General features: G+C 38.3%; 1 protein-coding gene and 1 pseudogene across 1 annotated transcript; both read right to left on the reverse strand.

Moving 5' to 3' along the window:
- On the reverse strand, positions 3,774 to 46,374 carry GC (GC, vitamin D binding protein). Its single transcript, XM_018049559.1, has 13 exons — positions 46,160 to 46,374; positions 28,817 to 28,886; positions 28,107 to 28,239; positions 25,878 to 26,089; positions 22,847 to 22,979; positions 22,455 to 22,549; positions 20,137 to 20,266; positions 18,547 to 18,749; positions 17,699 to 17,828; positions 15,713 to 15,810; positions 13,695 to 13,827; positions 9,131 to 9,182; positions 3,774 to 3,950 (listed from the first exon to the last, which is right to left on the reverse strand). The coding sequence occupies exons 1-12, from the start codon at positions 46,215 to 46,217 to the stop codon at positions 9,150 to 9,152; spliced, it is 1,428 nt and encodes a 475-aa protein (XP_017905048.1). The 5' UTR covers positions 46,218 to 46,374; the 3' UTR covers positions 3,774 to 3,950; positions 9,131 to 9,149.
- Positions 23,372 to 24,823, reverse strand: LOC102176869 (annotated as a pseudogene).

Below are 72,089 nucleotides of genomic sequence, written 5' to 3' on the forward strand. Positions count from 1 at the left end.
GCCACTCCATGGACTACAGCATGCCAGGCTTCCCTGTCCTTCACTATCTGGTGGGAAGAGGTATGTAAAAGAGAACTCAGAGACCTAAAACTGAAACTCCAGTACTTTGCTGAGACTACAATACTTTGGCCACCTGATGCGAAGAACTGACTCATTGGAAAAGACCCTGATGCTGGGAAAGATTGAAGGTGGGAGGAGGAGGGGATGACAGAGGATGAGATGGTTGGATGGCATCATCGACTCAATGGACATGAGTTTGAGCAAGCTCTGGGAGTTGGTGATGGACAGGGAAGCCTGATGTGCTGCAGTCCGTGGGGTCGCAAAGAGTCAGACATGACTGAATGATTGAACTGAACTGAGAGGCCTGAAAGAACAACCTTCTAAGCCTTCTTGTTTATTGTTAGCTGCCTGTTGGTGCATGCTCAGTCATGTGCAACTCTTTACAACCCCATGGACTGTGTAGCCCGCCTGGCTCCTCTGTCCATGGCATTTCCCAGGCGAGAATACTGCAGTGGGTTGCCATTTCCTCCTCCAGGGGGATCTTCCCGACCCAGGGATTGAACCTGAGTCTACTGCATTTGCCAGCAAATTCTTTACCACTTGAGCTACTTGGGAAGTCTTTATTGTTAGCTATTGATCACCAAATGGAAATAAACAGTTAAGTTGATTTAATTCTTGTTTCATTAGAGTGTATGACTGTTGAATTAAGTGACATAATTGGATAGCTTTTTCCTTGTTATGTTTTTATATTCTAATCTCCACATAAAGCACCTTGGGCTTCCCTGATAGCTCAGTTGGCATTTAATTCCTGTGCTGGGAAGATCCCTGGAGAAGGGATAGGCTAAACTCACCAGTGCTCTTGGGCTTCCCTTGTGGCTCAGCTGATAAAGAATCTGCCTGCAATGCTGGAGATCTGGGTTTGATCCCTGGGTTGGGAAAGTCCCCTGGAGAAGGTGAAAGGCTACCCACTCCAGTATTGTGGCCTGGAGAATCCCATGGACTGATAGTCCATGTGGTCGAAAAGAGTAGGACACGACTAAGAGACTCTCACTCACTCACTGATTGCAAGAGGCCCACGCACATTATCAAGGGTAATCTTTTTTACTTCAAGTCAGCTGGTGGGAGAGTTCATCACATCTACAAAATACCTCTAGAAACATCTAGACTAATGTTTGACTAAACAAATAGGCACCATAGCCTAGACAAGTTGACACCTTAAATTTAACCATCACACAAGCCTTTTGTTATTGCTGTTGCTCTTTACAAAGTTTAAAGTCTTTCAAACTGCAGGATTAATATTCTCTGTTTTCCTGCTTAAGGTATCCCACAGGCAATTCTTAAACCCTTACCTGAGAACCATTACCTCTAATGGTCTGCACAGGATTCCTGTGTTAACACATTATTGACTGGGGTGGAGGGTGATTTTTGTAGAAACTAATGCTTGTGGTATTAATACATCTCAGGTCAAGAAGGTGTGAATACCTCACCTGGAAATTCTTGAGAAACAAAAGTGCTTCAGTGAAAGTCGCTCAGTCGTGTCCGACTCTTTGCAGCCCCATGGACTATCAATCAACCGAAGGTCTTAAAAGCAAAGACAGAATTCCACAGAATTCCACCTTAAGAGGGCAACACACGTGAGTTTCCAGACTGTTGGCTTGCCTCACGGACTTCGGACTTGCCAGCTCCATGACTGTGTGAGTCAGTTTTAATCATAAATCAATCTATCTCCTATTAGTTTTATTTCCTTGGAGAATGCCCAGCTGATACAGTTTGTGAACTTCATTCTCAGAAACAAAGCAGTGTTTTGGTTTGTTTCTCTCATGACGATCAGTGTTTTTGAAGGAAGGTGATTTAGAAGGTATAAAAAGTTGAGGACTACTTATATTATAGACATTAACCAGTAAAATCAGCCATGGTTAATAGTAGGTGGAAATTCAGAAGGGTCTCTAATATTGGAAAGCACTTGGGATGTAAGCATAAATGATGGCAATGGCTTCCCAAAGGCCTGTTTTTCCTACCAAATGGAACAAATACAGGCATAATTATACCCATAAAGTCTAAACTTTGAAACTCTTATACAAAATGATGGACTATCTGGGTCCGTGATTCTTAATATTAAAAAATGGGGAAAGGTGTTGAGAGTTTGCTAGAAAATATATCCAGGGGGAACCATAAAAATACTACTTCAACCAATCGTAATATTTACTTGAATACTTAGTGGTAAAAAGACGCCCATTTCTACCTGATCGGGCCTAAAAATACTTCACCAAAAGGGACCAGTTTGTAAGCAGTTCATGAATAATTTGTAAATGCAACTTCTCAAATAAGAGCAGAGCAGTATTTTTCAAAATTATTTTCAGATTTTTGAATTTTTGAATAAGTCTGGGTCATATTTGAAGGAAAGGAGGTCAGTGGTTGAATGTAGACAGTAATAAATTTTATACTGTAAATTGTGGTTCTTCATGGGACAAATATTGTATTGTAATTCCAAAACTAATTGGATCAGGGAGTGTATTCTTCAGGTAGGCCCATGAATTTTGCATGGCATGTTGGAAATGGAATTTAGGTTTTATTCTTTTTGTATACTAACTCTGCTACCTTGGGCCCCTCACCCACCTTTATGGAGTCTCATTTCTCTCATTTTGTTTGTTGTTGAACTCATTTATGGAGTCTCACTCTTCTCATACTTTATATTAATGCTATTTTCTTCTCAGAGTTTGTTTTGAAGCTACAAGCTAATTTTAGATGTGAAAAAAGAACTTTAAAAAGTAAAAAATACTGCCTATGTATGCAGTGGGTAGCTTTTTTTAAATTTCATGGCATCATCTAAACAACTTCCCTGTTTGAGGTTAATTTCTCCTTTTGGAATCTGTGTGAGGTAGAACTCCACATTCTACTGTAGGAGCCACAGGGGCAGGCATTTGCTGTCTCAATTTGTAGGCACCTGATCTTCCTCTAGTTAATGCAGTGCAGCCTGCTGGGACTTGGCATCTCGAGAGGGGACCAGAGATGATTTTGGTTACTATGACTCCAGTTATATTTGCTATAAAATATGCTTCACCTGTACCATAAAACTCTACATCCACCATGAGATGAATCCCAATTCCTTGAAGCAGTTAACTATAAATATAGACTTTCCTTGGCTTGTATTGGTTTCCAAGGAGTCTTTATTCTGAAAATATGATCCTTTTTTCAAAGCAAAATCTGTTAGAACACTTTCAGTTTCCCTGGGCAAAGTAAGCATGTAGAAAGAATATCATATAGCATGTATATGGTAAATGGAATTAAGCACAAATCATTATTTTTAGAACTTTGACTTAATCAATTGCTCCAAGGAGTTTTCTTTAGCAACAATAAACTTGTTTAGGTCACAAAGTGTTTTGTTTTGTGTTTATTTCAAGGCGGATGCTACCTAACTAAAGCCGTATAACTTATGGCTAGAAGCAAGAAAGTATCCACAGGAGGTTATATTTTCTTTAATTAAAAACACATTTTTTTTTTCTTTAAGAAGTGAGCTATTCTAGGCTCTTTATGGTAGAAGGCTATTAACTTTTTCTTAATGGTACATATTAAGCCTGAGTTGCAATCAAGCCATGGAGCTCAGTGTGCTGGGAACTGTAAAGTGGATGCTTCTGCTGTGAATCTTTCAGAAGGCCGCTGTAGATCTAGGAGAAAGCAAGGGCTGGTGGGCTGGAGTTGCCTTCTATAGTGTCTTTGTGGAGGTCATAGAAACGGTGCTGGAGACTGACACTGTATAATCAGGTGAAATAGCATTTATGGTTTGCATTACATTTCAATTTATTTTGGTAACAAATCATCACACTTAACATCAGACGAGGATATCGTAGCCGAAAACAAGCAGGGAGTATCCTAGCTGTCTTCTCAGGAGCTCTGGTGTTGCTGAGTTTAGGCCAGCAGTTGTCATTCCCAGAGTGCTTTCAGCTTGAGGTCTGTGAGAACCGTGGAAATACATGTTAGGAAAACAGAGCTAATGGACACGAATCATCCTGCAGTTCAACAGATGCACATAAAGTCGGGTTATTATGTATATATGTAAACCTGTCTAGTGTGACCTGTATATCCTTTATGGCCCACTTGATAGGTCTTGAGTAAATGTAAGAAATTTCCAATACCTCAATATAAAGCCATGACTGTTTGGCTAAGTACATCATACAGTGTTTTTTTTTTTTTTTAATTTGAACTAATTTGTGTATGTAACTTTCTGATGTATGAGTATGAATAATCACTGTCAGAGGGAAAAGTAGCGACAGCCAATGGCACATGAGGCCCCTCAGTCATGGGGCTGAGATAAAAGTTCAGTAGTTATTTTGATGATGCACTGAGTGTGATGTTTAGTTAATAAATTGTGTCCAATTCTGTGACCCCATGAACTATAGCCTGCTAGACTCCTCTGTCCATGGGATTTCCCAGGCAAGAATGCTGGAGTGGGTTGCCATTTCCTTCTCCAGGGGATCTTCCCCACCCAGGGATTGAACCTGCATCTCCTGCATTTCAGGCGAATTCTTTACTACTGAGTCACCACTGAGTATGAGTTTTTATCCAATCACCTTCTACTTTGTAATTAGGCAAGACTGTCTCCCCCTTGTCTATTTTCTTTTCCTAGACACTACAGCAGAGTTGTATCATAATTCTCTTTGCATGGTGCAAGAAATACCATCTTTCACTGTCCTCAATGAGTGTGTGCCTTGGAAGGAGGATGAGAAGGGAGACCCCTCTATGCTTCTTCCTCACGTTTCTCTCATTGTGTCAGCACTGGATGTTGTTGACTGTCATTCTAGCAGTAGTTTCTCTCCCACCCGGTTTTGCAGCATGAGCCGACTCCTTTATCAGTTGGCAACCCAAGGGACACTAATTGTTCCCAAAACTGGAGGAAAAAGATAACTGGCTTTTTGGGACTTATTAAAAGACAGGAATTCATGGGGTCGCAGAGTCGGACACGACTGAGCAACTGAACTGAACTGAAAAAGACAGCAAATCCCTCTCCAATGGGGCATGCAAATGTGATCACAATCCATTTGGAGGCTTGAAGAAACTGACTAAGGGGACCAATAACTGTCAGGATGATGAGTCAGGTTTATAAAGACTTTAGTTAAGATAAAATAGCATCAAACTATTGAGTGGAAGACATGAATTGTACATGTACCTAAGGAGAGGAACACCTTGAGACAAAAGCTTCAGGTTCTACATGTTTTTCTGGTCTCTAGAGATGGATAGGTTCTTACTGAAAAATACATAGCCAGCCAAAGTTAACAGTTTTAGGAACTGCTTTGCACTAAATAATATGCTACTGCTGTCACCTAGAGCATACTTGTTTCACTGAGAAAAACCAAAGAAGCAAATGGATGTGTCCTAGAAGAAATTGACTAAGGGGACCAATAGCTGTCAAGATGACAAGTCAGGTTTAAAACATGAAGAAAAAGCTGGTCTATGGGGAGAGAGAGAGGTCTGACAAGTGCTCACTAGTTAGTTTGGAATCAAAGTCAAGTGCTGGATTCAGAGCAGCTCACAACGGGAACTGTTGTTTCTGCGCAATGCTGCTGATAGTTGAATGTTCCCTGGTGGCTCAGTGGTAAACAATTTGCCTGCACTGCAAGAGACATGGGCTTGATTCTTGGGTGGGGAAGATCTCCTGGAGAAGGAAATGGCAACCCACTCCAGTATCCTTACCCTGGAAATCCCAAGGACAGAGGAGCCTGGCAGGCTATAGTCTGTGGGGTTGCAAAGAGTTGGATTTAGCAACTAACAACTATTGTCCTACAGGGTTACAGAATTCTCCCTGAAACCCAAGAACCACAGTCTGCTGGCTGTGTTCTGGAAACCTAATAGAACTTTTAGAGTGTGGCATCATTATTTCTAGACATCAAGTGCCCTAGTCTCACAACCTTATGAGCAAGTTATAATTTGCTCTTTCAAAGCCACATAATTGCTCCTAATATAACCGTTTATAATTGCAGATTGTGATTATAATAAATAGGCATGAAATTAAAAGACGCTTACTCCTTGGAAGAAAAGTTATGACCAACCTAGATAGTATATTCAAAAGCAGAGACATTACTTTGCTGACTAAGGTCCGTCTAGTCAAGGCTATGATTTTTCCCGTGGTCATGTACGGATGTGAGAGTTGGACTGTGAAGAAGGCTGAGCGCCGAAGAATTCATGCTTTTGAACTGTGGTGTTGGAGAAGACTCTTGAGAGTCCCTTGGACTGCAAGGAGATCCAACCAGTCCATTCTGAAGGAGATCAACCCTGGGATTTCTTTGGAAAGAATGATGCTAAAGCTGAAGCTCCAGTACTTTGGCCACCTCATGCGAAGAGTTGACTCATTGGAAAAGACTCTGATATTGGGAGGGATTAGGGGCAGGAGGAGAAGGGGATGACCCAGGATGAGATGGCTGGATGGCATCACGGACTCGATGGACATGAGTCTGGGTGAGCTCCGGCAGATGGTGATGGACAGGGAGGCCTAGCGTGCTGCGATTTATGGGGTCACAAAGAGTCGGACACGACTGAGCGACTGAACTGAACTGAAATAGAGCCCAAAAGAATCAATACACATTGTGGAAGCATATGAAGGAACATGTGAGTGATTCTTCTTTTTTTGGGGGGGCTTCCTTCCAGATGATCAAATGGTAGCTGGGTGGCCAGCTGGGTGATTCAGAAATTGTAGGACTAATTAAAGGCAATAATAGAAAATATACTAATATGAGAGAAAGGATTGAAACTTTTTTTTTATAGAAGATCAAGTTAATGACTAGACCCAGAGTAATCAGTATACTAGAACCTTCATCAATCTGTCACTGAAAAAAACTTACCCTGTTGATTTAGCTAGCATTAAGAGTATTTTGGAAAGTTGTCAGGTTAAAAAAAAAAACCCAAAACTCTTAATTCTTCAAATTAGTGTTCCCTCTCTTTTTCTTAGAATACCCTCTTTTTCAATTTGTGCTCCTGGAGACTGAAAGAATGTGAATATACATGAGACACCAAGAAAATGCACTATGTTCCTAGAGAAAAATAATTCAGTTAAAACAAACTCAAAGGCAAAGTTTTCATATACAATAGCTAGAGGTACCTTGAAGGGTGGGAGGTGAGGTGGCTGTTGTGTACTGAAATTTTTAACTCTATTGAGATTACAGTGGGTTGAAATAAAGGGATACTGGATTAATTTAAATGAGGAAAAAGGATTAGTTTAGCAGCAATAGAAACCATATACTATTTTTAACTCTAGACTGTTTACACTCAAGTAACCTGGATTTTTCATTTTTTTCGTTGAAGTATAAGCTGAAATTGAGTTGATTGAGTCACTGGACATGAATTTGAGCAAACTCTGGGAGATAGTGAGGGATAGTGAAGAATGGTATGCTGCGGTCCATGGACTGCAAAGAGTTGGACATGACTGAGCAACTGAACAGTGTAACATAACACATTAGTTTCAGGTGTGGCTTTTAGCCTTTTTCTCCAGAAATTATTCAGTGAACTTACTTTCCCTTTAGGACATAATATTCATATGCTAGAGCACAAAGAATATATACAGAGGGGAACTTGTTTTAATTTTGATTCGTATTTTAGACAAAGAATGTTGCCTGCTATTTCAGGAAACAATAAATGTTGCCCACCATCAGACACTTTAATTATGCTAACGGTGTGCCCTGAAAAAGATTTAGAATGGAGAATAACCGAAAACTTTCAGTGTTCTGGATTCTGGCCATTGGTCATAGACAGTTAAGATGTGTATCTAAAGGGAAAACTTCAGTGATCCCAGATTGTTGCATCTTCTCATACAATAGAGAGAACTAAAGTCATGAACTTGAGATGTCTATTCTTTGTAAATAGCAGGCATCTTTGATGTTCTACTGTATGTTTGCTTTTCAGGGGGAAAAAAAAAGCCTCAAGCCTCTGCCTATATATTCTGGTTCCTCCCTTACCTTTTCAGAGAAGTTCCTTTTAGCTATCTGAGAGGCTATCTTCCTGGACTATAGTCCTTAGTAAAGGCCCCAAATAAAACATAACTCACAACTTTGTCAGGTTGTGTGTTTTTCTTTAGTCAACAGTTTTATCAGCAGTAGAAGCAACAGCAGTAAAAATTTTGCTAGTATTTCTGCTACTATTTGCTAGGACTTTTACATAATACATCATCATTTCAGTTAATCATTACAACAATGCCGAAAGGTAGATATTACACTTTTCTTCTTATGGAAAATGGAACTTAGCTTTAGGGATTGTGTTCACAAAATTTACAGAGACAGAGAATTCTAAACCAGATTGGATGAGTTCAAAAATGAGTTCCCTTGATTAATCCCATTGCACTGCCTCTCAGAATGTTAATTTTCTTTTCGCTTTTTCAAATCGTTGAGAGTTGGAAGCTTGGATTTCATTAGTTGATGGCTTTTCCTTCCAAAAGCATTTTAGGAAACATTGTCAGGAAATCAGAAAAATTAACATTTTATATAATTGAAAAGCCTCAGTTTAATTAAGATCTGAGATAAACCATTGTTTTTAGTCATTTTTAAAAAGTCTCAGAAGCAATATCTTTAACATGAATACAATTAAATTTGAAGAGAAAATGTCTTTTGTAAAAATACAGAGTTAAGGTCACCTCAGTTTAAGGTATTGGGTTCTATCTAAATTATTTTATACTCAATATCTTCATCAGACATTTTTTTAATGGATGAGAGTGTACTATCTGAAAAAAGCAGGTGGCAATATTTCAACAGTGTTGCTTTAGCTTGAGGAATGTCATTTTCCTCCTGAGAATACTGCCATGTTAACTTGAAGACTTGATGGATTCTGTCTTCAAACTCAGCTTTTTCTGCTGAATGCATCAAGACCCCTGATCTCTATGAGGTCATTATCTTAGCTGTGGGGTTATAATGGATAAAGTACTGGGCTGGGGACTAGGACTCTAGTCCTAAATATGTCAGAAGTTGGTTGTATATTCTTGTTTAAGTTCCTTAACTTCTCCATATGCTTAATATTCTCATCTATAAGATGAGTTTGACTAGATAATTGTTAGAAGAAATAATTTGAACAAATAATCTCCTTCCTATTATGATTTAAAAAAAATACATAGTACAAAGCTAGATTCTTTGCTGCCTTTAAAAACTATACTTACTTAAGACAGTTCACATGCATCAGGACTGTAGGGTATTAATTTCAGCATCAATCTGAAATGAAAAATATTATTTAAATCATGGGGTATTTTGTTGTAAGATAACATCATTTAGAAGGAATAAAAATTTTTTGAACCTTGCATATATGAAATGATTCTTGTCAAAATACAGTTTTATATTGCATTTTTAATTGACCATCCTTCATATTTATTTAGTTTTATATTATAGTGTTCCAGGAAAAAAGATGAGAAAACAATGACATGAGTTAATAGGTGCTAATTATTGGGTATGCACAGAATATTAAGTCATAGCAGATGAGTTTGGGTGCCGGGGAAGGATTCCCAGGGGAGCTGATGTTTAATTTGAATCCTGAAGCTTGTGGAAGGATTGAGCCAGTTATAGTGTGTGAATAGGGCAATCTGGGTTGAGTTAGTAGGTGCAAAAGCTTTGAGGTAAGAGCAAGCTTAATGTACTTAGGAAACTGCAAGTAGTTTAGGAGAGCCAAAGCAATAAGAATAAGTCATGACCAGTTTGGAGAAGAAACCAATTGTCCAAATTCTTTTGATTAGAAAAAAAAAATTGGGTGTAATTTAGAAGTGATGGAGAGCAGTTAAAAATGTATTTACCATTTTGTGCATCACCAAGGTTATTTTGACCTAACTATAGAGATGGGATTGGGTGTGAGGCACGGGAGGAAGACTAGAGATGAGAGACCGATGGGCAGCTTGTAATCTAGGTAAAATGTTGCCTAAATTGTGCTGTGCTTAGTTGCTCAGTTGCGTCTGATTCTTTGTGACCCTATGGACTATAGCCCACTAGGCTCCACTGTCCATAGGGATTCTCCAGGCAAGAATACTGGAGTGGGTTGGCATGCCCTCCTCCAGGGGATCTTCCCAACCCAGGGATCAAACCTAGGTCTTCCGCATTGCAGGCAGATTCTTTACCCTCTGAGCCATCAGAAAAGTCATTGAGTATGAGTTTTTATCCAGTCATCTTCTACTTTATAATTAGGCAAGTGTGTTTCCCCCTTGTCTGTTTTTCTTTTCCGAGACACTACAGCAGAGTTGTATCATAATTCTCCTTGCATGGTGCAAGAAATGCTATCTTTCATTGTCCTCACTAAATGCTGATAATATAGAAGAAGGTATTTACTGAGAGATATTGAAGAGTTAGAATTCATAGGATTTGGAACTGAGTTGAATGTAGGTAGAAGTCAAAGATTACTGTTTCTATTTTAGACAATGGGTGAATGGTGATGATATTTATAAATGTAGGGAAATAAGAGCTTTTTAGGGGAAGACTTTGGGCATGTTGAGTTTGAATTTCTTGTGGGATAAGAGCCCCCATGGGCCCTTGGATGAAAATCTTAGTCCTGAGGGGAGAGATTCTGCCTGGAGGTGGAGGTTTGAAGATTAAACACATGTCCATGGACAAGAACGCTCAGGGAAAATGTAATGTCATGAAAATTGAAGATCAAGGAAAAAACTCTGGAAGAAAAGAAGTTTAAATTGTAGGTAGAAGAAGAACACAATACTAAAGAGAATGAGAAGGGAAGGATCATAGGAGAAAAAGGTAGAATATGATAAGATGACAATTGTTGCAAGAAGAAAGAAATCATTGTGGGTACCAAGTGTTTTATAGAGAAGGCTGATAAGGACTGAAAAACTGTTAGACTTACCAAGAAATTTTCAGTGTGACTTTGTCATTAGTGGTATTGTAGCATCAGATGCTGTACTGCAAAGGGTAGAGGAATTCATAGGAGGTGTGATGAATGAGAGTGTATATTATTCTTTCAAGAATCTTGGCTTGAAGGGGAGGAGCAAGAAAAGTAGCTAGGGAGTAGTGTATGAATGACCATATTTAAGATCAGGAGATAAAATCTTTAAATTAGAATCATTCAAAAGGTATTGTTGAAACAGAAGAGTATAATGAAAAAAGAGTCCAAGGAACTGGGATGAATGGAATTCAGAATGATACTACTAACCTGGTATCAGTTTTACTATTTTAACAATCAAATAGGACAAGGAGATTTGATGATAAACTATAATCCAAATTATAGGGTGAGTGGGACAAATACTTACATTAAGCATTGAGAATTAAAGTCTGTTCTAACAGATTTTGCCTTAACTTGAAGTCAGAGGTAAGCTCACTTATCTAGCTATGATATTAACATTAATGTAGAGACCATCAAAAGGCTAACAGAAATACCAGAGAGTCTCAGGGCTCTAAATAATCATTTATCTGTGAGTAGCTCAGCTCCATTCATCTCACTGTCCTTTAGCAATTTCTGAAAGTTTGGCTACTCAGCAGCAGCACTGCTATAAATTTACTGGTTATAAAGCAAGAAAATAGAACATCACAAAACTGTGTTCTCACCACGGTTGTTGAAAAAATGAAAATAAAGTCTTAAAATGGCAATGTATTATAATGAACTATACTGAAAAGCAAGTTAAAGAAATGAAAACGGGCTTGAAGGAAGTATGTGCTTCATGCGTACAGCTCTATTTGCTTGTACAAGGTCAAAAAGGAAAGTGGGTGTGGATGAGCAGGTAAAGGGACTGGGGACTGGTTAGCAAAGTGGTATTTTTGATAGAATGTTTAAAAAAAAAAAAAAAGGAGTTAGGCTTTTTTCTTTTTTCTTAATGACTGAATGAGACCCTCATAGCAAATTCTCCTGGTAGAAAATAGCTTCTAGGTAAGGTGACTTTTTAAAATTTCTGGTAAAGGCAACCTAAATTCAATTGTCATATTACCCAAAGCCAGATGTTAGTAAAGGAAGAAAAACTGTTGGATTTAGTTGCTTTATGATAGATGTTTTAATGCCAGTAATGATAAAAATTTCTTAATAATCCACATGTTTTAGAACCTTGTTTTGAACTTTAATGAAAGATGAACATGATGTTTCTCAGCAGAATTTTAAGAATAGGCTTTTTATTTTATTGTACCCTTTTCATTCCAGAATTCTGGCTTTACAAATTATTACTAGGAAGATTGACAGATAGGTTTGGGATTTGAAGGGTATGCATTGAAACTGGAGGAGAAATTATAATTTCCAAGGGTATAGAGCACAAAAATGAGTAATGTGATGTAGCTCAACTTGTTAAATTGATAAGGTAAAAAGGCTCAGATGGTGAAAAATCTGCCTGCATTGAAGGAGACCCAGTTAGATCCCTAGGTGGGAAAGATCCCCTGGGGGAGGAAATGGCAACTCACTCTGGTGTTCTTGTCTGGAAGATTCCATGGACAGAGGAGCCTAGCGGACTACAGTCCATGGGGTCGCACAGAGTCAGACACAGCTGAGCAACTAACACACAGACACACCACACACACACACACAGAATAATAAAAAATAAAACCACCAAAATATGTAAAAGAATTAGAATGTGTAACCAAGACTAAAATACAAACAAAACTTTTGACAGCCCTAACTTTCAGAAAACCAGTTGAAATATAAAAGAACCTCTACCAGAGAACCAAGAAAATACATTTTCTAGTTGGTAGAGAAAGCCAGACCAGACTCAGCAGAAATTATGAGGGGAATATCATGTTTCAGAGAAAAAATATGTTATCATAAATCAAACTACTGGGCAGTGAAATAGGCTGCCTCTAGGAGAAAACAAATTTCAGATATTTAAATGGAGGCCGAATGACCTCTGGCAGGGATGAACTGAGTGAAAGGTTACACTAAACGACATTTATAGTTTTCTTCATATAAACATTTTATTTCTTATTAAGTTCTTAGGTATCTTCAGATGTGCTCTACTAGAATAATAATAGAAAAATGAAATGAAAGTGTTAGTCACTCAGTTGTATCTGACTCTGCCACCCCATGGACTGTAACTTGCCAGGTTCCTCTGTACATGGAATTCTCCAGGCAAGAATATTGGAGTGAGTAGCCATTCCCTTCTCCAGGGGATCTTCTTGATCCATAGAATTAAATCAGGCTTGTTGTTTTCATGGTTTAATTGCATAAAAATTCATATAAATTCTTAAAAAATCCTTTAATTTATAGAAAAGGACTTCTAATTGACCTGAAATCCCTGGCATAAGTAGTATTAACTTTAACACCATAGTAAAATTATTTTTATGTATAGATACAAAAATGATGGGTCCAAAATGGACCATAAGTATTTCCTTCCCAATAGACTACAAAATAAACAATAGTATAATCCAATCAAAAGGAATACATGAACTTTAGAAAGGTGAGCCAAGGAATAATCTGTTTTAGCATGGCGTAGAGCTGTTTTTAACCCTGCCTCTATATTCCAGAAATATAACAGGTGAAACATCAAAATCCTTGGAATTGTCATTACTACTTATGAACTAGGCATAAAGTGAAATGAAATGACCTCCTTATCTTTTTTGACTTGTAATATAGCATTCTGAAATGACTGCTGGAAAATAAAGAGTCAAATGGAGGATATGAACAAATAGGATACCTGCGTCTGAAAAGACCAACAAGACATTTCCCATGAGTAGGACAGGCAATCAATAACAAATGAGCAATTCTGACCATACCAGTTCTTCATACTATGCAGGGATAAGTAGAACATTAAATTTTCTTACCTCTGAACTGCAGTAGAGAGGAGGTGAGTTTATAGAACAGCACTTGGAGGCAAAGTCTGAGAGCTTGGCAACCAGCTCTTGGAGATCCGTCTCCGTGGCATCAGGAAATTTTCCTTTTAGTCGCTCAGCCAATCTGAAAGGCCAATTTTATGTAAAGTTCTAATAGATGTATTCTATAAACATGTCCAGTGCAATTGGTAGCCACTTCAGATCTTTTGCAACAGCAACAACAAAAAAGGAAAATAGTGACCCTTAAGAAAACTTAGTATCTGTGGAATGATTTTTGATGTCTCAGTTGAAGATTAGGAAGTGAAATCTATGTCTTTTTACATCATAAAAGTAAACATACAGCCTGCTGCTGAATTTGAATTCCTATTATTTCCCTTTCATTCACTCAGTTATATCAATCACATGGATGACTTCCTCCTCTCTTCTCCCTAATCTTTCATCTTCTCTCCACTTCTAGATTTCAAACTCCTCAAAGACTACTTCCCATATACGACTTTGTCACCTTAATGTACTTTCTCTCATATATAATCTCTTCTGTTTGCCTACTACTCAACTAGCTATGCTGGAAGGCACAGCAAGGTCTTTGTGTTTTTTAAGCCCTGCTTTTTATGAACTCTCCGTCTCCACTTAAGATGGTGCTAGGATCTGACTTTCTTGATTCCCTCCCATTTTGAATGGTCCCTCCCAGTTTAAATTAACTCTCTCTCCTCATAATGGATAACTCAGCCTGGTTTATGACTTTTCCAAGAAACATTGAAACTTGCCAGCCCAGTAGTGGGCATTGGGACACAATGGAGACCCAAATTTATCTAGAGTTTGGATTAGCATAATGGATGCTGGGAAAGGACAGAAGGGTGAGGGGGATTAGCTTGCTTATTAAAGAGTTATTGAAAATAGTAGGTCCCAAGGAAGTCAGACTAGATGCAACTCAGAGGATAGGGAGAAAAAGAGGGTGTGTGGGATTTTAAATACCTAGACTCAATAGTTTCAATCTTTTCTACTTCAAAATCCCAAACAGCAATTCTACTGCATTAACACTTTTAACGTACTGAGATTATATAAATTATCACAGAATTGTCCCATGTAACCCTAGAGTTCAAAACAAAACTGTTGGCAGGGGACTCAATTTTGTATTATCCGTAATATTCTATACCACCTCCATAATTTATTAGTTATATAATCTCCTGATAAATGAGAAACAACCATTTTGAACTTAAGGCTTTCACATTTATTTTTCTTTTAGACTTTGTTAAGGTCTTCATAGGGGTCACTGAAGGTTTCCTCCTTTTGGGATTCTTTAAAAGGTTTTTTTATGAGGTTGTATTTGTGCTTATTTGAGGGTTGTGTTGTTGATGGTTTGAAATGGATCTAAGAAATTTGCTTAATGAAATTGAGAATGGCATGATCTTACAGAGAGATTTTCTAGGAAGCCAGTAAAACTTTTGTTATGACCTGTTATTTTAGTATTAACACCTATTTATAAAGACATGCTTCCTTCTTTGACTTGAGAAAAATGGCTTTTGTACCTTATTGACTGACATTTCTATTTCCAGTTTTTAGAGAATATATACTGGTAATGGATGACACTGTACTTGATTGAAAGTTTGGGTTGTCTTATCAGACAATAAGCCATGAAGTTAGACAATATTTTTCTGCAGTTTTAGTTTCTCTGTTATGTATAGCAACAACTACAGATAACTTTATGGTAAGAGTGTTAATATGAATTAATTATATATTCTTTAAATCGTGTCCCTGTGGATCTTGGAATTCATGTTTCTGTGACTGTGTTCTAACTGACCTCTCATCTGATATACATGACATCCCCCCAGAAAATAACTGTTTTTTCTTATATAGGTATTAGATTGACTATTCTTTACAACTCTTAAATTGCATCTCCTCTTTTCACTGTTCACTTAACACATCTTAAGTCTTCAGCCCTGCTTCAAATCATAATACCAGGCTATTATTATTTATAAATTTGAAGGAATCAGCCAGAATAAGACCCTTACTTTTTCTTGTACTCAGTAAATGTGTTTTCTGAATAATCAGCACATAGTTCTTGTCCTTTTTGAATGAAAGATGATAATTCCCTTGTCAATTGAGGGCCCTGTAAGAAAATAATGATTATATAACAATTACTTGTCTTGAAACATTCTTCAGAGAGATGTTAAATTAGAATTCTGGGCAATGTATCAATATTAGTGTCTAACCTATGGACACCTTATCTTTGACAAAGGAGGCAAGAATATAGAATGGAGAAGAGACAATCTCTTTAACAAGTGGTGCTGGAAAAACTGGTCAACCACTTGTAAAAGAATGAAACTAGAACACTTCCTAACACCGTACACAAAAATAAACTCAAAATGGATTAAAGATCTAAACGTTTAAGACCAGAAACTATAAAACTCCTAGAGGAAAACACAGGCAAAACACTCTCTGACATAAATCACAGCAGGATCCTCTATGACCCACCTCCCAGAATATTGGAAATAAAGGCAAAAATAAACAAATGGCACCTAATTAAAATTAAAAGCTTCTGCACAACAAAGGAAACTATAAGCAAGGTGAAAAGACAGCCTTCAGAATGGGAGAAAATAATAGCAAATGAAGCAACTGACAAACAGCTAATCTCAAAAATATACAAGCAACTCCTGCAGCTCAATTCCAGAAAAATAAATGACCCAATCAGAAAATAGGCCAAAGAACTAAACAGACATTTCTCCAAAGAAGACATACAGATGGCTAACAAACACATGAAAAGATGCTCAGCATCATTCATTATCAGAGAAATGCAAATCAAGGTCACAATGAGGTACCATTTCACACCAGTCAGAATAGCTGCTATCAAAAAGTCTACAAGCAATAAATGCTGGAGAGGGTGTGGATAAAAAGGAACCCTCTTACGCTGTTGGTGGGAATGCAAACTAGTACAGCCACTATGGAGAACAGTGTGGAGATTCTTTAAAAAATTGGAAATAGAACTGCCATATGACCCAGCAATCCCACTGCTGGGCATACACACCGAGGAAACCAGAATTGGCAGAGACACGTGTACCCCAGTGTTCATCGCAGCACTGTTTACAATAGCCAGGACATGGAAGCAACCTAGATGTCCACTGGCACATGAATGGATAAAAAAGCTGTGGTACATATACACACACAATGGAATATTACTCAGCCATTAAAAAGAATGCATTTGAATCAGTTCTAATGAGGTAGATGAAACTGGAGCCTATTATACAGAATGAAGTAAGTCAGAAAGAAAAACACCACTATAGTATATTGACACATATATATGGAATTTAGAAAGACGGTAACGATGACCCTATATGCGAGACAGCAAGAGACACAGATATAAAGAACAGTCTTTTGGACTCTGTGGGAGAAGGTGAGGGTGGGATGATTTGAGAGGGTAGTGTTGAAACGTGTATATTATCATATGTGCAGTGGATCGCCAGTCCAGGTTCGATGCATGAGACAGGGTGCTCAGGGCTGGTGCACTGGGATGACCCTGAAGGATGGGATGGGGAGGGATGTGGGAGGGGGGTTCTGGATGGGGAACACATGTGCGCCCATGACTGATTCATGTTGATGTATGGCAAAAACCACTACAATATTGTAAAGTAATTAGCCTCCAATTAAAATAAATAAATTAAAAAAATTATGAATGTCTATTATCTACATTGGATATTAGATAACATTTTCTACATAAGGCCAGATTGTAAACATTTCAAGCTGTGTAAATGTCATACAGTCTCTGCTATAACTAATCGACTGCCACCATGGCACAAAAGCAACTGTAAACAATGAGCAAGGCTGTGTTACAATGGAACCTTATGAACACTGAAGTTGGCGTTTTATGTAATTTTCATGTATAATGAAATCCTATTTTTAAACCATTTAAAAGTGTAAGACCATTCTTAGATCCCAGGCACCAGGCCAGACTTGGTTTGTTAACCCTTGAGCTATACTAACATAAATATAGAAAATTGTACCTTCTCATTTAAACAGGCAGCAGAAGATTCAGAGTGGCAGCATTCATCAAGGCTTTTCAGGGTTGGCTCAAGTATTTTACTGAGGAATACTTCTGGAATCTGAGTCTTCCTGCTTAGTTCAAATATATACCTGGCAGAAGAGAGAGAGGAGATAACACTCTTTAACATGGGTAGATTTGTGAATGCACGTCATGTTCTGAAATTTAATATCTATTACCTGGCTTAGTTAAAAATAAAAGATTGAAGTAAAAATGACTCCAGCATGTTTTAAGTTAAAATTCTCATTGAAATACAAGTTATTGATAGTTGCTTTGAAGCTATTGTGACTAGTTACATTAAAATTCTACATGTACCAAATATATATTTGTTTATAAATTTATGCATTAACAGATCTATCAATACTTCAGATATAAATGGAACTGCATTTGTGCAAACATAATGCAATAAATCCAATATAATGCATCAAGTGGGTACCTTAAGTAGCTTTTCTGTGAAAGTAATTTGTGTAAACGCTTCCATTGTCTCATCCCAATATTTATGCATTTATAAAAATGAAGAGTATTTAGACAAATGTAGATTAGAGTTTCAGTCCAAGTTCAGTCTAAATTCTAATCTCTAATACCAGTAATTGATTTTTTGGACCTGTTAATTCAAACTGAGATATTTTGAGGCCTTAAGTATGCACGTACTTGAAGTATATGCAAATCAGTGTATGTAGCCCGTGGTGTATCTCAGTTCTTAGATGGAGGAAAACAGATGAAGGCTTACCATCTCTTTCAATTTTAATTTCTTTTGTCACTTAATGCTAGTGAATGTCAATACTGTCAAGTTAAATCGACCCTACTTACTGATCCAGGACGTTGGTGTTTCCTTTATCACACACATCTTTGTTCGTGGGCAACTGGACATCTGGCAGTTTAGGGTTTGGGGAAGCTGGCATGAAGTAAGCGCACACAAATATGTCCATGGGTGTTTTTTCTTGACAACAGTCCTTAAATTTCGAATTTTTAGTGGATAAGTTGTCACAGAGTTTTACTGTGTATTCAGGAAGCTACAAGAGAAATTGTGAGTTTGTGCATTTTTAGTTTCTTAGTTAGTCTCATTAAAAATAAGGAAAGCTTAAAAAAGTCAGCATAAATGCTCTTACAAGGTACAGTGGTAGACTACTTGTGGAGTGCAATTTGTCAATATGTTATTGTTGTTCAATAGCTGTGTCTGACTTTTGTGACCCTATGGACTGTAGCCCGCTAGGTTCTTCTGTCCATGGGATTTTCCAGTGAAGAAGACTGGAGTAGGTTGCCATTTTCTCCTCCAGGGGATCTTCCCAACCAGAGATTGAACCCACACCTTCTACACTGGCAGGCAGATTCTTTACCACTGAGCCAGTAGGGAAGTCATTGTCAGTAGGAACTAAAAGCCTTGAAGTATAACAGTATGATTTCCAAGAATTTACTCTCAGAACATAATTATGAATGAAGGGAAGATTTAGCTAAGAATGATTAAGGGCAGCACTGCTTACCATGTTAAACCGAAACAACCTAAATCCAATAAAAGGGAACTGGTTTAAAACATGGTATATCTAGGTAGGTATACATCTCTGAAGAAGGAAATGGCAACCCACTTCAGTATTCTTGCCTGGAAAATCCCATGGACAGAGGAAGCCTGGAGGGCTACAGTCCATGGGGTCTCAAGAGTCGAACATGACTTAGCGACTAAACCACCACCACCAGGCAGCTAAATGCAGTATATGCAGTAGATATATACAGTAAAGTCCCACTTAGCCATTATAAGTCAGGTTATAGAGAAACACCTATCACTGAGATGTATCCTTAAAGAAAGACCAGATGTCAAAGTATCTGTTTCTAAAGAGGTCCACAGACATGGAGTGACTTCTATCTAAAGTAACAGTACAAATTTGTATATACTTGAATGGATGATATAAATGAAAAATGGTGAAAAAGCTGGACGGCTATCAAATTTTAACAAGCATAACAAAACATTAGAAGCTTTTAATAATGAGTTCAGTGTTGTCTAATAGAACAGATGATGAATGAAATAACAGGTGATGATGAAATATTCTCTATCTGTATTGTCCAATACTGAGCACTTGAAATGAGGCCAGTGTTTTCAAAGAACTGAAGTTTAATTTAAATGTAACCATCTATGGCTAGTGGATATGCTCTGGGCTCTGTAGGTAGAGTAAGGTCTTCGAATCAGAATCTTGACTTTTGTGTGGACTTTGCCACTTACTAGTTGTAGGACTTCAGTTTATTAATCCTTGATAATCTTCTGTTTCCTCATCTGTAAAATCGAGTTAACAGTGTATTTAAATTTCATAGGATACATAGGAGGATTCACTAAGATGATGCATCTAGAAAGCAGCTTAGGAGAGTGCCTGCCATTCAGTGAGTGGTCCATGATGATGAAGATTTTCTTACCTCCTTGGGCATGCAGTCCTCAGAGGCAGACTCACAACACTTGGAGAGGATTGTTGTAATATCTTCAGCAAGTGGCAAAACATCTTCCAGATGTGCAGTAGGCACTTTCTGGGCAAATTTGATGAGATGGCTGAACAGTTAGAAATGAATGATTAGTTTACCTATATTCTCAGTTTTCTTGGTTTCATTATGAACATAGTCTGGAGGAGTAATACCCAAGTTTTCCTTCTTTGTCCTCAACATTTGCATAGAGCATATCTGTCATGTAGCAGATCCTTTGTGCAAAAGTCACTATTGAAAATTCAGTCATTCCCAATGAATCTCTTCATGTTTTCAGTACTGATAAAGAGCTTCTCTTCTGGCCAGATTTGTGTAGCTGAAGCAAGCCTTTAAAATGTTAGATCTAGGGACATCCCTCGTGGTCCAGTGGCTAAGACTCTGTGCTCCCAGTGGTTCTGGGTTCACTCTGTGGTCAAGGAGCTTCATGTCACAATGAAAAGATGCTGCATACCACAACTAAGAGCTGGCACAGCCAAATACATACATTAAAAAGAATTAAAATGTTAGACCTAAAATGGTAATAAGAAATCTCTAACATCTATTCATAAGGCCAATGTTGTGTTTTGTGGCCCCTCCTAGTCTTTAGAATTGTTCATAAATTTATTTAGAAACTACAGATAAAAGAAATAATGAAGACTTGTAGCCCTAGACCACAAGTTAATGCTGATGTTTTGGTGTATTACCCTGAAGTATATTACAAGGTTTACAAGGTATATTATAAGGGATTTTACTCTGCTATACTATTTACCTATTTGCCTTATTCACTTTCTATATCAGGAATAGGTTCTATATCTTTCTTTTAAAATTATGGCAAAAAACCAAAAAATTAAATTGGTTATCTTGGCCATTTTTAACTGTATAATTCAGTAATGTTAAGTATATTTGCTTTTATGTAACAAGTACCATAGTATTTTTTATTACTGTTACCTTGTAATATCTTTGAAGTCCTTTGATATTCTATAAGAATTTTAGGGTGCGTTTTTATTTCAGCAAAAAAAAAAAAAAGCCAATGGATATTGACAGAAATTGCATTGAATTGTAGATTGCTTTGGATACTGTGGCTATTTTTACAGTTAATTCTTCTAATCCATAAGAATGGAATTTTTTTCTATTGTAGCTTTGATTTCTTTTAGTGATGTTTTGTTTTCATTAAATATTCTTTTGAAATATAATTCTAACTGCATGGTATTCTCTCATATGGGTACATTATAATTGATTTAAACATGCTCTATTCTAGGCATATTAGGAAAGTTTTTCCTATTTAAAAAAATGTGACAGCAATATTTTTAGCTAAACTTTTGTTCACACTCAGCTCTTCAGAGTAAATTTCTACACACTAATGCAAGTATAAGTTTATGATATATAAATTATATCTTATATATTATTTATGTTATATATTTAAGATATATAAAGCGATTTATATATATATATACATCTTTATAGAATGTTTTATACTATGAATTACTGTGCTCTACATGCCTAATACTCTAAATGCAAAAGAAAAACTAAAGGGAATTTCAAGAGAAAACAGAGTTTAGTTTTTCAGTAGTTCTAATGGAAGATTATCTTTAAAGGACTCATGAAAGTAGCTTCTATGCCCTTTGGAGGAACCTTAAGTTCTGGTGCCAGCATGAATTATTTTATTATCATTAGAGGAAAGAATTTGTGAATCAGAGTAAGAAGAATTAAAGAGACTGTAAATACTAAAGATATAAAGCTGACAAATATAGATGTCTGATGAGCTATGAGAGAATTGTAAACATAGAAACTGTCAAAATTAAAGTGTGACATTAACAAAGCCATACAAAAACCAAAGAAAGGTTAGAACAAAGTAAATAATTAAAATAAATTCATGGAGCTTAAGAGATATATAAAAAGAATTCAGGAAGTTTTCTTCCCAAGGAAAAAATGGGCGAAGCAAGTAATGGGTGGTGAATAAGAAAATGATTGTTTTTGCTTGTGTGTTTGCAATATACAGCATTATGAATATTGAGGAAATAATTTCTAGTGGTCTACCAGTCTTATGATGAGTATATGAAAAAGGCCGATTAAAAGCAAATTAGGTTTTATAATAGTCTTGTTCCTTTGGTTCATGTTCTGTGTAGAGAAAATAAAAAGTAGCTGAGCACTATTTTCGAGGATTGTAGGAAGATAACACTATGATTTGTATTTTCTATTGCAAACATTTTATTAGAGAATCTTGATATGGATTGATAGTACAGAAATAGCTACACATACTGATTGTGCTTAATTTTTACCTGAGCCTTGACTTCTCCTTCCCATAAGCAGCGTATTGTGAGCAGATTCTGTTTGACATAATGGTGAGAAGTGATAAATGTTTAAGCTGAAGTCTCTAGAAAATAAAGGAGAAATATTTCATTAGACAGTCAGGATACATTGAAAGCAGTGTGCAGAAATAGCAGAAAAAAGGGACATTCTGACTCCTTTTAATGACTAGAAAATGGAATTCTGATCAAAGGAACATTTCCCCCAGAGTCGCTTATGTGTGTTTTTCCAATTAACAAAATAAAAAAGAGGCATTTAAAAATATTTTCAGATTCCAGAATCTGAATCTTTCTAACATTATTTAAAAGGAATGGCATTAATAGAAGAAAAAAGTACATTAGCTATGTGATAAAATGACACCTACCTCTTTCAAAAAGCATGCTGTTGGGTTTGGTGAAGTACAGCAGGACCCTACCATAGAGAGATAACTCTTGGTATAACCAACTAAAAGTGTCAGAGGAGCTTGTCCATAATTAATGGAATATTCATACATAAATCTGTAGGGGAAAAATAGTAGGATTAATGAAACTATTTGTGGGAAACAACTCACTTTTTCAGAAGTATTTTGATGGAAAAAAAAGGATGCATGTTACTTTATAGATTTAATATCTAAAAAGCACCTGGGATATAGAGCAGAGGTTATAATACTAGTCACTTTTTTTCAATTGTATGATTTTATTAAGTGATATTTTACAGACTGGTTGGAATTCAAGTCTGCAAGTCAAGAAAAATTAAGTAAATGAAAAAAGAATGTGGCAAAAAATGTGCTCCAGGTACAACAAACCAATTTTTTTTTCTTCAAGAAAGAAAATGTGGTCACAGTACACTACTTGAATTTTAAAAAAGAAACAAAACACATAAACTGAAAGTTACTGTACATGAAATGAGACAAAGTCTAATTATTTACCTTCTATCACATATGTTCCTATAAAATAAGGGATAAGGCTAAATTCCTTCTGGATAGACAGTTGAGAACACCAACAGATTAACTATCCAGAAAGGCCAAGTCTCGAGTATTTCTCCCTGGCTGCCCATTCTGATCCATTCTGAAGGGTTTTAAGTCCATGAGAAACTGGCTACATGATTAGGTTATAAATGGATATTAAGGCAATTTACTTATCACCATCTTAAGACATTCGGGATTGTCTTGAATAAGTGGTTCAGCTTGTACTGTTTAACTTAAATTCTTTGATATAAGAGGAAACCTGACTTTAACAAGGATGTCAGCCATAAAAGGTTGGCGGTTAGGTTCATCATATTTCAACCACCTGACTGCAGCATATAAACCTGATCATCTGCTCTGACAGAGGGTCCTGGTTGAGATGTGTAACTTGCTTGACATCAAGTTGTAGAAATTCATCAGTTTTAGAAACATCAGTAAAATGCTGATGAATAAAGTCATCTGCAGCTGCTTTCAATTCAAGACAGTCTAGACACTCTGCCAAGACAGTTTGAAGCATCAATTTGTTCTTTCAAAAAATCAACACACATTTTCTTCACAGGTTCAATCTGGTGCTGGCTTGCTGCATCTAACCAGGACTGAACCTTGTTGCTATTCACAGAAATTCTAGCGGTATAAGCGAATTCCACAAGTTCTTCAATAATATCAGGTTCAGCATCTTTGAGTTCCACTTCAAAGGACTTTGATTCAAGCATGTTAGTTGTGAACTTTAGGTTAAAAAATTGACTGGCTGCATGCGGCAAGACAACACGATGAGCAGGTATCTTCTTTCCTGGACCCTAAGGATCACATCACACAGTAGTTTCTGTTTCCGCATGTTATTCATGACACCCGTGAAACCTGCCAACAATTTGGCTTCCTCTCCAGCAGCAAGTTTCTTCTTGGTCTTCTTGCTGCTCTTCTCCACCCCAGAGGCTGCCACTCTCCCTCCGTCAGTGCTGTTCATGCCCGGGACTCGCCAGCTCGGCGAGAAGTTGCACACTCCAGGCACGCTGGGGCTTGTGTTCACTAAACACCAAGGCTGGGGTGGTGGCTGCAGCGCTCTGCTTTGGAACGCGCGGGCGGCGCCACTGCAGTAAGACTGGGGGGCGGACAACCCGCTCAGAAGCTCGCTGTAAGGCAGTGTAGTCTCTGGGCTGCTTCTCCAGCAGAACTAGAGCTGGAAGGAGGTGCCTGCGGCACTATATACTAGTCACTTTTAATCAATGTTTTCATTTAAAAAATCTTCCCTAAATTTCCATGTAGATTACTTGAGAGAGGTCATTTGTCCCTTTATTCATTTAGCGTCTACCATATGCATGGCCTGGGGTGGCTGCTTATTAACGTTAATGAAACAAACTAAAATGAATGTAATGCAATTACTTTTCATTATCTGTTTAGTTTAGACAATTGTTATGTGTTGGCTTGTTTATTTGTTGAAATTCATTTTTAGGAATATAAGCCCCTAAGGGTCTAAGGAGACTCTGAAATCCTGGGCAAAATCCTCTCTGAAAATTTACAGGCATGGGCGAACCAACCAATTTTTATAAAATTATTACCTTGACTTATTTCTAAAGCCAGTTTTAATGACATTTCTTTTGACTTCTGTGTGTGTGTGTGTATATTCTATTATCAAATAAATATTTTCAATTTTTCATTTTTATGGTCTTCTAAGTCTAAAGAATCAACATATAATCTCCTCAAGAATATTAAACAATGAGAAGAGAAATGCAATATGTTTGTTTATGGGGTACAATATGTGTCTTGTTCACAGCTGTTTCTGGGGATGTACTGTAGGAATGAGAAAAAGCTATTTATTTCTTATGCTCTGAAAATGAAAGTGAAAGTGAAGTTGCTCAGCCGTGTCTGACTCTTTGTGACCTCATGGACTGTAGCTCACCAGGCTCCTCCATCCATGGGATTCTCCAGTCAAGAGTACTGGAGTGGGTTGCCATTTCCTTCTCCAGGGGATCTTCCCAACCCAGGGATTGAACCCAGAGTCTCCTGTATTGCAGGCAGACGCTTTACCCTCTGAGCCACCAGGGAAGTCTTATGTTCTACCTGTAGTTAAATACTTGTGCACAGCAATAAAATCCTATCGGATGGAGTATGTAAAGATCCCTAACATAAGAGTAATCACAATAGCTTCTGTTAAATATTTGAAAATGTCACAAGGATTGAGGCATTCCAGGTGATTCTGCTTCAGATATTAGCACTAGGATGACAGAAGGTGGGATTTGGGAAAGTTGCTTTCATCTTCATCTGAGAAAAAGGCATTTATAATAATCAGCACTGACGAAGATGGGCTGTCTTGGGTAACAGCCAATTTTCTGTTATTGGAAATTGCCTGGGTTGTGGTAATGGTATAAAATGTGTCTGTACAGAGTAGGGGGTTAGTTTAAACATGTTTGTTATTTTTTACCCTGAAGTTTTACATGTGATGAAAGCTGCTTACTGATCAGCAAATCCCTTGGGATCGTTCCTGAATGCCTCACAGATCTCGTCATTTGTTGGCTCTACGTAAGTTGGAAATTCTTGTGGCTGGTGCTTCAGGGCAGCCATGCAGAGCTTCTTTTCAAGGCCCTCGTGGGTGCAGCACTCAGGAGTCCCAGGGTGCACTGGGAATGGAGAGTTGCTTTCACAGGACTTGTCAGACAATGCTGAAGTCTAGGATGAGAAAGGAAAAACAAGTAAACTCACATACATACAGTTTCTAGGCTTGTAGTTCTCCACCTGGTATAGCGTCTTAGCTCTAAATTTGAAAACTCTCATTGGAAACAAAGTTGTCTATGACAAGTTGCATAATTCTAGCTACAGGCAAGTACAGAGTCTTATGTTAAGACTCAGAGTAGGACCTAAAGAAAACCTTCCTTAACGAGTGGGCGATGTGTGACTACAACATTTAGAGGCTGGATTCTCCAGTTTAGTGTTTCTCCTTGGGGATATTGACATCTCTGAAGATGAGGAAGGTCCTTTTAAAAAGCTCCATTGATTCTGATATGATCTGCCATCTGCATTCTGTTCTAAATACTATGCTGAGAATGGTGACCTCTCTCTGCCCTCCTCCCTTCTCTTTGTTCCTTGAACAGACTTAATCCTTGACTGCCTTGGTCTTCAACATTGATCTGTGTTCTTGAACACAGTGGTTCTTGAACCTACTTTTGCATCATATCACAGACTGTATAAAAACTGGAACTGCCTGGGCTGCATAACATAGAAATTCAGATTCAGTAGGTCAAAGATGAGGCCTGAGGTTCTGTTTTTTCCCAAAGCCCCAAAGTTTTATTTTCCTGTGTATCATAGTTGAAGCAGTGCTACAACTTAATTTACTGCCTCAACAATGGTAGACTGATTCATGTGGGCAGATTAAGCCCATGGTAATACCACCAAACAATTGGAGCAACAAACTGTTCTTTCTGGGAAGAATTTGATATCTGGAATAATTTGATGCATGGAATAGAAATAGACATCACGGAAAAAATTATTTGAGGATTTACATGGGAAAAAGACTTTGACATCTTTACACTTTCTTTATAAGTTATCTCTTTAGGACAAAACTTCTAAAGATCTTTCCTGTCAGTGAAGGAAACCAATGTGATACTAGTTTTGTAACCAGAACAGTGAAACTTTCACCATTTCTTTGCCTGGCAACTTCCCTATTTTTCCTTTATTACTTTCTTCCAAATAAGAAAAGTTTACAAAGAAAGTAACATATTTATAGAAGAAAATTGCTTTGAACAACAGGAGAAGGAAGATGTAATCCAGAAAACATCAATGCCATTTCTGTTCTTATGATCTGTCTCTAACAATCTTGGAGCCCATCTTTGGTCAATGGATGGGTTAGCAAAAATATAAAATAAAATGAAAATAAAAATGTGCTCTGTTTTGATTACAATTGGTATCTTGCTTGTTTATTTTAACATAGTGCAGAAAGTAGGGTTGAAATACTGTGCTTTTGTGGTTTATGGGAGAAAATGTTAAAATTCTTAGAAAGTAGATAAAGGCCAGATAAAGCAATTAATGGGTAACAGTCACTGTGTAGAATATATTCTAATCAGATCTTTGGAACATTGTTTCTGTTGGCTAACTGCTGCAGCTTTGATCAGGGAGATATTTGCCTATAGAGGCATTTATCAAGATGTAGTTAGATGCCATTTTTATTTGGCCTGATGACAGTATCAGTAAATTGCTAGAAACACATGTAGTCTCATCTTTTTTAGCTATTGTCTATATTTTGAAAACTGTCATTTCAGCATTTTAAATTTCTGCAGATATACTCTAATGGAGAAAATGCAGAACTTAGTGTGTGTGTTTATACAGGGCAATTTTTGAACCCCAAAATAGTTTGAAACCAATGCTAAGTTTTTCCAGGGCAGTTGGTACCAGTCTTGGCATGATACAGGTATGTGTATTGGTAGGCTTCTAAGAGATACAGAATATTAGAATTATTTCAGGAGGTTCATGAACTACACCCCAGTTTTCTCTTTGAAACTTGTAGGACCAACGGGCAAAACTGATTCGCTATACTAGAATAAATTTTAGTTCTGAGATAATAGGTTTCGTATTTCCCCTAAACTTGGAGTAGGTGGGTTGGTGTCTGAGATTTCCCCAAGATATGATGTTAAGGCCTATCTCGACTCTGTTCTATGGGCTACAACAGACGAGACCAACCACATATCCCTACCCTGTTGTCATAGCAGTCAGGATCAGCCCCTTCAGCACAGCAGGTTATTGTTAAGGAGACAACTTCGTTCACAAGATGGCTGATCTGTTCAAAGGTGCCGCTGGGAAATTTTCTGCTGTATAGAACCATTGACCTGAGGAGAAAAGTGAACATACTCAGAATTTTTAAAAGTCTTCATGTTTGTGCATATTTTAATATGAATTCTCTTCCATTGTTTTTTTTTTAGTGGAATTTTGCACACATGTTCTTGACCAATAAAAATAGGACATTGACTTTGAAAATAGGTTCACTTAGAACAAAACCTCATCTTGTAAAGCAGTAGAAGATGGAGTTGAGGGGTTCCATCAAACCAGCCTCATGTTCTTTCCTCTCTCAAGCTTCTCTGAATGAACCTGTTCTTGGCCTTGTTATGCTGTTTGCCATAGTCCTAGCATGTACTGCTGCCTTTTAATTCACCTTAGAAAACTGTGCTTGCTCTCAACTCATTGGTAAACTTACAACAAATTCTCAGACCATGGTAGTGGTAGTTCAGCTTGAATCTTTGGATGGCCTCCATATGCCTAACGTCTCTGCCCACTTTGACCCTGGGACTCTATCCTCTTAATCTTAATGGAGCTCAGTTTAGCCACTGAAGCTGAATTGAAGTTAGCTCACACTGAGCTTCACTCAAGGTCAGGTAACCAGGAAGTGAATGAGTACATCATACTTACAAAGATGTGAAGTCTTCTTTTCCCAGGCTGGCAAGTTCCTTGCAGACTTTATCTTTCTCATAATCTCGACCTAACAATCAGAAATAGAAAAATTGAATCTTTCCTCTTTAAATGAATGGTCCATTAAATGTGCATATACAAAGGGGAGACATTTATCTAGAAGGTAGGAGGCTACCAACAGTAGGATGCCTTTGTGCAGATGCAGACAATTTGAAAATCAAAGGGCCAATCTTAAGTTGCCAGATGATGTGAGTGATCACCAGGGATGATGGGGAGAGAGATCTCCAAAGAACCCACAAAAAGAATGTGTTAACTGAACATCTGTAACCAGAGAAAGGAATACTACCTCACCAGTCCCACTGAATGAGATTTGCTGCTGCTTACCTTTTCTGCTGGCTTCTTTTTTCCCTTGTGTTAACCCTGGAGGAACTAAAAGCAGCCTAGAGAGTAGGATGAAGGAGAAGAGAACAGGCAGAGGAGTGTATATCATCCCCTTTGCCACTAAAGGCAACAAGATTGAAATACAAATCACCTGGGGGAATCAAACGTCCCACTTTAAATGAATTTACAATTTTAAAAAATATTATTTTTAATTGAAGGATAAGTGCTTTACAATATTGGTTTGGTTTCTGCCATATGTCAACATGAATTAGCCATAGGTATACATATGTCCTCTCCCTCTTGAACCTCCCTCCCATCTTTTACCCTTTCCTACTCCTTGACAGATGAATGAATAAAGCTGTGGTACATATATACAGTGGAATACTACTCATCCATAAAAAGGAACACATTTCAATTTACAAATTTCTGATGATTAAACTAACGAGAAATTTCCATGACTGTTATAAGGTGGCTATTTTGAGGTTCAAAAGGACCATAAGACCTAATTTGTGTGATCAGAAAAATAAAAGTCCTACTTTCAAGTCCCTCCAAGTGGTTGGGAAGAGATAGTTCCCACAGGGAATGAGTACTTTGTTGACGGTGAGACCCATGTTTTCAACATACCTATTACATATACAGTAGGAGAACACAGGGAAGGCAGTCGATATTTGTCCCTGATTCACCATTCATTCAAGTAAGTCTAGGAAATTTCCCAATATTTTGAAAAATAAGTATATTAAAAAAAATAAGTTCATAAATGGCCCAGTTCCTATTCTAAACTGTTCTGATGTTTAATAACTCATCCTCCTGGATTTAAATATTGGAAAATCCATCTTGGGTGATATGATGGCAACTACTGGTGTGCCTTTTACCACCTAGATGTCCTTGCCTCAACTCCATGGAAGAATAAATATATATAACACAGGGTAGAAATTCTTATTTTTAAATTGGGATATAGTTGATTTACAATGATGTGTTAGTTTCAGGTGTACAGCAAAGTAAATCAGTTATACATATATTTACTCTATTTTTAGATCATTTTCCCATATAAGCCATTACAGAGTATTCAGTTCTCTGTGCTATACAGTAAGTTCTTATTAGTTATCTATTTTATATCATATATTGCTTATATGTAGAAATTCTTGTTTCATGATTTGGAGTGGAGGTGGTAGTGGTTGGATACTGACCGGGGAAGATTGTTTTTTTCCCTTTTTCTCTTCAGGGTTTGTTTGAATTACTGGTGAAAATGCCTGATTTCCGTGAAAACTGCTCATAGAGGAAGATGTTGCACCCTAAGTCTTTCAGGTGAACTGTTTAAAGTATATATCTAAGGTGAGAAGTCAGAATTGAGGGACAAATGCTTTCTTAAGTGTCATTTTGTAATAAGGGATTAACTCAAATACCATCAAAATCACAAAGTGGATAAAACCCTGCATAATCAAATATCACATTATCTTGGAAACTAGGATAAAACACTAGGATTGACAGTAGCTTTTTCTACTCTATTGACTATCTGAAAACCTTCACATCTAGTACATTTCCTGTAATTTAGTAACTCATTTACAAGGTTTCAAAAGGTCAAAATAAAGCAGGAATTTTCTGTTAATCATTAATGGTATCTGGTGGGGCTGAAGATTAGGGCACAGAGGGAAAGATTTTAGGATACAGCTGTCCTCCTATAAGGACAGAAGAGGTAGTATGAGGATGTCAACAACAACTGTTATTCCTGGGTAGAGCTGAGAGAAATGGCTGACAGTAGACTTTAGTTCAGTGTAAGAGCATTTTATAGCTGTGGCTAATTAATAACAGAAATGATGAACAGCTCTTTGAAGCGAGTTTGTTTTGTCCTAGAAATATTGAAATGGAGTTTAAATAACAGTATATTGGGGGCTTCCCCGATAACTTTGTGGGTAAATAATCCATCTGCAATGCAGGAAACACAGGAGACTCAGGTTCAATCCCTGGGTTGGGAAGATCCCCTGGAGGAGGAAATGGCAACCCACTCCAGTATTCTTGCCTGAAAAATCCCATGGATAGAGGAGCCAGGTGGGCTACAGTTCATGGGGGTCACAAAGAGTCGGACACAACCAAGTGACTAAGTATGCGTGCATACATACATTATAGATTCCTGGATTTAGTACACAATTGTATCCTCATGATCTTCCAGGTCACTTCTAAAAGTTACAAAGTCACCCCTTCTTGAAATAGTAAGAGTAAGAAATTATATAGAATCTTTTTTCCAAAGCTTATCGTTTCAAGCTACACCAAAACATAGTTGGAATAAGAACTCATTTATTCTCAATGCAAACAGGCTAACTTTGTTTAATAAACTCTCCCTATAAAACTTCAGAGGTCACTTTTGTTTTATTGTGACCAGTCAATAAAATGCAAAATGAGAGCCTGCATTAAGTGGGGACGCCTCTGAACGTTTAAGGAACTATTTTATTTCTAGCTTTCCTGGTTTCTCACTTCACTAAGGGAGCAGAGTTTCACTCAGTGTGTTGAGAGGGTGAGCGCATGTGAATTTAGTGCAAGCTGACACTACTGTTTAAACAGTAGTTTAAACAGCTTTAATTAAGTCAACTGTGTCTGTACAGAAGTACATTGGAATCCATGTGTATTTTTAGTTAGAATGATAACTATTATTAGTTAGAATGACAGAAAACTGAGAAGCTAGATCAACTACACAAGACTTAAAATGGTTTTGGAACCATGTTTGCTTGGAATATTCAGCCTTGGGCAAGACAGAAGCAAGGGAAAAAGCCCAAAAGAGGCACTGAAGAAATTTAAAATATAAGATAAAACTGCTCTTACAAAAGTAACCCGTAGAGGAAGCTGTTACACGGTGTATCTTTTAGGTGGATTACTTTAAATATTTCTGACCAAAAAAAAAAAATTCATTTATTCGAAGAGAAGATCTGGAGCTTAACTGGCTAAGTGAGTATGCTAATCAATTTTTCATCTTCTAAAAAGTAACAAATAGTGAAGTTAATTTGAAGTGCAATTTATTATGAATTGATTCCTTATTCCATGGAATACTGCATAATGTTTTCACAGCAGTTGAGCTCACTTTGATTCATATGATTAAACCCTATATCAAATGAATTTCAAATGACATACTCCGTTCTTTCATGTGTCATGTGGCTAGGAAGAGGACAGTCTGGACTTTGAGGCAGCTCTGGTAAATATTGGCATAATCCTGGTGACACTGGAAAATCATTTTCACATCCTGATTCCTCAGCACTCAATGTTTACAAATGTCCTTAACAGAATTGCTTTTTGCAGTAGCACGCCCCTTTTCTATCTGTATTGCAAAACATTCTGGTAACTTGTGCCTCATTCTGGGATTCTGAAACATTTGGTTTGCTTTTGGGAAATCTTTCTTGCTTCATGCATCTCTCACCTTTCTCAACACAGCTGACAATACTTGTTCATACATGGGACAGACATGTCTTGAGGACTTACTCTGTGCCAGGCATTGGGTTCAGTACTAAATATACAATAAAGAGCAAAATAGACATGACCTTGCCCTTGTGGAACATTTACTCTAGTGGGGATAGATGACATGATACTCACTGTGGTGATACAAACTTTAGGTATTTTGACTGTTTTAACTATTGTTATAATCTTTCTCTAAAACCATATTGATCCTCTAGAAAAGCTGTATAGCAGTAGCTATGGTTAGAGCCTAAATAATACTGAATTGAATAAAAAAAAAAAACAAAAAAAAACCAAGCAGGATGCTAAGAACTGTCTTAAGTTGCTATTTTCCTGTTATGTTTTGGAAAATCATGGGCTTCCAGAGCTGTTGGGCATTTACATTTTTGCACTTTTATTCCTTTGACATTTTTATTTCCATTCTGCACTGACAGACTCATCTATGTCAGAAAAGGTCAGTATACTCATGCTTTTATTTTACTCTTTTAGACTTAAAGGATAAGGTTTGTACTATTCATTTGGACTAGTTGGGCTAGATATTCACAGTAGCGGTTTTAATTGAGAAATTAAACATTGTTGGGTAATTTAGGAAGTTGCCCTGTTTATCAAAATTAAAGGAAAAAAAATCACAAGAAACTGAGATGTCACTAAAAACACTGTCAATGGAGAAGTGGTAATCAAATTAGTACTTTTGTTTCATTTTATCCCCAGTTTTCTTGGGGGGGGGCTCATTTCCACTGACATGTTGAATCATTATTATCCAACCCATTGATCTGGTTTCATACTGATATTTGCTGGCAGGTATGTGGTTTTGAGTTTAAGTCAATTGGCAGAAATTAAATTCTTTTTAACACTGAACCTAGAGTTCTACATGACTTCTGACTAACCTAGAAGAAATTAACTGTAACTCTTATGCTGCCATCAATGGAACAATTCAGATGTTGAAAATTCACAAATAGTAGAAGATAGCATAGCAATGGGTCAGCTGCCCAGATACTACAATTGTAGTAGAGGATGGCCTCATAGACTCACTCAAATGTGTTATCTTTGGGTTCAACATGGGTGGTAGCCCATAGAGATGCTACATTCACCAAAGTCCCAAAGGAGGCATTCTTCCTCCATGCACCTCATTTCACCTCTCCTTCACTTCACGAATTGAGCACCTTGTCATCTACAAAGGCTTTTGCAGAGGTGAAGATAAAGGAGCAAGTTTCCTTTTCCCACCTTTGGCATGAGTGACAGTGTTGTCTTTGGTATCCTGACTTGGAAACTTAGAATGCATTACAGGTCTTGGTTTTTAAAACAGCATAAGAATAAATAACATGATAAAGCACCATATAAGAAATTTGAAAGCCACCACCAATACTTAAGAACTGAGGTCTGATAGATAAGAATAAGACCACAATTCCAGTAGCAGCAATGGTGATCGTTGCCATAGAAGACATTGAAACAAAGCATATGAACTCCTGGAATGGAAGAGAGCCTTTAGAAAGACTTGTGGAAAGAACTATCACTTGAAGTGGACCATGAATGATGGGCAGGATGTTAATAGGGATAAATGAATTGGGAGAGGAATTTTAAGTAGAGAGAACAACATGAAAAATAATCTGAAGTTTAGAAAATCAAGCATATCTGGAGAATGAATAATCCAATAAAACTGAAGTGAGGGACTTAAATACTAGAAAAGGTGATCACCAAAGTTTTACTGATTTTTTTAAGGTAATGGGGTATTTACTGAAATACATTCATGTACAGGCACGAACAACTTGGAGTTGTATTCAAGGAAGAGTAATCTTAGGATCTAAGTGAAATAGTACCTTGTTATTAAGGCTGTTCTATGAACTATGTTAATTTATGTAAAAATATATAGCACATCTCCTGCCTAATATGGACTGCAAGGGGATCAAGCCAGTCAATCCTAAAGGAAATCAACCCTGAATATTCATTGGAAGGACTGATGCTGATGCTGAAGCTGAAGCTACAATACTTTGTCCACCTAATGCAAAGAGCCAAATCATTGGAAAAGATCCTGATGCTGGGGAAGATCGAAGGCAGGAAGAGAAGGGGGCAACAGAGAAGGAGACAGTTGGATGGCATCACCGACTCAATGGACATGAGTTTGAGCAAACTCTGGGAGATAGTGAAGGGCAAGGGAGGCTTGGCATGCCGCAGTCCACGGGGTTGCGAGGAGTCTGACATAACTGAGTGACTGAACCACAACAAAACATGGTTAAAACTCAATGAATGTTAGCAGCTTTTCTCATGGTAAAAATCTACTGACAGTTCATAGTATGAAACACAACTTATATGCCTTGTGGTCAGGATCCCATATAACTTGCTGCAGCCCTTCTCTCAGGTGGTAGGCTAAATTACTTTCTGGCCAGAGGAAAATGGTAGAGAAGGTAAAAACCAAACTCCTAGGAATCAGGGAATAGAGCTAACATGTATCCCAGTTACCTCCTGGACAACTCCCCCTGGATCTGGTCAACAAAACTGTAATCTATCAAAAGTGAGATGCTTTCACTCATTGACTCTTTCCTTTGGGAAGTCACAGGGCCTGGAAACCTACAGTGCTCTATTTCTGTCGCTACCGTAATAAATTACCACACATTTAATGGCTTACACTTACTACCTAATATTTTGGTTGGGTAGTCTGACACAGACCTCACGGGGCTAAAATCAAGGTGTCAGCAGGGCTCTGTTCTTCTGGAGGCTCTAGTTCAGTTCAGTTGCTCAGTTGTGTCTGACTCTTTGCGACCCCATGGACTGCAGCATTCCAGGCTTCCCTGTCCATCACTGACTCCTAGAGCTTGGTCAAACTCATGTCCTTCGAGTCAGTGATGTCATCCAACCATCTCACCCTCTATCGTCCCCTTCTCCTCCTGCGTTCAGTCTTTCCCAGTATCAGCGTCTTTTCAAATGAGTCAGTTCTTCACATCAAGTGGCCAAAGTATTGTAGTTTCAGCTTCAGCATCAGTCCTTCCAGTGAATATTTAGGGTTGATTTCCTTTAGGATGGGCTGGTTGGATCTCCTTGCAGTCCAAGGGACTCTCAAGAGTCTTCTCCAACACTTCAAAAGCATCAATTCTTTGGTGCTCAGCTTTCTTTATGGTTCAATTCTCACACCCATACATGACTACTAGAAAAACCATAGGTTTGGCTAGATGAACCTTTGTTAGGAAAGTAATGTTTCTGCTTTTTAATATGTAATCTAGGTTGGTCATAGCTTTTCTTCCAAGGAGCAAGCATCTTTTAATTTCTTGGCTGCAGTCACCATCTACAAATGATTTTGGAGCACTCCCCCCCCCCCCAAAATAAAGTCTCTCACTGTTTCCATTGTTTCCTCATCTATCTGCCATGAAATGATGGGACCAGATGTCATGATCTTAGTTTTCTGAATGTTGAGATTTAAGCCAACTTTTTCACTCTCCTCTTTCACTTTCATCAAGAGGCTCTTTAGTTCTTCACTTTCTGCCATAAGAGTGGTGTCATCTGCATATCTGAAGTTATTGATATTTCTCCAGGCAATCTTGATTCCAGCTTGTGCTTCATCTATTGTGACATTTCATACGATGTACTCTGCATATAAGTTAAATAAGCAGGGTGACAATATACAGTCTTGACATACTCCTTTCCTGATTCGGAACCAGTCATTGTTCCGGGTCCAGTTCTAACTGTCACTTCTTGACCTTCCTACAGATTTCTCAGGAGGCAGGTCAGGTGGTCTGGTATTCCCACCTCTTTAAGAATTCTTTTTGCTTTGAAGGCTCTAGGAGAGAATCCATTTCCTTGCCTGCTCCAGCCTCTAGACACCTATGCTTCTGGGCTCAAGAGCCCCTTCCTCCATTTTCAAAACTGGCGACTTTGTACCTCTCTGTGCCTTTTCTCCTTAGCACGTCTTCCTCTGACTGATTCTCTTCTGTTTCTCTCTTGTGATTGCATTGGCCCTACTCAGATAATACTTTCTGTATTTTTCTGTTTTAAGAACAGCTGATTGGCAACCTTTATCTTACCTGCAACCTTAATTCCCCTTTGTGATGTAAGCTAGAGTTTCTAGGCATTTTGACATTGACATTTTTGGAGGATGCTCTTTCTGCCTACCATACAGCCTATTTAACCCTGGGATTGTACCCACCATTAGGTGACTCCAAACAGATACCAGAATTGTTTGTGGATTTGTATAAGACAGTCTGATTCCTAGAATCCCACTAGCCGTGGCTATGCGTGTTCATCCCTATTGTTTCATTGTTGTTTTTCAGGTGGTAAGTTGTGTCCAACTCATTGTGATCCCCATGGACGATAGCACTTCAGGCTCCTCTGTCCTCAACTATCTCCTGGAGTTTGCTCAAATTTATGTCTATTCCATCAGTATCATTTCATTAACCCCTCAGTAGTGATTTTACTTTGGAAATAATTCAGTTTTGATTTCTACTTACCACATTATGCCAAATTTTGCATTGTTTTTTAGTTTGAATTTTTTTGGGAAGTGATGGGAGGTAGGGTTTTTGTTAGGGAAGCCATTACAATAGCTAGATGAAGGGGAGCAAGAACCTGCACAAGGAGAGTATAAGGAAATGGAACTGTACTGGTAAAGAAGCTGTCTGCCAATATAGGAGATGTACAAGATGTGGGTTCGATCCCTGGGTTGGGAAGATCCCCTGGAGGAGGGCATGGCAACCCACTCCAGTATTCTTGCCTGGAGAATCCCATGGACAGAGAAACCTGCTGGGCTACAGTCCATTGAGTCACAAAGAGTTGGACATGACTGGGAAGCAACTTGGCATGCAGATAAGAGTGTTCCCAGGTGTTAAGAACTAGAGATATGCAGAAGGCAAGGGCGACAGACAAAAGGGAACACTGAAGAGGCTCTGTGTAAGGCTGATATATTTCAGGGGTAAAATATTTAAAATATAGAAGTGATTGAGTATGGATTAACAAATGGATAGAATAAAATCCAACAATGCTCTACAAGACTGAACATAGTTGGCTTAGAGGTGATAGTGCCCTAAAAATAGGGAAGTTTAGAAGACAGAGCCGGTTTCATGGTATAGGGATGAACTGAGGTTTGGATCAATTGTGGATGACCTTGGTGGACAGAATGAATTCCACTCACTTTCCCTTAAATCAGTGTTAATGAATGGTTCTCTCGTATACTTGTCCTAAGATTAGTTAAAAACTGTTTCAGCTACGTGTTTCATGAGAGGCAGCGAAGCAATGATTGTGAGCATTTGTAAACCCAATGAACTAATGTAAAATTCGGTTTCTGCCAATTACTAGCTCAGTTATTTTGGATAAGTTACTTAACCCCTATTTTCCTCAATTTTCCCATTTATAAAATGGGTATAACAGTACTGAGCTCATCATGGTGTTGAAAGGATGAAGCTAATGTATCTAAAAGATTTTATTTTATTTTTAATTTAAATTTATTTATTTTAATTGGAGGCTAATTACTTTATAATATTATATTGGTTTTGCCATACATCAGCATAAATCCACCACAGGTGTACACGTGTTCCCCATCCTGAACCCCCCTCCCACTTCCCTCCCTGTTCCATCCCTCTGGGTCATCCCAGTGCACCAGCCCCAAGCATCCTGTATCCTGCATCAAACCTGGACTGGTGATTCATTTCTTACATGATATTATACATGTTTCAATGCTATTTTCCCAAATCATCCTACCCTCTCCCTCTCCCACAGAGCCCAAAAGACTGTTCTATACATCTGTGTCTCTTTTGGTATCTCGCACACAGGGTTATCATTACCATCTTTCTAAATTCCATATATATGCATTAGTATACTGTATTGGTGTTTTTCTTTCTAGCTTACTTCAGTCTGTATAGTCGGCTCCAGTTTCATCCACCTCATTAGAACTGATTCAAATGTATTCTTTTTAATGGCTGAGAATACTCCATTGTGTATATGTACCACAGCTTTCTTATCCATTCGTCTGCTGATGGACATCTAGGTTGCTTCCATGTCCTGGCTGTTATAAACAGTGCTGCGATGAACATTGGGCTACATGTGTCTCTTTCATTTCTGGTTTCCTCAGTGTGTATGCCCAGCAGTGGGATTGCTGGGTCATAAGGCAGTTCTATTTCCAGTTTTTAAAGGAATCTCCACACTGTTCTCCATAGTGGCTGTATTAGTTTGCATTCCCACCAACAGTGTAAGAGGGTTCCCTTTTCTCCACACCCTCTCCAGCATTTATTGCTTGTAGACTTTTGGATCGCAGCCATTTTGACTGGCGTGACATGCTACATCATTGTGGTCTTGATTTGCATTTCTCTGATAATGAATGATGCTGAGCATCTTTTCAAGTGTTTGTTAGCCATCTGTATGTCTTCTTTGGAGAAATGTCTATTTAGTTCTTTGGCCCATTTTCTGATTGGGTCATTTATTTCTCTGGAATTGAGCTGCAGGAGTTGCTTGTATATTTTTGAGAATAGTTGTTTGTCAGTTGCTTCATTTGCTTTTATTTTCTCCCATTCTGAAGGCTGTCTTTTCACCTTGCTTATATTTTCCTTTGTTGTGCAGAATCTTTTAATTTTAATTAGGTGCCATTTGTTTATTTTTGCCTTTATTTCCAATATTCTGGGAGGTGGGTCATAGAGGATCCTGCTATGATTTATGTCGAAGAGTGTTTTGCCTATGTTCTCCTCTACGAGTTTTATAGTTTCTGATCTTACATTTAGATCTTCTATCCATTTTGAGTTTATTTTTGTGTATGGGGTTAGAAAGTGTTCTAGTTTCATTCTTTTACAAGTGGTTGACCAGTTTTCCCAGCACTACTTGTTAAAGGGATTGTCTTTTCTCCATTGTATATTCTTGCCTCCTTTGACAAAGATAAGGTGTCCATCAATTCAGTTCAATACTCAGTAGTGTCCAACTCTTTGCAACCCCAAGAATCACAGCATGCCAGGCCTCCCTGTCCATCACCAACTCCCAGAGTTCACTCAGATTCACGTCCATCGAGTCAGTGATTCCATCTAGCCATCTCATCTTCTGTTGTCCCGTTCTTTGCCTGCCCCCAATCCCTCCCAACATCAAAGTCTTTTCCAATGAGTCAACTCTTTGCATGAGGTGGCCAAAGTACTGGAGTTTCAGCTTTAGCATCATTCCTTCCAAAGAAATCCCAGGGCTGATCTCCTTCAGAATGGACTGGTTGGATCTCCTTGCAGTCCAAGGGACTCTCAAGAGTCTTCTCCAACACCACAGTTCAAAAGCATCAATTCTTCGGCACTCAGCCTTCTTCGCAGTCCAACTCTCACATCCATACATGACCACAGAAAAAACCATAGCCTTGACTAGATGGACCTTAGTTGGCAAAATAATGTCTCTGCTTTTGAATATGCTATCTATGTCAGTCATAACTTTTCTTCCAAGGAGTAAGCGTCTTTTAATTTCATGGCTGCAGTCACCATCTGCAGTGATTTTGGAGCCCCCAAAAATAAAGTCTGACACTGTTTCCCCATATATTTCCCATGAAGTGATAGGACCAGATGCCATGATCTTCGTTTTCTGAATGTTGAGCTTTAAGCCAACTTTTTCACTCTCCTCTTTCACTTTCATCAAGAGGCTTTTTAGTTCCTCTTCACTTTCTGCCATAAGGGTGGTGTCATCTGCATATCCGTGGTCATTGATATTTCTCCCGGCAATCTTGATTCCAGCTTGTGTTTCTCCAAGTCCAGCATTTCTCATGATGTACTCTGCACATAAGTTACATAAGCAGGGTGATGATATACAGCCTTGACGTACTCTTTTCCTATTTGGAACCAGTCTGTTGTTCCATGTCTAGTTCTAACTGTTTCTTCCTGACCTGCATACAGATTTCTCAAGAGGCAGGTCAGGTGGTCTGGTATGCCCATCTCTTTCAGAATTTTCCACAGTTTATTGTGATGCACACAGTCAAAGGCTTTGGCATAGTCAATAAAGCAGAAATAGATGTTTTTCTGGAACTCCCTTGCTTTTTCCATGATTCAGCGAATGTTGGCAATTTGATCTCTGGTTCCTCTGCCTTTCTAAAGCCAGCTTGAACATCAGGAAGTTCACTGTTCATGACTGCTGAAGCCTGGCTTGGAGAATTTTGAGTATTACTTTACTAGCATGTGAGATGAGTGAAATTGTGCTGTAGTTTGAGCATTGTTTGGCATTGCCTTTCTTTGCGATTGGAATGAAAACTGACCTTTTCCAGTCCTGGGGCCACTGCTGAGTTTTCCAAATTTGCTGGCATATTGAGTGCAGTACTTTCACAGCATCATCTTTTAGGATTTGAAATAGCTCAACTGGAATTCCATCACCTCCACCAGCTTTGTTCATAGTGATGCTTTCTAAGGCCCACTTGACTTCACATTCCAGGATGTCTGGCTCTAGATGAGTGATCACACCATCGTGATTATCCGGGTCATGAATATCTTTTTTGTACCGTTCTTTTGTGTATTCTTGCCACCTCTGTTTAATATTTTCTGCTTCTGTTAGGTCCATACCATTTCTGTCCTTTATCAAGCCCATCTTTGCATAAAATGTTCCCTTTGTATCTCTAATTTTCTTGAAGAGATCTCTAGTCCTTCCCATTCTGTTCTTTTCCTCTATTTCTTTGCATTGATCGCTGAAGAAGGCTTTCGTATCTCTTCTTGCTATTCTCTGGAACTCTGCATTCAGATGCTTATATTTTTCCTTTTCTCCTTTGCTTTTCACTTCTCTTCTTTTCTCAGCTGTTAGTAAGGCTTCCCCAGACAGCCATTTTGCTTTTTTGCATTTCTTTTCCATGGGGATGGTCTTGATCCCTGTCTCCTGTACAATGTCACAAACCTCATTCCATAGTTCATCAGGCACTCTCTCTATCAGATCTAGGCCCTTAAATCTATTTCTCACTTCCACTCTATAATCATAGGTGGGTGGATTTATCTCTGGGCTTTCTATTTTGTTCCATTGATCTATATTTCTGTCTTTGTGCCAGTACCATACTGTCTTGATGACTGTGGCTTTGCAGTAGAGCCTGAAGTCAGGCAGGTTGATTCCTCCAGTTCCATTCTTCTTTCCCAAGATCTCTTTGGCTATTCAAGGTTTTTTATATTTCCATACAAATTGTGAAATTATTTGTTCTAGCTGTGTGAAAAATACTGTTGGTAGCTTGATAGGGATTGCATTGAATCTATAGATTGCTTTGGGTATTATACTCATTTTTACTATATTGATTCTTCTGATCCACAAACATGGTATATTTCTCCATGTGTTAGAGTCCTCTTTGATTTCTTTCACCAGTGTTTTATAGTTTTTTATATATAGGTCTTTAGTTTCTTTAGGTAGATATGTTCCTAAGTATTTTATTCTTTTCATTACAATAGAGAATGGAATTGTTTCCTTAATTTCTCTTTCTATTTTCTCATTATTAGTGTATAGGAAAGCAAGGGATTTCTGTGTGTTGATTTTATATCCTGGAACTTTAATATATTCATTGATTAGCTCTAGTAATTTTAAAAGAATGTATCTAAAAGATTTAATCTGGCACATTGTAAGTTATTAGCTATTTTATTCAGTGCATAAAATTGCTTTATAATGAAAATAACAAAAGACTTAAAATTTACTCCTTCTAGGATATCTGTGATGTGTCTTAGTTGGCATTTCTTGTTGTTGCTGTTTAGTCTCTAAATCATGTCTGACTCTTTTACTATCCCATGGACTGCAGCCCACAGGCTCCTTTGTCCATGGAGTTCTCCTGGCAAGAATACTGGGTTGGGTTGCCATTTCCTTCTCCAGGGGATCTTCCTGGCCCAGATATTAAGCCTACATCTCCTGCATTGGCAGGTGGATTCTTTACCACTGAGCCACCATGAAAGCCCCTTAATTTCCCTTAAATACTCAAAACTATTTTATGAGGTAGGTACTCTAATAATCTTAATTTTGCAATTTTACACACAAAAAAGTCTACTGAATGTACTATATGGCAAGTAGTGTTTAAAACTGAGAATTCCAACTGGGAACAAAAAATGTTCTTGATTTCATGGAATTTACATTTTACATCTTATTTTCATTACAGAAAAACAAATGAACAGCAGGTGATAAGATGACGAGTGCTAAAGACAAAAGCAAAATGAGACTAAGACGGGGTAAGGGAATAGAGAAAAATGTAGTAGGTGCTACTGGTAGGTAGGTTGGTCAGGGAGGCCTTCTCTATATGTGAACTTGGAGCAAACAGAGCGGGCGATCCATGCGAAGTGACCATAGATACTAGAGGGCGGCCAAGCAGTTCCTTTTTAATGATTTCAACTTCTTCCTATAGAGATCAAGCTTGTGACCTTTTAAAGTGTATGTACACACCCCCACAGCCCAGCTGTGATAGTGAGTGCATACGTGACATTGCACTTGACAGCAATGAAGCATAACTTTGCTATTGATTTCCAAGGAGGTCAGCATTGCTTTCGATGATTGAGTTTAGATTCTTCTCTGACTTAAGTTCTTCCTCCTTTCCCTTATCATCTAAGCCTCTTTAAGCTTTTACTTGGGCTTCTTTGTGAACTTAGATCAGGTCCTATTTGTTCCTAGCCTAGGACATTTGCACCTGGCTTCCTTCTGCTTGAAACATGCTTCTGGATATTTACATAGCTGTCTTCTCTTCATCGTGTAGATCTCAAATCCTGTGTCACCTCCTCAGTCACCATTATGTTTGCTTTGCAGAGATAATATATAGACATATCTGCGAAATTAGAATATCTACTTGCTTTAAATTACTTCTCTTTAGCATTCTGTGTAGCTATGTTCCTTAATAAAACTTAGGACAACTTTGTTTTTCACATGGCTACTGAAGAAGTGGTGTCAACTTGTAGAAAAGAGAAACAGAATAATTCAGTGGTGGATAAGAAGACTGGATTAAACCATATTGTCTTGGGATTGTTTTGACAGGTAACTGGGAGAAAAATACAGCTTACCCAGCAACCTGAGGAAAATTTACTTTCTTCTTGCTGTTTTATATCATGTTTAATAAAATTGACTTCCCTGGTGGCTCAGACGGTAAAGCGTCTGCCTACAGTGTGGGAGACCTGGGTCCAATTCCTGGGTCAGGAAGCTCTCCTAAGAGAAGGGAATGGCAACCCACTTCATTATTCTTTGGATTTCCCTGGTGGTTCAGATGGTAAAGTGTCTGTCTACAATGTAAGAGACCCAGGTTCGAGCCCTGGGTTGGGAAGATCCCTTGGAGAAGGAAATGGCAATCCACTCCGTTATTATTGCCTGGAAAATCCCAAGGACAGAGGAGCTTGGTAGGCTACAGTCTATGGGGTCGCAAAGAGTCAGACATGACTGAGCAACTTTACTTTCACTTTAATAAAACTATGCTGAGAATGAAATGCTTAAAGCAAAAGGAAAATGTTCTTGCCAACAGCTCTTATAAACAGCAGTGGTTTATTTCTTGTAGCATTATTTCTGTGGTGATTGTGAAGCTGTGTATAGTAGCCTTCTTGCTTGTTTCTTAGAAGAGGGAAAGATACAATTTGGATTAGTGCTTTATCCAGTTTTGAATACAGAAACCAAGTGGAGGCAATTGGTGGACATAATTTTCTTGTCACTCACTGAGTAGCTACAGTGGATATTATATCATTTAGATTTAGCATATTTGGTAAGCCCTTCTCTCACAAGATGTATACAAGGGCTTATGAACTGAATCCCCCGTGCCATTTGATATTCGAGTATGGGCCTGACTGGAGCTAATGTTCATACTGTACACATTTTAGAACTGATGTTTTCCAGAGACTATTTCTACAGGATATAGGCATTTTAGGAAAGAGCCCATATGTCTGGGAAACTCTGGCTTAAATCTTGTTTTGTTGTCTTATGAGTTCTGAGAAATCAAAAACATTGATCATAAACCAGCCAAGAAGGACTAATGTATGGCTTATTTCTTAAATATATTTGGATATAGAAACTTCTTTATAAAATGAGTGTTGAGGGACATAAACTTTGGAAAAGGGTTTTGTTTGTTTTTTTTGGGGGGGAGGGTGGGTTATCAGTCAACTCTCAAGAACTAGACAGAGAGAACTGTAACCCTAACCAATCCTCCAGCATCCAAAATTCCTTTCAATTACTTTAGTACGTACACTTCCTGCCAGGAGTGAACACACCTAGCCTTCAGGTAAATCATCGACTTGGTATTTGGGTCATGCTCAGGTGAACCGAGGACTGATGGCTCAGGACTACAGTCACCAAATATTGGACATTTATTAGGTAATTGTATTTTATGTCACAGGCATCATCATCTGAACTATGGCACATAGTTAACCAAGTTCATTGTGAAGTTCAGTTCAAGGGAGCTGGCTTGAAGTTTTTAGCATCTGTTACATCATGGGCTGAGAGAATACTAAAGGATGTTGAAAAAGAGGTTGCAGAATACTGGTATTCTCCAAAGCACTATAACTGTTTGAAGTTAATCCAGTGTACACTCACTGAGTCAGTAGAACAAAGTGGCACATTCTGGCATTCACATGTAGTCCCAGAACTTAACCATTACTGGACTTTCTGTGTTGTGAAGATCCAGATCTGAAACTAGTTCAGGAGGACTTTCCAGGCTCAGATCTGCCCCAGGGAAACCCTGGGAAAAGGAATAGGCTTTCAGGGTTTCTTGGTACCTGGGCTATTCAGAGGTCTTGTAACAGACATTAATAAGACAAAATTTAAAAATAATTTGAATGAGAAAAGAAGATTATTTTCTTAAAAAGTGAATGTAAAAGAATAAGAAAGGCAGGAGTAAGATTATTCTTGTCACAGTTAATAACTGATTCCTGGGGTACACACCTTTTATTCATCTGGTTAAATGTTGTTCATATGAATTCTAACATATGACTTGGGTAAAGCTGTTAACTGGCAGCACTACACGAAAATTTTAACTTTTCAAAGCAGGATGAATGCAGATTCCTTTTATAAGAATTAAAGAATCACCCAGAAAGTAAATTAAGACAGATTATGAATTTTGCAGCTTGGGAACTTGCCATAAAGTTGTATATTGCTCAAAGATGAAGACACTAGTTGATAAATGAACTTAATGAGAAATATAGCTCAAAGATCTTAATAGTCATATTTCATAGCTGTTAAGTTGTTTTATGTGAGATATTTTAGAAACCATAATGTGGTTTCAAATATTACATATAGAGGATTCCTTGAAGAAGTTAAAAAAATCTCAGTTGACTTCATGCATCATTGATATGGTACATTGTGCTCTCAATGCCAGTGAAAAACGAAGCTTAGTGATGGATCACAGCCTCCCTCTGCATTCTCTTTTAACAAATAAAAACATTCTAATTTTGAACCATTTTCTTAGATCTTGGTTATTAAGAAAGTAGGGAAAGATAAATGACAAATCATATAGCTTTTCTTTCTTTCATGAGATTCTTCTTGGCTATTCTATTAGAAAACTATAAGTCACATCTGAATTGAAGGTTAACCCACTTTTATTCTTCCCTCTCTCCCTCTTTTAAATGGTAACAAAATTAAACTAGTGAAAGTTGTTGCAAATGGTCACAGCACTGGAAATCTTACCTCTCTCTAGAGCATGCACAAAGGCTACAGCAAGGAGGAAAACCAGGATCCTCTTCATTTTTCTGCCACCACGTCCTGTATCACCTCCTTCTCCTGTAGGTTACCTAGTTTAAAAAAATGGCTGCCCAAGGTAACCAATTCCCTTTTACTAAGATTCCCGGCTATGCACTAATCAATTATTAATCTCTACGCAGAAACAAGGGTAGTCATCCTTGGGCCACAAGAGATAAAGTATCATCAATCAAAGCAAATAGACAAGCTGGAGAAAATGTAGTGGAAAATCTAGGAGATTTCAATCATTAACTTTGTCAAACTTGCAAAAGAATCAGGATATATAGAGATACCCCCACCCCCACCATTGCTGCTTTTCACTGAAGCTTATCTAGTGTATTTATGGGTATGTTTTCCCTCCCTCTTTATGTGTTGTCTTTGAACATTCCCTCCTCTTCTCATGTGTACAAACGGAAACTTGAGGTCTCTCTTCGTTTAAACCTACTTCAAGTAAACAGTATCTTAAAATAGTGCTGACTAGATGTTTAAGTAATAAGGGGGAAAAGTGAGAACTCAATTTATCACAATTGCTCAAATCCACAATCTTAATGCTATAAATTTTATTGAGGATGATAGGATGGTACTTTATGTGCTACATTACACATATATTTTGAAAGCACTGAGATACTTATTGAAATAACCCTTGAAGTGAGGTAGATAATAACTGAGGAGGTTAAATGGTTTGCCCCAAATCACGGTGGCAAAGCTTGGATTCCTTAGAGCTAATTTAAAGTTCTTGTTACTAATACTATACAACTAGTATATTTTAGGATAACGTAACTTGAGAGTTCATGATTGGCCTTGTAGAATGCAGAATCCACTATCTTCATTTTGCAGATAACAGAACTAAACCTCCAGTTCTGTGACTTGCCCAGAGAGGCACAGGCAGTTACTGTTCATTTCATCATTGGAATCAGGTCAGCATTTGGTTCTTGCAGTAGTCCTCTTTTCAGGGAATGGGGTCAGATAAGGTTTGGGTGGACTTCCCTGGTGGCTCAGACGGTAAAAGCGTCTGCCTGCAATGCGGGAGACCCGGGTTCAATCCCTGGGTTGGGAAGATCCCCTGGAGAAGGCAATGGCAATCCACTCGTGTATTCTTGCCTGGAAAATCCCATGGACAGAGGAGCCTGGCAGGCTGCAGTCCATGGGGTCGCAAAGAGTCAGACACAAGTGAGCGACTTCACTTCACTTCACTTCACTTCAAGGTTTGGGCACACCAGCTCTGGAATAAAATCCCTACTCAGCTCTCATTTGGCTATATAACCTTGGGAAATCATTTTATTCCTCTAAGCCTTACCTCTCACCTATGTAAGCAGTGATAACTCTTAGCACTTTTGTTACAAGAGTGTTGTAGTGAAATAAAATGATGTGCAGGATTAACCATAACAACAAACACAAGGTAGCATGCATTAATGCGCTCAGTCGTGTCCGACTCTTTGCACCCCATGGACTGCAGCCTTCCAGGCTCCTCTGTCCATGGGATTTTCCAGGCAAGAATACTGGAGTAGGGTGCCGTTGCCTTCTCCAGGGGATCTTCCCCACCCAGGGATCGAACCCGGGTCTCCCGTATTGTAGGCAGATGCTTTTACCATCTGAGCCACCAGGGAGTCTGTTAACCACTTAGCATTAATGTTAACCACTGCTATTATTCTAGCTATTCTCTTCAATGGCTCTCAAAATTTATAATAACTGAGAATGTTGATGAAACTAATGTGGCCTGGAACTCAGTAGAAAATCTTAAAGCCAGCCTATATCCTGGACTTAGGACCATCACAGATGAGTGGTAGAGAATATTGATACCAACTTAGTAACTGAGGGTGAACTGCCTGGATATATTTCATGAAATTCTCAAACTGCATAACTAGTTACATATTTAGTCAGCTTCTCCATCTATATTGAAAATTGTGGAGTGTTAAGTTCAGAAAAGGGAGTCCAGAAAGTTCAGGAAATGGAAAAGATAACAAAGCAAGATTAAAGCAGAGATATCTCAATAAAGCCAATGGAAATCCATGTTCTAGAGGAGACTGAAAGATACTCATTAAATATTTCTAGAGGCCAGATGGGAAGATTGCCTTACTGGTCAATGACCAATTATATGCTTTTCAAAAATCAACTGCCTGCCTACCACAAGTCTTCTAAACTTTTCCCTTGGCTAAACTCTTCATTTCATGGCATCCAGTCCCATAACTTTATGGCAAATAGAAGGGAAAATAGTGAAAACAGTGACAGATTTTATTTTCTTGGGCTTCAAAATCATTGCAGATGGTAATTGCAGCTGTGAAATTAAAAGACACTAGCTCCTTGGAAGGAAAACTATTACAAACATAGACAACACATTAAAAAGCAGAGATATCCCTTTGCCAACAAAAGTCCATATAGTCAAAGCTATGGTTTGACTAGTTATGTATGAATATGACCATAGTTATGTATGGATGTGACAGTTGAACCATAAAAAAGGATGAGCACTGAAGAACTGATGCTTTAGAATATTGGAGATGGAGAAAACTCTTGAGAGTCTTTTGGACCACAAGGAGATCAAACCAGTCTATCCTAAAGGAAATCAGTCCTGAATATTCATTGGAAGGACTGATAGCGAAGCTGAAGTTCCAATACTTTGACCACCTGATGCAAAGAGCTGGCTCACTGGATAAAATCCTGATCCTGGGGAAGATTGAGGGCAGGAGGAGAAGGGGTTGACAGAGGATGAGATGGTTGGATAGCATCACTGACTCAGTGGACTTGAATTTGAGCAAAATCCGGGAGACAGGGAAATCTGGCCTGTTGTAGTCTATGGGATTGCAAAGAGTCAGATACAACTAGTGACTAAACAGCAACAAACTCTTAGTTTATTTTGCAAGTTAATTTACAAGTGTGTTTTTGTCTTACTATTGATTATTTGGAAACAGAAAATAAACAAGTACTGAAGCACTTAAAAGTAATTAAGAGGGACTTCCTCTCTAGTCCAGTGGCTGGGATGCTGTGCTCCCAATGGAGGAAGTCTGGGTTTAATCCCTGGTCAAGGAACTATGTCCCACATGCCAAGAACTGGTGCAGCCAAAGTAAATAAATATTTTTTTAAAAAAATTACTAAGAATCCTAGAACTCAGAATGACTATTAACATATTATAGTTTACATTTTTAGGATAATATCCATGTCAAGCGTCACTGGTTCAGTGGTAAAGAATCTGCCTGTCAATGCAGGAGACACGGATTTGATCCCTGGATTGGGAAGATCCCACGTGGAGCAAAGCAGTTAAGCCCATGCACCACATTTATTGAACCAGTACTCTGCAACAAGAGAAGCCAGTGCAATGAAAAACCCAGGCACCACTAGGAGTACCCCATGCTCTCTGCAACTAGAGAAAAGACTGAGCAGCAATGAAGATCCAGCATATCCAGTCAATAAATAAATTATTTTTAAAAAGATAATACACATATCTACTTTTCTAGAGTTTTTCATTTAACAGTATTTCATCTTCTGATCAGTTTACTCAAAGGTACATTAGGTTGTTTCCCATTTATTTTGTTACAATATAAGATCAGCCTCTTCTTTCATTTAAAAAATTTATAACTTTATCTCTGCTTTTGCAATAACATCTACCACTTTTGTCTAATGATAAACTACATGGAGCAAGAGTTGCAAAACGTCATTTAGGTGTCCTCTTGAGAAATCTCTATGCAAGCTGCCAAGTGCATTCTCTTGTCTAAGTTTATTTTTCCAACTGAAAATTGGCACTCATGTGCTAATAGAAAAATACATGAAACTTTTCTCTGTCTTATTTATATAACACTCCTTGATTCTTTTAAATGGTGTTGGCTTATAGCGATTCTACTGGGAAGAAATAATTGGCTTCAATGAGACATTTCAAGTTGCCATGACTACTCTATTAATTGAGGGTTCACTTCAGTTCAGTTCAGTTGCTCAGTTGGGGGAGGATAAAAAAGACCAAGTGAAATCTGCCACTGTTGCAGCAACTCAAAATCATAATAAAAAGTTATTTTTAAAGAATCACTTATTAAATATTTAAGCAGTAGAATTTCAGAGGATATTTTTGCCCATAAAGAATAGAATAGAATATACAAGAGTTGAAATAGATTGTTGTATGCATGACATTGATATAATATTATAACCAGTTAAAAAGCCTATTTGAAGAAATCTCCTGCCTCTTTATCTTAACACTGGCTTAAGAAGAAATGTAAGTTTTTCCCTAAACAGAGCTAGTTCTAGGCAAAATTCCGAGTTAAAGCCCATCTTTAGTTCTTTCGCTATCACATTTTTCTTTTTTTAGTGAATTCTTAGATCTTATGCACTTAACTAAAGAGAATTTTTAACATTTTTTGCTGTGACAGGCTGCTTAAAACTCTTCCATTATAGTATCCAGTAGAAATGAACTTCTTCAAATTTATTTCATTTGCAAGAAAGTTTTCATGTGGATTCTCTTAATACTGTTGAAGTGCATTGTCACTGTCTTTCCCTGATAAATGACCCGATGAAATGGATGTTGGTCAAGTGATGTCCTTAAAGCTAATGTGCAGAGTTGGCACAGAGCGCAGTCCTGATTGCAGGGTACTCTTAAAACCCAACCACCTTGCTTTTCTCAACTCCCATGAGAAATTCCAATATCCTGATAAGTCCCTTCTTTACTTAAGCTTACTCAAGCAGCATTTATTTGCAATTAAAAGCATCTTAACTAACATACTTTTAGACCAGTCTTTCCTCTGTTGCTGTCATTATCTGAAATGCAAAACGATCCATGCTATTGCTTCCCTACTTAAAACCCTTCAGCTAAATGCCTGTGTTTAAAGTTTGTGACTTCATCCTACTTACCTCTGTAGGGTACTTTTTGCATATTAAAATTTAATACAGCTGACCTGCTTGTGGTTTATGGAACACATTGTGCTGCTGGGCTCCCAAAGGTCTTGTTCACAGCCTTTTCCATGGACGACTCCCCTATGGCATTTGTGTGTTTGCTTTTAATAGAAGAAGGTTTTCACTTATTTATTTAACATATATTTAATTGATACCACTCTGCACCGGCTGTCGTGCAAATAGTTGGTGTTACAGTGGCATACATACCTACCTGGTCCTCGTGAACCTTCTAACCCAGCGAAAGGCAGATGATAAAAATAACAAACGGTGAGTGTGTGAAGGATGGAAAGGGGCTGCAGAGAGGCCAGTTTGAAGGCTGCTTTGAAGTTCAGTCAAGGAATGACAGTGCAGCCTATGGTACTGGCAATGGATGAAGAGACTTTACCTAGAAGACAGAATTAGGAGGTGATAGCTAGAAGTTGAGAAGGCGATGGCACCCCACTCCAGTACTCTGGCCTGGAAAATCCCATGGATGGAGGAGCCTGGTGGGCTGCAGTCCATGGGGTCACTAAGAGTCAGACACGACTGAGCGACTTCACTTTCACTTTTCACTTTCATGCATTGGAGAAGGAAATGGCAACCCACTCCAGTGTTCTTGCCTGGAGAATCCCAGGGACGGAGGAGCCTGGTGGGCTGCCATCTATGGGGTCGCACAGAGTCGGACACGACTGAAGCAACTTAGCAGCAGCAGCTAGAAGTTGGGAGGGAGGAGTCAGAGGTGATTTCCCAGGTTTCTGGCTTAAGCAGGTGGGTGAGTAATCATGCCATTTTCTGGGCTAGAACACACTGGAGGAGACACATAGTTTGGGGGAAGGTGTGTTAGGGAGAATTTTAATTAGATATATGAATATTACAATTGGTTTTCTATTCCTGCAGGTTCCATATCCTCAGATTCAACCAACCTTGAGTTGAAAATATTAGAATAAATTCCAAGAAACAAAACTTGAATTTGCTGTGTGTGGCAACTATTTACATAGCATTTATGCTGTATTTACAACTCTTGATATAGCATTACACAGTGTTTACGGCTATTTAAATAGCATTTACACTTCATTAAAAGATTTGAAGTGTACCAGAGGATGTGTGTATTTCATATGCAAGTACTGTACCATCTTATATAAGGGACTTGAGCATCCTTGGATTTTAGTTTCTGTGGGGAATGTGGAACCAATGCCCTCAGGATATTGAGAGATGACTACTACCCTTGAGTGCAGAAGAGACCTGAATTTTCAGGCTACACTGAGGCTTCCTTTTCTGAATCGTGTTTTTTGTTTTCTTTTTAAAGTATTTTATGTTTTCTTGAGTTTTTAAAATAACTTTACTTATATTTTATTTTTGGCTGTGCTGTGTTTTTGTTGCTCTGTGGGCTCTTTTCTAATTGTGATGTGTGAGTGTCTCGTTGTGGTGACTTCCCTTGTTGCAGAGTACAGCCTCTAGAGCATGGGGCTTCAGTAGTTGCATCTCTTGGGCTTCAGAGCATAGGCTCAGTAGTTACGGCTCACGGGTTTAGTTGCTCTACAGCATGTGGGATCTTCCTGAATCAGGAATTGAAGCTTTAACCCCTGCATTGGCAGGCTGATTCTTTACCACCTGAGAACCCCCTGAGCTGAACTCTTATTCTAGCTAAACCTTGTTCATCTAGGTATTCCCAACAATAGCACAAAAACTCAACATGATAAATCCTGAGTAATAATCAGTTTAATGAAGGAATTTAAATATCTAGTGAGTTTGTCAATCCTGTTTTAAAAATTTAAGACTGTGACAGAAGTCTCTCTCTCTCTATATATGCATATTTGCTTGTTGAAATCCAGGTAAAATTTGAACAAATCACTGTTTTGATGAAAAAGCTAATTCATTTATAATTTTACTTTGGTTTTATGCAAATCTGTGAATGCCTTTTATACTTAAAACAAAGAGGCTGTTACATAAATATATTCAACAGAGTGCAGAAGTTAGAAAGTGTCTCAATCATAAATGGTTTATTAAGCAAGATGGCTTCATTTATTTTAAGAGGAAAATTTGAGCTGACATTAGAGAAAATTGTGCTTTACTATGGCTCCATCTACCAAGACAGCAGTAGTTTAAGAGGTCTTATATGATAAACTGGCAAATCATCAGTTTCCCAAGAACATTTTCATGAAGAAATATGCATCACTAAAAAGAGCCATAGATATTTAAGAGAAATACTTGTTCAGACTAAAAGAAAATTATTTTATATTCAGCCTAGAAAGACACAGAAAAAAACAAAAGAGAAAATAAAGGAATTCGGGAACAAGGTGTATCTGAGCTTTCATCAATAACCTTAGACAAACAACTCCATCTTTCTGTCTCTGTTGTTTGATGGAATGAAATGCTCCATAATCACCCTTGTTATAACTAATAAACTGTCAGCTAAGTATTCTCAGTACTGTTGGGGAAAAAAATGTCTAGTTTCAGTTAAAAAGAAATTACTTTATAGCAATTGCTTGTTCAATTATTTTTTGACTCTGAAACCAAGTAATCTGTGAAAACAGGACTGGATAGCAAAATTGCAGTTACTTTCTAGATGATTGCCAATGGTGGTATATTTTTTGTATCACTTATAGAGAAAAAGGCAGAGGTTGATAAAGACAAAATAAGACAATGGGGAAAATAAACTATGAAAGAAAATGAGAAAGTGACAATGAGTCTACTTATAGTAAAATATCTGCTATGAGTAGTAACAGATTATTGTGCCCCAAATGCACACATTTCTCTTCCACATTTTAAAATACTTTCTCAGAATAGAATAGGAACCACAAAGATAGAATGTGTTAATATTCATAGCCTATGTGAAACTTCATTAAGAGTTTCTCATAATGCTGTTTCCTATGTATTCTCTAATAAGCAGGACTCTAAAGAAGGAAGATGATGTTTGCAGCCATGAAATTAAAAAACGCTTACTCCTTGGAAGGAAAGTTACAACCAGCATAGCATATTCAAAAGCAGAGACATTACTTTGCCAACAAAGGTCCGTCTAGTCAAGGCTATGGTTTTTCCAGTAGTCATGTATGGATGTGAGAGTTGGACTGTGAAGAAAGCTGAGTGCCGAAGATTTGATGCTTTTGAACTGTGGTGTTGGAGAAGACTCTTGAGAGTCCCTTGGACTGCAAGGAGATCCAAGCAGTCCATTCTAAAGGAGATCAGTCCTGGGTGTTCTTTGGAAGGAATGATGCTAAAGCTGAAACTCCAGTACTTTGGCCACCTCATGCAAAGAGTTGACTCATTGGAAAAGACTCTGATGCTGGGAGGGATTGTGGGCAGGAGGAGAAGGGGACGACAGAGGATGAGATGGCTGGATGGCATCACCGACTCGATGGAGGTGAGTCTGAGTGAACTCCGGGAGTTGGTGATGGACAGGGAGGCATGGTGTGCTGTGATTCATGGGGTTGCAAAGAGTCGGACACGACTGAGCAACTGAACTGAACTGAAAGAAGGAAGATTGGCAATTTAAATAAAAAGCGATATTTAAATCAGATTATATGGGTTTGAAGTTATATGGGATATACTATGACACTAGTTAATATTAGATTATCAAATAGAATCTACCTGGGAGGAAGTATACTATCTTGGTTTTCACGAATTTCTATTTAAGTGAGTCTAGAAAGTCAAGAATTAGTGAAACTAATTGTGGTAGGCAGAACAATTCCCCGCAGGCCTCTCTGAGCCCTCTGTACCCCAGCCTCCAAATGCCCATATCATAATCCCTGAAATTTGTGAACATTATGCTCTGTAGCAAGGGGAAATTAAATTGCTAATTGGATTTCTATAAAATATGAAACTTTTCCTGTATTATCCTGGTAGGCCCAGTATAATCACAAGGCTCTCTTAAATGTGAAAGAATAAGGCAGAAAATTGGAATCAGAGAAAGATATGAGGTGGAAAGCAGAGATGGACATGATGTGATTACTGGCTTTGAAGACAGAAAGGGGCCAAGAGATGCAGGCAGTCTCTAGAAGCTTGAAAGTGCAAGAAAACAGGGGTGTTAAGATTTTCAGATTTTGAGGATTTTTCCACTTTTTCTTGTATTCCTGTACTGTAGTTTTTTGAATTTTTAAGCTATGGTATTATATACATATCGAGTTTTATCTTTCTAATACACTTCCTCTTTTATTCCCCTTTATGTAATACTTTGTCTTGAAGTCTCTTTTGTCTAATATTAATGTAGCCAAGACAGCTTTGTTATACTTTTTACATAGTATATCTTTTTCCATGTTTTTATTTTGAAACTATTTGTGTCTTTGTAAAGTAAATCTCTTGATAAAGGCCTATATAGGTGCATCTTTCCAACTAAGACTTATCTCTTCCTTTTGATTGGAGTATTTAGTTCACTTATTAATGTTATTATTGAAATAATTGAATATATCATCTTGTTTTATGTGATTGAATGTTTTCCACTCTTCTTTTCTGTATTTTGTTCCTGTGTTCTTTTCTTGCCTTCTTTGTATCATCTTATTAATATTATTAATAATCTTCTTAGTTTTTGGCAACTTCTTATCTTTTATTTTTCAATAATTCCTCTAGGACTAACAATACTCATCTTTAATCAAAGTTTACTGGTTTTATATCTGACACTTTCCACTTTCTATTTCACCCTTATCATTTTACATCTGATAGTTTTCATTTCCTACTTTCCACCTCGTGTTTTTGTTCCCATTTCACGCATTTTAGAAACTTACACAGTATAAAACCATTTACCCACCTCATCCTTTGTACATTGTCATACTTTGTATTTCTTTGTTTAATAAGCCTTTCTTTCAAAGCTATTCTTTTTGCCTTATATGTAAGTCTCTGGTATTTTTTTTTCCCTCCAATTGCTTTCAAGATTAGCACTTCACTTTTGGTTTTCAATATTTATCCTCTGATGTGCATGGTGTGGTTTTTTCCCTATGTATCTTGATAAGGATTTATAGACCTTCTTGTTTCTGTAATTCAGTATTTTTCACCAAATTTGTGAAAGCTTCACATATTATTTTTAAAGGACATTTCTGCTTCATTCTCATCCTCTTTAGCACTATAGTTATATGTGCTCCCAGTGGTGTTTTAGGCTATTTGATATTATCTCCCATCCCTGAGCTTCTACTCTGCTTCTCTAACCTTTGTTATCTCTGCTAATCAGTTTGGAAAAGTACTATATATTAGTCTCAAGTTCATTACTCTTGTATCTCCAATCTCATTCAATAAATTTAGCATTTTTCAGTTTTAGAATTTCTCTTTGGTTTTCTTGTTCCTATTTTGTTGCTGAGTTTGTTTACTCAAGACCATATTTGCTTTCAATTCTTTAAACATATTATCCTTTAAATCTTTCTCCATATTAATAAAAGCTGCTTTGTTTGTAGACTTTGTCTACTAAATTATGTTTGATCCATAATGTTTACCTGTTTATAGTATAAAATTGAGTGACTTTGGGTATATTTAAACAACCAACACCCTGTCTAATCTTAGAACATTTTCATTACCCCAAGGAGAAGCCCTATAGTTTTCCTTTTGGTATGATAGTATGAGGAGCTCTATGGACTTACTCCCCAGAGAGACTGGTAGAAGTCTCTGGAAATGGTTTTAAGGACACAGAGCAAATAAAATTTAATCAAGAAAATCGACTAAAGTTAGTAAGAAAAGGGACAATCTGTGGTATTTAAGACCTACTCACTCCTAGCTCCAGCTCAGCAAGACAAGTAGAACTCAGTACTCAGGGTTCCCTCTCACCCCAACTTCCAGTTAGAGGTCTGTCTTCTTGAGAGGGGTAGGATGCCAGCATTTCTCCTCCTACCTTTACCTACACTGGAGCTTAATTCCAGGCAAGTGCAGCCCCAAAGTAGATGCTCTTTTTCCTTTCATACCCGACTTGTGGGATGTAGATTCCACTGTGGACCTGGCATTACTGACTCGTCTTGCTTCAGCTTATGGACAGGAGCTCTAAGACAAGAGAGGCAAGCCAAGGAGGAACTGGGATTGATGCCTACTCCCTCCACTGGGTGCTCAACTCAGCTGACACTTTTCCAAGAAAAAAGTATGAGGATAATTTTCATGATCTTAAATTTGGCAATGGATTCTTATATATGACACCAGAAGGATGAAGAACAAAAGAAAACATAGATAAATGGACTTTGTCAAAATAAGTATCCTTCTGAAGTGTGATTTTCTTTTCTTTTTTATCAAGAAAGTGAAAAGACAACCCACAGAGTAGGAGAAAATATTTACAAGTCATATCAGGTGAGTGTCTGGTATCCAGGGAATTCCATGGTGGTCCAGTGGTTAGGACTTGATGCTTTCACTGCTGAGGACCTGGGTTCAATCCCTGATCAGGGAACTAAGATCCCACAAGCCACACTGCAAGGCTAAAAAACAAAAAGTCTTTGTATCCAAAGTACATACAGAACTCTTACAACTCAACAACAATGAAAATCTAATTACAAATAGTAAAGGATCTGATTAGACATCTCTCCAAGGAAGATATATACATGGCTACTAAGTGCATGAAAGTGCTTAACCTAACTAGTCATCAGGGAAATGTATATCAAAACAGCGATAAGGCACCACTTTGTACCCACAAAAATGACTACATTCTCAGTCGGATAATAATGTGCTCTTGAGGATGTAGAGAAATCTTCACCCTCATAAACTGCTTGTAGGGGTGTGAAATGATGCAGCCACTTTGAAAAATCATATGTAAGCTCCTTAAATGGGTAAGCTTAGTTATTGTATGAGCCAGCAATTCTTCTCCTAGATTTCTACCCAAGAGAAACAAAGCCATATGTCCACATGAAAATATAAATGAATGTTAGTAGTACCATACATAATACCCAAATAGTGGAAAAACTCCAGTCCATCAGCATATGAATGGGTAAACAAAATGTGGTGTATCCTTACAGAATACTAAGTGTGGATACATGCTTAACATGGACAAACCTGAAAACCATTATGCTAAGTAAAAGAAGAAAGTCATGAAAGATCACATGTGATGTGATTCTGTTTATATGAAATATTCAGAATAGGCAAGTCTATAGAAACATAATAGATTAGTGGTTATCTAGGTTTGGGGGAATAGGGGATTGGCATGGTGATAGCTAAAGGCTATAGCATTTCTTTTTGAGGTGATTGAGGTGATGAAAATGTTTTAAAATTAATTGTGTGATGATTCTGTGTATCTGTGAACATAGTAACACTTTAAATGAGTGAATTATATAATATGTGAATTATTTCAATAAAGCAGATATTACTTAAAAAAAAAAGCATAACTTATTAGCAAACCCCATGTATCTTTGCCCTGTGAATGCAGAGCCCAGTCTCCGGTGTACATCCTAGGGGGAAACTGTGTCCCCTGAGTATATGTTCTCCCCCTGCACAGGTTCTTCTCCTCTGGTATCCTACCTTGAAAATTCCACTTGTTTAAGCTGCCCTAAATTCTAGTCTCTGCCTCCCCAAGTCCTTGTGCTCTGCTTTTGGATTTCAACTTCATACACTGAAGTCAGGACCTTTTCCACAGAGAGGATCAAGGTTACCTTGGGGCTCACCTTTGTAAGGTTCCTTACTTAAAGGGATCTCAAACTAACCTATTGTCCAGTGTCTGAAAGCAGGTACTTCAATAATATTTTCTTACAGCATGAACTCTAGTGTAGTACTTGACTTTCCTGTTATTGCTTTATACCCATAAGAGAAAATACTCTAAATGTGTAGATACAATTCAGTTCAGTCACTCAGTCGTGTCCGACTCTTTGCGACCCCATGAATCGCAGCACGCCAGGCCTCCCTGTCCATCACCAACTCCCGGAGTTCACTCAGATTCACGTCCATCGAGTCAGTGATGCCATCCATCCATCTCATCCTCTGTCATCCCCTTCTCCTCCTGCCTCCAACCCCTCCCAGCATCAGAGTCTTTTCCAATGAGTCAACTCTTCTCATGAGGTGGCCAAAGTACTGGAGTTTCAGCTTTAGCATCATTTCTTCCAAAGAAATCCCAGGGCTGATCTCCTTCAGAATGGACTGGTTGGATCTCCTTGCAGTCCAAGGGACTCTTAAGAGTCTTCTCCAACACCACAATTCAAAAGCATCAAATCTTCAGCGCTCAGCTTTCTTCACAGTCCAACTCTCACATCCATACATGACCACAGGAAAAACCATAGCCTTGACTAGACGGACCTTAGTCGGCAAAGTAATGTCTCTGCTTTTGAACATGCTATCTAGGTTGGTCATAAATTTTCTTCCAAGGAGTAAGTGTCTTTTAATTTCATGACTGCAATCACCATCTGCAGTGATACAATTACATTCACCTAAAATATAAAATGTAAATGTTAATGATAATGAATAATTACTTAAGTACTTTACTAGCAGATTCTAAGAATTTTAAATTACTAGATTTTAATTTTTAAACTTTCTGTAACTTCTCAACTTTTCTGTAACTTCATGTAATTTTCCTTTTAATCTATTCTGAAAGTCTATTTTAATTCTAAGATGGAAATTAGTCTTAGTTCTGGAAATATCAAGTGTTTGAAAAAAACCAACCTAAATTTTCTGTAATATTGTGGAAGTGAACAAAATAACTTTGTGAACTAATTGACTTTAGTATAGTTTTAAGTAATGTCTTTCTTTGCTTTGCTTGAACAGCTGTCTTAACTCTAAGTATTGGATATAAAGCTTTAGTCTAATACCTTCATATATTCACCATCTTAAATATTTTTGTTAACTATTCCAATGAACATTTCATTAATAGTCTTAGTTTCTCCAGTGTTTATTTGAAGTTTAAACTTAATATTATGTTTTTACACACATATATAGACATGTGTATGCATGTAATAAATAATATATATAAGTATGTATAAATAATAATACATATATAAATAATATGGCTTTCCAGGTGGCTCAATGGTAAAGAATCTGCCTGCCAAGTAGGAGACCTGGGTTTGATCCCTGGGTGGGAAAAATCCCCTGGAGTAAGAAGTGGCAACTCACTCCAGTATTCTTGCCTGGAAAATCCCATGGATAGAGGAGCCTCGAGGGCTACAGTTTTGGGGTCACAAAGGATCAGACATGACTTAGCGACTACACAGACACACATGTATTTTATATATATATATATGTATATATATATGTATATATATATATATAATTTTTTGATTGACATTTTCCTTCCAGTAGTATTCACATGCAAAGTCATTAGGTGAAGTCAAGATGATCTTTCATAAGAAAACAAGACCCTTATAATGGAGAAACTAATTAGTACTTGTAGTTTTTGTGATGTAAATAGATTAGTATTTGTTGAATCTTAAACTCAACATTCAAAAAACTAAGATCGGCATCTAGTCCAGTCCCATCACTCAAGCAAATAGATGGGGAAACAATAGAAACAGTGAGAGACTATTTTCTTGGGCTCCAAGATCACTGCAGATGGTGAATGCAGCCATGAAATTAAAAGATGCTTGCTCCTTGGAAGAAAAGCTACGACCAACCTAGACAACATATTAAAAAGCAGAGACATTACTTTATCGACAAAGGTTTGTCTATTTAAAGCTATGGTTTTTCCAGTAGTCATGTATGGATGTGAGAGTTGGACCATAAAGTTGAGTGCCAAAGAATTGATGCTTTTGAACTGTGTTGGAGAAGACTCTTGAGAGTCCCTTGGACTGCAAGGAGATCCAACCAGTCCACCCTAAAGGAAACCAGTCTTGAATATTCATTGGAAGTACTGATGCTGAAGCAGAAACTCCTATACTTTGGCCACCTGATGCGAAGAACTGACTCATTGGAAAAGACCCTGATGCTGGGAAAGATTGAAGGCTAGAGGAGAAGGGGATGACAAGATGAGAAGTTTTGATGTAATCGCCAACTTGATTGACATGAGTTTGAGCAAGTTGAGGGAGATGGTGGTGGACAAAGAACTCTGGTGTGCTACAGTCCAATGAGGGTCACAAAGAGTCAGACATGACTGAGAGACTGAACTGATGTTAATAGGAAATTAAAAAAAATTAAACCATACAAAATTGTCAAATTGTTTTCACATTGCCCTTCTCATTCTTGATATCTCAGAGTTTAATTAGTTCTATTCAGACGTCATTTTGATTGAATTAATAGGATAACAGTCAAATTGCTACTTGATTCAGTCAAATTGCTATTTGAAACACTCAAATGTGTAACTAGGACAGAAAGGGGTCTGATGAACTCAGTTTCATATCATACTCAAACTCTAACTGGGATGGAGATAAAAGTTGTTTTCTGGTAACAGAAAAAATTTTATTCTCATTCTGTATCTAATCCAGTGTCTTTTTATAAAATGGAGTCTCTGACTACCTACTAGAAAGTTCACTCAAACTTCAAATGTGGAAACTTTATACAGGAGCTTACTGTATAATGAAAATTTTACCTATTTCTCTATTTCCTGTTTTAAAATACTGCCATGTGAATTCTGTATGAAGTTTCACTGAAAAATGAGTCCAGTTAAATGTAATAGGGTGCAGTACAGTCTAAACACTGGCTATTTCTGTTATTCTATTTATTTTTGTCCTCTTGCTTCAGATATCTGTGATTCTCTTGAATTCTCACAAAGAAATTTGGTGCAAAATCACAGCTTTTAAGAAGCCTTTGTGAAAACAGAAATGAATATAGATATGTGCTATGTGAGCAATATCACAGGCACTTCAGTACTGCTTTACAATTCATAAGCATTAGATAAAACAACTCTTTTTGTTGAGGAGTGTTGCTAAAAGTAAAAAAAAAAGCGATAACCAATGCTTACCATTTTCTTTTATTATATTTTCTCCTCATCTCTTGTGTTGCCTTCATGATATATCACTTAACATGTATACAAACACTTAAGGATTTAAATTAGGCTTTCCAAGGTTATCTGAAAGAAGGGTGGTGGTTGTTCTTACATATATATTAGTATACAGAATATTATAAATTTTATAAATAAGAAACCTGAAATTCTAATTAAGAAGATTAACATTTTGTAGTATAATTGGAGACGCGGTAAGGATTATTTTCAAGGAAAAATTTCCTTTTCATTATCAACTCATGTTTTGGGTCATTCTTAAATTTACACCAAGGTCTATTTATAGAATTTATTGAATTACTCCAAATTCAATAAAATCTATTGGTATTTAAATAAAATTCTCAGTGAACTACTAAAAACTTCCCAGTGCTCTCTGGACACTTGATAGTAATATCTCTCTTTCTGTCCTGTAGCTCTTGCGGCCTGTATGTGCTCTGTAACCTGGACTGGCTAGATTAATTAATACAAGTGGTTTTCCCAGTCTTTTTGGTGGGAGAGGATCAATGTTATAACAAATAGTCAGTAGGTCCCTATGGATTCTATTAAAAAATATTACCATGGAGTGAGCTTAACATTTGCTATGCACCATGCTGAATGCTTTACATGGATTTCCTCATCTAGTCTTTATGATAACACATAAAATGCATATCATCACCTATTTATAGATGAGAAATCTGAACCTTGGAGATTTCTAGAAGGTAACTTAGAATTTGAATTTAAATCAAGCATTTTGATCCGAAGCTACCCCTAAGCCAGCACTCTGCTATCAGCAGGAACATATATTTTCCATGCTATTCTTTTTCAGTTATATTCAGTACTTTTCAGGCCATTGAAATGCAGTTTTATTTAAAAGAACTAAATTAAGAATAGTATTTGGGTAAAATATGTAGACAGATTTTTTGTTAGTAAAAAGGATCTTTTTTCCATCGCTAAGTTGTGTCTGACTTTGCAACCCCATAGACTGCAGCACGCTAGATTTCCCTGTCCTTTACTATCTCCCAGAGTTTGCTCAAACTCATGTCCATTGAGTTGGTGATGCTATCTAACTGTCTCACCTTTCAACACCCCCTTCTCCTCCTGCCCTCAATCTTTCCCATCATCAGGGTCTTTTACAGTGAGTTGGCTATTCTCATCAGGTAGCCAAAGTATTAGAGCTTTAGCTTCAGCATCAGTCCTTCCAATGAATTTTCAGGACTGATTTCCTTTAGGATTGACAGGTTTGATCTCCTTGTAGTCCAAGGGACTCTCAAGAATCTTCTCCAAGACCACAGTTTGAAAGCATCAGTTCTTCAGCGCTCAGTCTTCTTTCTGGTCCAGCTGTCACATCCATACGTGACTACTGGAAAAAACCCTAGTTTTGACTATACAGACCTTTGTTGGCAAAGGATTGGGAGGCTTTTGTCCCTTTTTTTTTTTCTTTTGAGGGGGGAGTCTTTGGTACATTTTGAGTTAACTTTTGCACATGATGTTAGATAAAGCTCTGACTTAGTTCTGTTGCACGTGGATATCCAGTTTTCCCAGTGTTGAAAAGGCTGTCTTTTTCCCACTGAATGGTCTCAGCACCCGTGTTGGAAATCTTTTGACCAAACTTGTAAGGGTTTATTTCAGGGCTGTCTTTTCTGTTGCATTGGTCCATATGTTTGTCTGTAAGCCAGCACCACTGTTTTGATCACTGTAGCTTTGTAGTAGGTTTTGAAATCAGAGTGTGTGTTCTTCATCTTTGTTCTATTTCAAGATTGTTTTGGCTACTCTGGATCCCTTACAATTCCATGTGAATTTTACAGTGTTTTTCTGCAAAAAGAATCATTGGAATTTTGGTAGGGTGTACACTGATTCTTTAGATCACTGTGGGTAGTGTTGGGGTTTCCCTGGTGTCTCAGATAGTAAAAAATCCACCTGCAATGCAGAAGACCCAAGTTTGATTCCTGGGTGGGGAAGATCCCCTGGAAAAGGGAATGGCTACCCACTCTATTACTCTTGACTAGAGAATCCCATGGACGAAGGAGACTGGTGGACTACAGTCCATGGGGTCACAAACAGTCAGACACAACTGAGCGACTAACACACTTCATACTTGAAAAAGTTTGGAGCCATAAAATTAGAAGCTTGCAATATTGATTTTTGGGTCCTTGGCTTAGGACTTGAGCCTATTAAGCACTAGTTTGTAAAAATTCTTAATGGCTATGGTTTCACCATCGTCATAGACACTTAGTCATGTCTGACACTTTGCAACTCTGTGAACTGCAGTTTCACCATAACTGGCCATTTTTTTCTGCCTTAGGGTTTCTGCTACATTTGCATGGGACATTTGCAAAACCTCTCCTGTCATTCTGATGAATGTTCAAAGCTGGCAGTATGAGAGTTATCACTGTACTGCAGAAAGATTTATGGTCTGCTGAAAGACTTTTGGTTTTAGGTTCAGAGGATTCATTGACAAAACCACTCTACACTTAGTAAGGAAGAAATAAGGAAGTTTATTATGTTAATAGTAAGTTACAGTATGAGGACAAGTAATATACATGCTGCTGCTGCTAAGTCGCTTCAGTCGTGTCCGACTCTGTGTGACCCCATAGATGGCAGCCCACCAGTCTCCGCTGTCCCTGGGATTCTCCAGGCAAGAACACTGGAGTGGATTGCCGTTTCTTTCTCCAATGCATCATAGAGAAAAGTGAAAATGAAGTCGCTCAGTCGTGTCTGACTCTTCGTGTCCCCATGGATTGCAGCCTACCAGGCTCCTCCACCCATGGAATTTTCCAGGCAAAAGTACATAGTTATCACCAAATTGGGAAAACAGTTCCCAATACCCAAGTAGTTATGTGTTATTGTTTAGTTACTAAAGTTGCGTCCAACTCTTTTGTAACCCCATGGACTGGGACCCACCAGGCTCCTCTGTCCGGGAGACTTCCCAGGCAAGGACACTGAAGTGGGTTGTCATTTCCTTTTCCAGGGGATCTTACCAATCCAGGGATCAAACCTGCATATCCTACATTGACAGGCAGATTCTTTACCACTGAACCATCTGGGAAGCATGCATGGGGTACAGCAAGAAGCAAATGCATACATCACCAAACTGGAGAAGCACATCCAGATTCAACCAATGCTTGGAGATACCTTGATAGCAATCTAGAGTTCCCATTTGGAAGACCCCAGCCGTGTATCTGTCCCACGGGTGAGACCTCAGAATGCCTTCCAAAGGAGTACTGCTTTTATTGCCAACTCTAAGCCAATAATCATCAGCTTATGTGCAAAGAAGCAGCTGTGGCTAGTATTATAAATGCTATGTCTCTAATCATAAATCTCAGAATGTTCTCTGATCCCTGGGAACTGGCCAGATTCTCAAGGCTCAGGAAGCTTCTCAACTTACTACTTTCCTTACCTGTTGGTTCCCAAGACCTACTTTAGCTGTTTCTGCTGGTCACTGAGTATCTGGCATATGACTCCCTTCAGGATTTCTGTTCAGTCAAAGGCCTATTGTTGCCTCTGAAACCTAAACAAGACTATGTCTATTAATATTAATTTCCCCAACAATCACCCTATGAGATAAGCCTAGACAATGGAGGTAGGAGTTCATAGATAAATGCTACTCTTTTTAATCCACAGGCAGAGAATTTTGAGGTTCAAAATGGTTCCTTTGAGGGAGCCGTTCTGGAGTGTAAGCACACCCCTAAATAAAATGCACATACACAAACTTTGTTTTCGTCTTTGCTCATGGGGAAACTCGGGCAAAGATATTTGGTAATATTATAGCTCTAGTCGTACTTTTCTAGCAGACCTAAAGATGGGATTCTGAAAGTGATTATTATTTGTTGGTCACGGTGATCAGACCCCATTTCTGGTTGTTGTTGTTCAGTCACCAGGTCATGTCTGACTCTCTGCGACCCCATGAACTGCAGCACACCAGGCTTCCCTGTCCTTCGTTATAACATTCCTGAGTTTGCTCAGACTCATGTCCATTGAGTCAGTGATACCATTCCAACCATCTCATCCTCTGCCTGGCAGTAGTATGACCCTTGGCATGTAGTAGTATCAGTATGATGAGGACTTCTGTGATTAAGAAGTACAGCAGATAGTAAATCATTGATTTATACAGTAACAGTATGGACTAATATTGGGCCAATAACTGTGGGGTTGCCTGGGTTCTGTTAACTGGTTGAAAAACTTTGAAAAAAAAAATCAGACTGTTTGGCTCCTTATCAATTCAAACCATGCTCTGAAATTGAGAGAGCCTCTATGGCAGTGTTTAGAGCTGTGACTCCTGCAGTCATTGTACAATCACTATCTTGCCCCAGGGTTATGTTAACTTTCTTGTCCTTTATAACATTATAGTCTGAAGACCATGAATTTCTTGACCTGCAGAATGTCATACTAGTTCACTGTATTATTGCCGTCAAAATAATTGGACACATTCAATAGGAATCAGGTTGTACTCTGATGTCTCAGTAGGACACGTGAGTTGTAGATGAGAGAAATTCCAAGAAGGTTCAGGGGTCTTTCATACAGGTAAAATGTTTAGATGTCCTATGAAAATGAGACTCTACACTGGGTAATCTTCTTTTGGATTTTGGAACAGGCACATAAAGCACTTTGGGAATACTTCTGTCACCCATTTAGGAGTGACTTGAAAGTTGACTATATTTGAATGGGGCCAGAGCATGAATTGAGTCTGAAAAGAGCAGCTTACCAGAGCATCACTAGTTTGGGCTTGTCCTTCAGAACGCATCATGTGCACTTGACTAAAAAAGATGAACAAAGTGAGTTGAGAATTAAGTTTTATTTGGGGGCAAAAGAAGAACTGCAGCCTGGGAGATAGCACCTCAGATAGCTTTCAGAGGCTGCTCCAAAGAGGCAGGGGGAAAAGTAAGATATATAAGATTTTGGTGAAGGGGGATTTCAATGCAATCAAGTGCTTACTTTACAAAAGGCTTTCTGCTAGTCACGAGGAGCTGATGTCACCAAGAAGGGATTTAGTGCTTTTCTAGATATGAGGAGATGCAAGGATTGACATCATGAAATCAGCTCCTGAAAGTATCTATCAATGAAACCATGAGCCATGCTGTGTAGGAGACTGGTGATGGAAGTAAAGGCCAATGCTGTAAGAACAATATTGCATAGGAAAACGGAATGTTAGGTCCATGAATCAAGGCAAATTGGAAGTGGTCAAACAAGAGATGGCAAGAGTGAGCATCAACATTTTAGGTATCAGCAGACTAAAATGGACTGGAATGGGTAAATTTAACTCAGATGACCATTATATTTACCACTCTGGGCAAGAATCCCTTAGAAGAAATGGAGTAGCCCTCATGGTAACAATAGAGTCTGAAATGCAGTACTTGGGTGCAATTTCAAAAATGACAGAATGATCTCTGTTCATTTCTAAGGCAAACCTTTCAGTATCACAGTAATCCAAGTCTATGCCCCAAACAGTGATGCTGAAGAAGCTGAACAGTTCTATGAAGACCTCCAAGACCTTCTAGAACTAACACCCAAAAAAGATGTCCTTTTCATTATAGGGGACTGGAATGCATAAATAGGAAGTCAAGAAGCACTTGGAGTAACAGGCAAATTTGGCATTGGAGTACAGAATGAAGCAGGGCAAAGGCTAACAGAGTTTTGCCTTTGAGAGAAAGGCACTGGTCATAGCAAACACGCTCTTCCAACAACGCAAGAGAAGACTCTACACATGGACATCACCAGATGGTCAATCCTGAAATCAGATTGATTATATTCTTTGCAGTCAAAGAAGGAGAAGCTCTATACAGTCAGCAAAAACAAGACCAGGAGCTGACTGTGGCTCAGATCATGAACTCCTTATTGCCAAATTCAGACTTAAATTGAAGAAAGTAGGGAAAACCACTAGACCATTCAGATATGACCTAAATCAAATACCTTACCATTATATAGTGGAAGTGAGACATAGATTCAAAGGGTTAGACAGAGTGCCTGAAGAAATTTGGATGGAGGTTCATGACATTGTACAGGAGGCCGTGATCAAGACCATCCCCAAGAAAAAGAAATACAAAAGGGCAAAATGGTAGTCTGAGGAGGCCTTGCAAATAGCTGTGAAAAGAAGAGAAGCAAAAGGCAAAGGAGAAAAGGAAAGATATACCCATTTAAATGCAAAGTTCCAAAGAATAGCAAAAAAAAAAAAAAAAAAAAAAAAAAAAGCCTTCTTCAGTGATCAATGCAAAGAAATAGAGGAAAACAACAGAATGGGAAGACTGGAGATCTCTTCAGGAAAATCAGAGATATCGAGGGATTATTTAATGCAAAGATGGGCATAATAAAGGACAGAAATGGTCTGGACCTAACAGAAGCAGAACATATTAAGAACAGGTGGCAAGAATACACAAAAGAACTGTACAAAAAAGACCTTCATGACCCAGATAACCATGATGGTGTGATCACTCATCTAGAGCCAGATATCCTAGAATGTGAAGGCAAGTGGGCCTTAAGAAGCATCACTATGAACAAAATTGATGGAGGAGATGGAATTCCAGTTGAGCTATTTCAAATCCTGAAAGATGATGCTGTGAAAGTGCTGCATTCAATATGTCAGCAAATTTGGAAAACTCAGCAGTGACCACAGGACTGGAAAAGGTCAGTTTTCATTCCAATCCCAAAGAAAGGCAATGTCAAAGAATCTTCAAACTACCACACGATTGTACTCATCTTATATGCTTGCAAGTTCAGTTCAGTTCAGTCACTCAGTCGTGTCTGACTCTTTGCGACCCCTTGAATCACAGCACACCAGGCCTCCCTGTTCATCAACAACCCCTGAAGTTTACCCAAACTCATGTCCATCAAGTCAGCGATGCCATCCAGCCATCTCATCCCCTTCATCCCCCTCATCCTCTGTCATCCCCTTCTCCTCCTGCCCCCAATCTCTGCCTGCACCAGAGTCTTTTCCAATGAGTCAGCTCTTCACATTGGTGAAGAAGTGGCCAAAGTATTGGAGTTTCAGCTTCAGCATCAGTCCTTCCAATCAACACCCAGGACTGATTTTCTTTAGGATGGACCGGTTGGATCTCCTTGCAGTCCAAGGGACTCTCAAGAGTCTTCTCCAACACCACAGTTCAAAAGCATCAATTCTTTAGTACTCAGCTTTCTTTACAGTCCAACTCTCATATCCATACATGACCACTGGAAAAACCATAGCCTTGACTAGATGGACCTTTGTTGGCAAAGTAATGTCTCTGTTTCTGAATATGGTATCTAGGTTGGTCATAACTCTTCTTCCAAGGAGTAAGCGTCTTTTAATTTCATGGCTGCAATCACCATCTGCAGTGATTTTGGAGCCCAAAAGAATAAAGTCTGACACGGTTTCCACTGTTTCCCCATCTATTTGCTATGAAGTGATGGTACCAGATACCATGATCTTAGTTTTCTGAATGTTGACCTTTAAGCAAACTTTTTCACTCTCCTCTTTCACTTTCATCAAGAGGCTTTTTCGTTCCTCTTCACTTTCTGCCATAAGGGTGGTGTCATCTGCTTATCTGAGGTTATTGATATTTCTCCCGGCAATCTTGATTCCAGCTTGTGCTTCTTCCAGCCCAGCGTTTCTCATGATGTACTCTGCATATAAGTTAAATAAGCAGGGTGACAATATACAGCCTTGACGTACTCCTTTTCCTATTTGGAACCAGTCTGTTGTTCCATGTCCAGTTCTAACTGTTGCTTCCTGACCTGCATATAAGTTTCTCAAGAGTAATGCTCAAAATTCTCCAGGCCAGGCTTCAAGAGTATGTGATCTTCCAGATGTTCAAGCTGGATTTAGAAAAGGCAGAGGTACCAGAGATCAAATTGCCAAATTTCGTTGGATCGTCGAAAAAGCAAGAGAGTTCCAGAGAAACATCTGCTGTCCCGTGGTCACCAAGGAGATCAAACCAGTTCATCCTAAAGGAAATCAGTCCTGAATATTCATTGTAAGGACTGACGCTGAAGCTGAAGCTCCATGCTTTGGCTACCTGGTGCAAAAACCTGACTCATTGGAAAAGACCCTGATACTGGGAAAGAGTGAATATGGGAGGAGAAGGGAACAACAGAGGATGAGCTGGTTGGATGGCATCATCAACTCGATGGACGTGGGTTTACGTAAGCTCCAGGAGTTGGTATGCATTGACAGATGGCCAATACCCTTGTTGTTGTTCATTCACTGGCAAATGCTCTTCACAAGTGCCAAATTGTAGTTGACACACTGAAACACTGGTTTACCTAGTGTGAGACATGGTGCTGTTTCCTCAGTAACTAGAACGCACGGACATGCATGTCCTACTCTTTGCGACCCTATGGTTCATAGCCTGCCAGGCTCCTCTGTCCCTGGGATTCTCCAGGCAAGAACACTGGAGTGGGTTGCCTTGCCCTCCTCCAGGGGATCTTCCTGACCCAGAACGCATGGGAGTAGGAAGCTATGTTTACAGAGAGGATCCCTGTCACCTCTTCAAGTGACCTTTAGGAATTTGTGCTTCCCCTATTCCTGGAATTTGCTGAAATAGAGGGAAAGTATTTCTTATCATGGGATTACTTCTGCCAGAGATAAGAATTCAGATGGCTTGAAGCTCCATTACTATCCATCATTTAACTCCTAATTCTGTTAGAGAAATATGAGTTGCTATGCACCTGGGGATAATTGCTCTTGATTACCTGTGATGGTGCTGTTAACAGTGGGCACAAGGAGTACATCGGAATCCGGGAACCTATCCTGGTGCTCCTATGCCCAGCATGACTATAGATGGGTAATTGCAGCAACCATGGTTAAACCACAGAAAAGTTACTCAAGGCTCTGACTTCTCACGGAGATCTGTAATATCCCAGTAAGCAAGAATTGAGTAACTGTCCAAGAATTACAGCAATCTACAGTGCAAGGTGGAGGAGAGAAATCATAAATACTTGGGATAGTCTTGGGATGAGTGGCAGCAGTGGGAACTTTGGTGTGTTCCTCTGTGACATATTGGATTAAATATGAACAAAAGCATAGAGCAGAGTTAGACTGCATGAGATGGTCCTTGTGCTCTGCTCTTACTGCCTCAGTCTACCTTCCTAGTCCAGACAGTGCAATGGGAGTCCACTGCTTGACAGCAACCTTTCTCAGCTGGATGGTGTATCTCTTGCTTTTTGCCCTGGTGTTTTTCTACATACCAGTATCCCACGGACAGAGGAGCCTGGCAGGCTACAGTCCACAGGGTCGCAAGGAGTCGGACACGACTGAGTGACTTCACACACAGTATGGAACATTGGTGAGAAACAGCTCAACCATTCCATAGCATACACCAACCAGGGAGTGCAAGAGGATGATTACTCGGGGGTGATTCTTGGCTAATGAAATTGGAAGAAGGAGTATATGTGTGCTTAGTCACTGTTGTGTCCAACTCTTTGTGACCCCATGGGCTGTAGCCTGCCAGGCTCCTCTGTCCATGAGGATTCTGCAGGCAAGAATTCTAGAGTGGGGTGCCATTTCCTCCTCCAGGGGATCTTCCCAACCCAGGGATTGAACCCGGGTGTCCCACATTGCAGGTGGATTCTTTACCAACTGAGCCACAGTAAACACTCCGCTGGGCAATTGGGGTCCATTCTATAAGGCTCCTGTGAGGCGTCCCAGTATGACAGAGAATCAGCTTGCTAACACATCTCAGAACTGCCTTTCTTTCGTTCCCTGTATTCTTCCTAGTCTCATCCTGTTTCTTGGATTACTTTACAAACTAAATGACTTACAGGCATGCACTTTACTTAGGTTCTTTTTTTTTTTTTTGCTGGAGAAGGGGGTAGGAAGGATAATACAGCCTGAGACATACTTAGCTCCTTGAAGTAAGGAATGGTTATGTGATGTCATTGGCCATGCTTGGAAGCGCTTGGATCCTTTATGCAATTAATCATCCCTGCTCTTTCTTAGCTCTGGTAATTGTATCAACTTGTGTTTACATGAAATCATCTGAAATGTGGAGCCACTGTAAGGAAGCCACTCTGCAAGAGTGAAAATTGAATGTTTGTTTAGTTATGCCATAAATCTTTTGGAGTTTATTAGTGAAGCATAACCTAGCTGATGCTGGCTAGTTAGGGTTTAAATAACAGGGAACAAAAACATGAATATCTCCTTTCCTCACCCTTTGCTCACCCCTAAGAAAGAGGGATCTAACTTTTAATTCTTCCGTTATGAGTTAGTCCAAACATGTTGAGAGGTACAGAGAATTACATAGTTAAAATCCATATACATGTCACATAAAAAGTTATAA

This window comes from Capra hircus, chromosome 6 (assembly GCF_001704415.2).
Source record: "Capra hircus breed San Clemente chromosome 6, ASM170441v1, whole genome shotgun sequence".
Classification (NCBI taxonomy): Eukaryota; Metazoa; Chordata; class Mammalia; order Artiodactyla; family Bovidae; genus Capra; species Capra hircus.

Bases quoted from the DNA above. Each gene is read 5' to 3' on its own strand.
- GC (XM_018049559.1), bottom strand. From the start codon at position 46,217: ATGAAGAGGATCCTGGTTTTCCTCCTTGCTGTAGCCTTTGTGCATGCT. The intron at 28,240-28,816 runs GTAAGTATGATG...TTTTCTCCTCAG, and splicing joins AAAGAAGACTTCACATCTTT to GTCAATGGTTCTATACAGCA. The intron at 22,550-22,846 runs GTAGGTGTCATT...TTTATTTTCTAG, and splicing joins CAGCATGCTTTTTGAAAGAG to AGACTTCAGCTTAAACATTT.